We start from the raw sequence: 60,948 nt of genomic DNA, 5'->3' as shown, positions 1-60,948 counted from the left end.
AAGTCAGAGTATTCAATTAGTGCTTAGCTTTTAGTTAGTTTAGTTTAGTTTTTTACTTTTTATTGTACTTAGTTCTAAACATATTTTGATAAATGTAGCTTTTTATGCAATTAGATTTAAAACATTAGCAGTAATAATAATCAGCATTAAGTGTTACAAAACATTTAAAATTAAACACTAAAATGAGCACTTTTAAATAATGTCTAGCTTTTTAACATTAAACATTTAAAGTTATTGTAATGTAAAGTTATCATAAAACATTAAATTTAACCATTTTACAAGTTTAAATATTGATTCAGGATTTAGCTATTTTAATAGCATCTTTTTAACAAATGTTGATTTATTTTGTTGTTGTTGTTGTTAGTATATATTTGTCAAATTAATATTAATAAACTCTTTATAAACCTATATTTTGTCTCATGTCTTTTATTTCTCTTTCCTGTTTGTACACATTAGATAGTTGTAGTAGTGTGTGGCAGTGTGGCATTATTTCAACACTGATACCAGATATACAAAACGCTCAACTTTAACCTTATAAATGTTAGTTAGTGTACCTGCTTGAAGACTTGTGTAACCAAACATTACAGGAAGGACATACATTTACCTTTTACCACAAGATTTAACATTAGAATGACCTTCTAGTGAAAGACAGACAGTAAATGTTGGTCATTTCTATAAAAGAATAGGCAGATTACACAAGCCATTAAAGACACAACTCACATACATATCATTTCACATTAACTGCTTCAATCCTTTTGTCTCATGCAAATAAATGTGAGAAGACTAATGTATGTAACTAATGTAATGTAATGTCCTGTCATAGATGTGACTTGTAGAATTTTAACTTAAATATAATTTATTATTGAAAATATATATTTTTAAAGCATAGATGGGATTTGGAGTCATACAACAATGTAAAATAATGACATCTCTAAAAGATTTTAATAATTATATTTCATGGTAAAGTTTATAGTTATAGTGAGTAATAGAGTGGGAACAGGTAACAAATGTTATTTTTTCAGTGTTCTAAGTAGTTTTTATTAATGTTTTTAAATACGTATCTTACTTTTGCAATTAGGTCAATGTACAAAACACTATGCTTAATAATAAAATGTATTTTAAAGTTATTTTGTGGGCACATTTATACATGTAATTTCCTGGGGACAGAAATGGCACCCATTCAGTGGAATGGCCCAGTTATTATTTGGATGGTGGGTCATTCTCAGCCCTGCAGTGACACTGGTGTGCATGATGGTGGAGAATTAGTGTTTTAGCCCGGGTCTTTTTTGATACCGAATTCTCTAGAAATGTAAGCAAAACTAACATGAGCACATAATAATTAACTTGTCATCAACACTCAAAACCACCAAACGAAGATCCAGCCAATATAATTAAAGGCTAAAATGAAAATGATTTTTTTTTACATTTGTTTTTCCAAATGGGTAAAAATATCATGAAAAAATTCTAAATGAAATCAAATCACAATAAATATTGTACTCAAGCTCAGATAATATTTGAAAAAAATGAAATTTAATTTAAAAAGATGTCATTTATTTTATTTAACAAGCAGGTATTTTATAGTCAAATCTAAAATAAATTGGCCAAAGAAAAAAACAACCTTTGGCTTTGCTTTTTCCTCATGAACAGCACAATAAGTTGCAAAATAAAAAATGCAGAATGTTCTCAGCTATTCTTTATTAACTGTGATAAGATACAGATTTGACACATTGCAAATGTAAATTAAAAACAGATGAATAAAAGGTAAAGTGTCTGTTTAAGATTCAGTTTTAAACATAGACTGTATATATATATATACCTGTCAAGATTTGACTGGGTGCACAAATTCTGCAAAATGACTGTTGGTGACCTAAAAATAGTATCATGAGCTTTTACAAAAAGGACATGGACCAGACATATTCCATAAATACATATTATTAGTCCTAAGGGGCCTACACAAATAACAATCTTTCATTAATACTTTAGTCCAGTCCTGATCAGTTCAGTTAATTTTAGTCCCCTCCACATTTTTTCTCTCTCCAGCTCAACCATCTCTGTGCTCCGCAAAACCAGCAACCTGATTGGCTGTTTCTCCTGAAAGGCGGGACTTTCTCCTTGAACCGGCACCACGATTGGTTAAGAAACACACAGCGGTCAGTCACCTCAATAATAAAGTTTTTTATTTTTTTATATTATACGGGAAAATACTAATACGGGAGGACGGCGGGAAAAAGGATTAAAATACGGTAGTATCCCGGCCAAAACGGGAGACTTTACAGGTATGTATACCTCAAAAATACCAAAATAACAGAAACAGAAAATGTATAATTTAATTAGAAGTCAGTATAAAGTATTTTGTTTTGCAATATTTCTCTTGCTTCTTTTATCATAAAATTCTGATATAGTGTAAACAAAATTTAGATTGAAATACAAGATTATTTGTCTGAAAACAAAATACAAAAGAAAACAAAAGAAAAGACCACTTAAAAATAATGAGTTTCTTTGATTTCACCAAATAAAAAACCTCTGGAATATAATCAAGAGGAAGATGAATGATCACAAGCATCAAACCAAGCTGAACTGCTTGATTTTTTGCACCAGGAGTGGCATAAAGTTATCCAAAAGCAGCGTGTAAGACTGGTGAAGGAGAACATGCCAAAATACATGAAAGCTGTGATTAAAAACCAGGGTTATTCCACCAAATATTGACTTCTGAACTCTTAAAACTTGAATATATGAATATAAAATTGTTTCCTTTGCATTATTTGAGGTCTAAAAGCTCTGCATATTTTTGTTATTTTATCAATCTCTCATTTTCTGCAAATAAATGCTCTAAATGACAATATTTGTATTTGGAATTTGGGAGAAATATTGTCCGTAATTTATAGAATAAAACGACAATGTTCATTTTACTCAAACATTTACCTATAAATAGCAAAATCAGAGAAACTGCTTCAGAAACTGAAGTGGCCTCTTAATTTTTCCCGAGCTGTAAATACTAATGATGCATTCCATTTAAACTGGGAAGTTGGAGTTCTCTTGTTTTGAGAAGGACATTTTAACACTCTTGGGTTAAAAATTCAAGATTACTGCCTCTGCATCAGCAGCAATAAAAGCAGTAGCTAGTATTATATGGTTTATTATCAGTTCTTGGCTAATGCATTATTATCACCTGGTACTGACCTGGGACAATAATAACAATGACCGCTGATATCTGGTTGTTTTACTGAAATGCAGTAAATTCAGGTGTGAGGTCATTCCCAGCTCTGAGGTAAATGCAACACAGCATAACAACCATCGACAGATTGCCATTTACCACACAGAAGAACAATAAAACTAGTAAAAGAACCGCGTAACCATGTAAGCAACCCAATAGTTATTATCACTAAAGAACCCCTAACACCCCCTTGTTAAAGGACTAAAAAACTGTACTCCTGCACTTCAGCCATTATATGTATTGTAGGATATGTCTATAAAGTGTCAAAATGACCAGAAATGTCACTAAACTAAAAGTTGGGCTTGCACTTTAGAAAGCATTGTATTGATTGTAGGCTATTTAAAGTGTTCATTTTTCACTCCAGGATTCATTTTTCTCCCCAGAGTGTCTTTTATCTCCCTGATGAAGGACAGCTCAGTTTGACAGCTTTATAGAGCAAGTCATTATGTGTCAGGAAGATCTACAGAAGCTGTATATTGAGCCTTTTAGACAGTGTACATGCAGTTACATACAGTGTTTTAATAACAATAATTATAAATAAGTAATTTTGTTGTGAGTGGCAGTATTCTCTTTGTTGGCTGTGTATGCTAGTGGATGTTTGTGCTCTAGTTCAGGTTAAGTTTAGATTTTGTAATGTAAAACTGTGGATAGAAAAAAAAATCAAGAACTTAGAAAGGGTCAAGCGCAGCCTCAAAGACCACCAAAAACGGTATGATGAAACTGGCTCTCATCAGGACTGCCCCAGGAAACGAAGACCAGGATTACCTCTATTGCACAGGATCAGTTCATCAAGTTCATCAGAGTTATCAGCCTCCGAAATCGCAAGTTAACAGCAACACAGATAAGAGCCACCTAAGAGTGTTTTGGTTTGTTTAACATTTTTAAGTTACTACATGATTCCTCATGTGTTCCTTCATAGTCTGGATTGACTTGAGTATTGATTTACAATGTAGGAAAAAGCCTAAAAATGTGTATAAAATGACCCATTTCAAAACTGAAGAACATTGTTTTAAGAGTGTTAAGTCTGTAAGCACAAACAAACAGTACAGAAACATTGCTAACTTTTTTACATAGCTTTTAAAACCAGCCACCACCAAGTAATCAATTAGAAACCTTCTCCCACCCCTCAGCATCAATGTTGTCTTACTGATAAGCGTGAACTTTCATTGGCATTGATTAAATCCTTGTCTCAGCGCTGGGCCGTTACTCAATTCTCCATGAAAATGCTCAGCGTCCATGATTAATTGGGGCTCTGATAACAGGACCGCAGGGATTAGAATAGCTACCAAGAGCTCCTATCAGTTACAGAGAGTGGAGTGAAAATCAATCGGCTTTACTCAGAACAGAAGAGCAGAGCAAGAGCAAAGACATGTTTGTTTCATTCACTGAGAGAAACCATATGTGAAATATTTCAAACATGAGCATCATTCCTGTCATACACTGTCAGCAAAAAGATTCTTTGACTTGTAAAAACAGTAGAACCCTTTTTACTGTGTTACTGTTACAAATAAAGGGGTTAATGGTTCATCATTTTACAAAAACCTTGTTTGGTCCAAACCGAACTAGCAGGTGTAAAAGGGAATGCAAACCATCTCTTTTTTCTTCTTTTCCCTTTTTTTGTCCTGCCTTGTCTTGTCATGTCTTGTTTTGTCAATACCCTCTGTTACCGGTCACCCCTCTACAAAGGTGCGACAAGACTGTGCTGCTTGACATGGCCTTATATACCAGTGCCAACAGGTGTGTCTGTTTTCACTGATCACCACTTGGGACTCTGGGATTTAGAGTTTGGGATTTGGTGACAGTGCATTTTTGTTATTTACAGTGTTAAAATCAGATTTTCGTGCCACTGAATCCTTCTCTCACTACAGTCATTTTTCCCTTCTAACAGATGTTTCTTTCTTCTGCTTGATGTAAAAGTCTCATTCATTTTGATTTGGCTGTACAGATCGAGTTGCATTGCTGCAAATCAGACATGTATCAGATTTCAGTGCAAGTTGCCCAAAATTAAATTAAAATATTCTGTGTGGTTTTGCAGTTCACACTGCACACAACTGATACACTTGTGTCACATACACACCAGTTCAACTTTTGTCAGACTATGAAAAAGCACATAAAGAATCATGTAGTAACTTAAAAGTGTTACACAAACCAAAATACTCTGTGAAGCATTTAGGTGGCTCTTATCTTCGGTTCTATTACCTTGCAGTTTCTGAGGCTGGTAACTCTGATGAACTTATCCCGTGCAACAGAGTTAACTCTTGCTCTTGTTTTCCTGGGGCAGGTCCTGATGAGAGACAGTTTTATCATAACAATTTTGCTGGTCTTTGTGACTGCACTTTTTTAACATATCATACTGCATATTTTAACGTCTACTGTTCTACAACACTACAAAGGTAATTCCAGGCCAGTGTAGCAACACATCCTGATAAGGCCGTCGGGCAGAGATTCTGGCTAATCCACACTTGATAAAGCAGGATCTCTCTTCAAGAGCTTGTGTAAATATTAGTCTAAATAAGAGGTGAGAATGTAATGGGTGCCTCTCAGTGTGTGTGTGTGTGTGAGAGAGAGAGAATGTGTGCTAAGTGTTAATGCATCCCATTTTTGGATGTTTGCATGCGTATAAGGAAAGTCTGTGTGCAAAAGGCCACTGACTCATTATTGAGTCATTTGAAATGATGGATACCAGATGGCCTATATACTGAAAAAGATGCCCAGCGCAGTGGAAGACCTTACAGGATTTCAGTATTTTTGCACCAACTCTCTTATGAATCACATTAGAGGCATGCTGTCATTCGCCCCAGATACGCACCTCCTGAATGCCCCTCATATGCTGGGCAAAACCGCAATCAAAACATTGATTGCTGTTTCTTTTTTTAACAAAACATTCAAAACATTGATTGCTGTTTCTTTTTTTAACAAAAGTTGTAAAACTTTTACCTACATTAACTCATAGGAATTACATTTAATTCCTGGCATCAATTCATCCTATGCACACTGACATGCCAATTGTCATGGGACAGCATTATGTAAAGTGATCATAAAGTGTGACCTTCAATGACAGCTTGGGAACACCCACACCTGTATAGGTAGTTGTGAGGTGTTATCTTGTAAGTAGGGTTAAACATTGGCTAAAAAGCTCGTGGAAAATCCCCATGAATTATCATAATATTAGGTTTGGGGAGGCCTGATAATGGGAGCCAGATGGATGGAATGGATGGATTCATTCCATCTCTAAGTTGTGTGTACATTCCTCAATTGACATTCCTCAATCTATAGTGTGAAGTGTGACGAGTGCAGTAGGTGGTAATGATTGTGACCAGTGGTGTCTTGCTAGAGTTGTCCATACGAATAGATAAGCAATTCTGAAAAAAAAAAAAAATGACTATACAGAATTCCTCCACAGGAAGGGTTGGCAAACAAAGATCTCTCCAAGACCAAGGAGTGTATTAGTTGTTGAATTTTCAAAGGGTAACTTCTAAGCAACTGAAGGCCTCTCCCCCCTTGGCTAATGTGAATGTTCATGAGGCTACCATCAGAAGAACACTAAACAACAATTGTGCACTTGACAGGGTTGCAAAGAAGATGCCAGTGTTTTTTTTAAAAGAACATTACTGCTCGTCTGCAGTTTGCTGAAGATCACATGTTGGGAGTTTGTCACACCAAATACTAAAAGCAAAGATTAACATACCAAATATAATCATATTTTTGTCTCTTTGGTTGAATTGGGTTCTCTTCATATACTTTTAGGATTTTTAGGAAAATCTGATAATGTTTTAAGATATTTTTACTCAAAATATTGAGTATTACATTAAGGTTTGTTCTTAAGGATATTTTATGTCAGAATTCTACATATTGTACATTTAAAATCTATGTAAAATCTATTCAGAAACTTCCTCAAAGCAAAAGTCCAACATTTCCCAAAATAATCTCTATGAACCATTGATAGAATATTGAATATAAGAATATAAGAAGTTTCTGAATTACAACATAGCAAGTAGTTAAAGTGCATGGCCATGCACAATAAACAATACTTTTCTAATATAACAGACTAAAATATACCAATCTATAGTATACCAATGCCAATGGATAATGCTTGATGCATCCCCCCACTAATTTATATTATACATCTGCTTTAATGTTGTTTTATCAGGTATATGAAAATGCATCAAAATAATGTCCCTGGTTCCTGAGTGTATGGTACAGATGCAGCAGGTTCAGATCAATTTGAACAATGCTGCAGTTTTCCATTAACCCTCCTATTATTCAGTTTAACGTATCTGAAAAAAATGATTGACATCATTTTTGTGCATCAAATTTAATGACTTTTCCTAATTTGATGAGAACAACCACGTAAACATAAAATTAACATGATAATATATTTTCCGTGTTCTGTACCCATTTTGTACAGACTGACATCAGGTAGTTTGAACGGTAGGGGTGACAAAATACAAAAAAAAAATCATATTGGCTTTTTCTATTGGAAGATCAGAACAGCATCTATAGACGAGCACTCATTAAGACACATTATTAAATGTCTGGATCTAGAGAGCTCATCCTCATTATTTATTCCAAGTTGGGGCACCGTAGCGGGCACTTGATCACAAAAAGAATTTGTTTTTACAGGACAGTGAAATAATATGAAATAGTTTTGTCTTATAGTATATTGTGCTAGTTTTGGTTAAATTAATATTCAGTTTTTTATTTCAATCAATCTTAAAATGGAGTTATGCATCCATTTTGATTGGGCCCCCCAAATGTTTTTGAAACGACTCTGATTACATGTTGGTTAATGGCTTAGAAAGAAATCACACAATTATTACAGCTAACTGTAGCTTGTAATTTAATCAGCAATTGTATGGTATTTTGAGGTTAACTAAATATACGCAACACAGGTAACAAAAATATCTTCCCGTTTGAGGGGCATAAAACCTTTTTTTTACTGAAGTTGCTTCAGTTAGCAGTTAACAATTTATGTACGAATCCATTTAAAAAAACTGTTGGTTTAAATGTGTATGTGAACTGTAAACTGTATGAGTAGTATAGATCCGTATAGATCCTTCACAATATGTTATCCTGAGTGTGCAGATTCCACACTGTGCTCCTTCTGGAAAAAAAAAAGCTCAGGCAAATACCTCACCCTAGTGGTGGCAACTGATATTCAACCTATGGGCAAACTAACAGCTCATTTCATATATAAACTGTATGTCCAAACGTTTGTGGATACTCCTTCTAATGAATGAATTCCATCCCTTAAGACAGTTACTCCAAAAAAGCAGAACAAACTATTTAATACCCTTTATTTTGAGAAAAACGATGAGTCAGCAGGTGTGTCAATATTTTTGTTTGTATAGTGTACATAAAGCTTGCTCGGCAGTTTCTGGAGCAGATATTTAAAACCTTGTGTGCCTTTGTATTCACTGTGGGTATAAAAGAGCCAGTTTGGGGAAGAAGTGCAGTCTGGGAAATGAAATTGGGCATAATAAAGACATAATTCTGACTTTTAGGCCAGGCCACATGGGAAAGCTGGTTTATTCTTATGTTGTTTAAGAGTAAGCTCTCAAAACAGTTTACACTTTCAAATCCATCAATTCAGTACTGTATGAACTATATGAACTATAGTATGAACCATATAATAATCATTATTAAGGTTTCAGAAGAACAGAGCAAACCCACGATTATCAATGCCAGTCCTGCATATCTCTCATGCTTATAAGGTTAATTCATGTCACATTTTTGCCTAGATCTGATTTATTAAATTAATTTTAAAATTAAATTTAATTATTTTAGTTCCCTAGACAATGATTAAGATTAATTGTAGACTATATTTTTTTCAATGGAAGATCTTCACACTGCTATGCAGAACAAGATCTGGATTAGTCTGGGAAACTGCACGTTATGCCAACCTCACACCAAATGATTTTCAAGCGATTTTACTGGCGCAGACAAATTTCCAGAGTCGGGATAAAATCATGAGTTTGCTAGATTCGAGTTGCGGTCACGTCATTATGATCGTTCAGTGTAAGGTTGTTAGGATTTAAGTCAGTCTTTTTCTCGTCCTGGCATTCAGATAAAATCTACAGGGCTCATTATTATCGTAGATCTTGAGACTTGGCTTTACAAGGCAGAGTTAAACACAAAATGTATTGTATAAAAAATATCAAAAATTAGCAGTGTGGCAGAAAAATAAAGTGTTGATGGGGACAAAAGTTGTGAGTCTCTGATAATTCACAGTATTGATATACAAGGGCAGCTGTGGCCAAAAGTGCTTCCTTTCCTGTTAAACTCCACCAAAAGCAATATGGGAAATAATTTCAGAAAGAATCTGAAAAGTATGTGACTTAAAAGTCTGTGACTGAGATGTGAGGGGGTGTCAGACTTTAGTCTATTAAACATTTTTTCAGAGTCTTTTCAAAGTCATCTAGTGTATGGTTAGCATAAGTATTCTAAATATATGTGACAGTGATGCAGGACGATACTTGAATCAAGGTTGAATAATGGATGCAGGGTTTGTTCCCAGACAGATCCTAGTCTAGTCCTGAATTAAGTATTTCTTTCAATAGAGAATCTCCACTCACAGGGCTGTATAGTCCTGGACTAGGCTTAATCCTTGTCTTGGACAGCATAGCACTTTTAATAGAAATTTTACAATAAAAGTAAAATATAATCTAAGACTACTCTTAAACCCTGTTTTAGAAACCGGCACAAAAATATTCATAAAAAGTAGAAATGTAAATTAACATGTTGCAGTCAAATATATCTACATTTAATTCATTAAAACTGACACTGTCACAAACATATAAACAAAATCTCCAAAATGGCAACTTTATTGGATGAAGTTGGATAAAAAAAAAAACATCCTCACTTTCAACAGAAGTCAGTGTAAAGAAAATCATAATGAATTGTTTTATGCAACATAAACAACAGCAGCCAGATTGACATTATGTCAAAGAAGGACATTTTTGTGTGACATTTACACAACATTACATGCTAATCCTGGCAGATGCTATGATAATTTTTTACATTTGTATACATTCTCATGTAGCATTACAGCTGAAACTGCAATATCCAAAACATGTGATTTAGGGATTTGAGGTTATTCTGGATTTAAACAAGACTTGCAAGCAGCACAATTTAGGTGGAAAACAGAACTCAACTACTCATTCTTTAAACATATAGTCAGTGCTGACAGTGTACCCAACTTTGTACTTTGCAAATTTCACATTAGAAATGTTCACAATAGAACTGTGGAACTGGGCAGGGCTGAGGAAGGGTCGTGATTCTGCCTGTTTATTCCGGCACGGCGTCTCCAATCCACTTCAGGTAGGGTGGGTTTCCCTGGTCAATGGGAAAACTGATGACTTCAGCCACTTCATACGGATGATTGGACCTGCAGGAAAAAATAAATGTAATCATTCGTACTGTTACAATACAGATGGGAAAAGATCTCCAAGCACTTCAAAATTTTCTTTTGTTTATTTTGTTTTTAGCATGAAACTTAATCACTAAAAAATACTGACACAGTAATGGAAACTTTTTATAGTAACTAACAAAGTTTCAAAATTATTTGGAATAATATTGTTTTATTTTTTTAGAATTTTTCTTTGTATTCAAGTTGTCACGTAAACAGAACACTCTGAAACTAGAGGATATAAATCATCTTCATTTTCTAGCTGATCTATCTAATGGATTTGGGAGGCTTTATCTTCTGAGATTACTGTGACATACTGCACAGTTAAAAAAAAACAAATACTGGCTGAAACAAATTTCTGCTGACAAGGGCTGTAGGTGCATTAACTCAGAATGTTTCCTTAATATCTGATGATACACCCTGATCATGTCGTGAGTTACAACAGAGAATATAATCCTAAATGGTCCTTTAAATCCAGCTTACCTAACATATTCAGCCAGAGCGGGGATCTTCGTAGTTCTTGTCTTAATCATCTGAAAAACAATATATACAAACATAGATAATAAAATTAGATAAGGTAAAATTTATCCATGAGGTGTACTGGATTATAAGGCACACTGTCGAGTTTTGGGAGAATTAAAGGAATTTAAGAGTGCTTTGTAGTGTGAAAAATACTAGTATTTGAACTCTGTGGGTTGGCTTCCTGGATTAAGCCTAGACCTGGACTACACAGCATTTTGAATAGAGATATTCTTATAAAAAGAAAAAAATTCTATATGACTAGGATTAATCCCTGTATGGGAAACTACCCATATACTGTAGTTTAGGACTGGCCATGTATAAAATGCAACTCACCAGCAAGAGTTCATTGTCTTCTTCAATCTTTCCCTGCCACTCATATCTGTAGGAATAGAGCACAGAACTGAGATTTTTTTAAAATACACGCAAAACGAAGGGAAATTAAAATCTCTGGCAAAATGAAGCCACAAGCAACTAAAGAAACCCACGAATTTGAGTATGATAACCACTTTATTACCGTAACTTAATGTACAGTTTCAATGTTCTATGGCAATTTTCCTAATAATAAGCATACAAATTAGCTAGTGGTTTGTCTCATTAGCTAGAAATCTAACTTTCCTGTTCCACCATAAGTGGTGCAACAGAATACGGAATCTGCAGCATTTAAAGTGGAATGGAAAAATAAGATAAAAGACAAAGTAGTGCTGGGTGGTATGACCAAAAATGCACATATATTTTGAAAGATTCAAACGGTTTCACGGTATATCACAGTATTTTTATTATTATTATTTATTTATAGTTTTCTGCATGACTGGGCTTTTATATAGGTTTGTGGCTTACTCTAGTGTTAGGAGTGCATATATCAAACATTAAGGCTTTAGTTAAATTAAGGCTTTAAATTAATTAAGGCTACTATTGGGTTTACTTTGTCCCACAAAATTACAAAATATATAAAGAAATCTGACTTCATTATCAGAAAAACACCTTAAGAATGTACACAATAGACCTTAAAAAGAACAACAACAACTTTAACACGGATTCGTTTACAAAACTAAATATTTAAAAAAAGCTATATAAACACTATAAACAGACCTAAAATACTCAATGTTGAAGTATTTAAAATATAAATTTCTCAAAAGCAAGAAAGACAAGTTTAGGATCAATTTACAATATATTATTATTGAAGCCATTAGAAGCTTTAAAGTATTTAAAGCAGCTGTTTATCAGTTAATCACAATTCACTTGGTTCACAATTCACTTGGTGCACACCGGTTCTAATTTGCCCTCTGGTATACCGTATTATACCGTATGAACCGATTTACCACCTAGCACTAAGACAAAGTTAACTATTTATCCAGCAGCCAGGTTGCTGAACCTCAGAGCTTCACTGCTAATATCACATTAGCCCGGCAGGACCAACACTAGTAGCCTGGTAATAAAGTAGTGTTATTTATTCATTGTTCATTGGAAAATGTTAAAACCTCAAAGGCTGTCTCAATTCTTAGGGGGATGATTTCACCCCGTCTCCATTCTAAAGGAAAGAGTTACACTCGAAAACAAAAGGTAGGGGTACAAAAGAGAAATGGGAGTGGGCCTAAGATATACTCACTATCCATAATCTATAAATAGCATTTTTTAATGCATATAAAAAAGTTTCTCTGGTCAGCACACAGAAACAATAGTTGGGGCAGCAAATAGTGTCTTGTTTTTGGTGATTGGATTCTCTGCTTCAGTTACTCACACTGATGTGATTTTGGGTAGGATGTTTACACAGGCTGCCAGCTTCTTCTCCACAATACCTCTGCAACAACATCATCAGAACCTGTCATGTTCCACTCAAACTACACAGCACCAATCAAAGCTTCCATATCACCGCTTGTATTAATACAATGCTGCTGCCACAAAAAAACTTGTATCTCCATTATTGCTGCTTTTCACTTTTTGACACTATCTAAATCTCTTAGCTGTTCTTAAAACTGTGCACATTTACACATTTAAATGAAATCTAATGGAATAAAATCTTTTTACGTTGACTTCCACTGAAAGTTAAAAGTTTATTTTCCTCCTATTGATGCCATTTTAGAGATACAAGATTTTACATGACAGCATCCAACATATATGTAACATACAGTACCAGTCAAACGTTCCGACACATCTTCTTGTTTAATATTCTTATAAAAAAAGAAGTCCTACATTGTAAATGAATACTCTGACTACTACTTAAGACACTTTGTCTTCCTTTCCTGGGGTTTCCTGATGAGTGCCAGTTCCATCATAATATTGGTGATGGGTTAGGGTTCGCACTTAATGATACTTTTAAAGTTCTTGACATTTTTTGGTTTGACTGACCTTTAATTAAATAAAGGATTTTTTCTTTACTTAGTTAAGCAGTTGTTGTCATTATATGGATTATAACTTTCTCTAACTACTCAAATAGGGCCATTTACTGTATACCACCATCCTAAAAACATTAAGAGGACAAGAAATTCAAGACGTTCAGCACAGCTGTTAACTAAAAGCTATTCCAGGAGACTGAAGAAATTATAAAACATATTCTGGTTTGTTTAACACTTTTTGTTTACTAATGACTTGGATTTTCCATGTTTGAATGACTTTAGTATTAATCTAGAATGCAGAAAAAACACTGAATTTATAGTGTTTTCAAACTTTTTACTGTTTATATTTTGTACTGTATATCTTTACTATCAGATAATTTATTCAATGTTTGATTTTTTTAGACAGTTTAACATTAAATAATATAGAGAAATTATTTTGGTCAATTGCATAGCTATGAGCAGCAATCTCACTGAAGCTTAGTGATTATCTGTTCAGAAGAAAAACTGCAGATGGATTTACCTGGCCAGGTCTTTAGCCACCGTTTCATTGGGGCAGGTGACGAAGGCTGCAGAGTGCATACCGGTGGAATACGCTTCACTTGCCATGGAGAAAGCTCTCAATCCCACAATCCTCAGCAGTGGGAACATCAACACACTCAGGAAAACCGTCTGAGGACACATAAACAGACATCTGTTCAGATTTTCTGCATATGATTTATCACCACAAGTTCATGTTAAATGCACCTTTCCAAACCTCTCAGATATAAAAGAGCTGCATTATAGAAATGGCACTATACAACACTGTTATACAACACTGTTATACAACACTGCACTATACAACAGGTGTGGAAACATTGTAAATGCAACATGTATATGTTAAACACTTTAGAGCCTAGGGTTACTTTTGAGTTTTATTATGTAACCTCTAATGATTTTGGAACAGCTAAAATTACTTAGTAATAGGGCTGCAACTATAATTAGTCAACATAATTGATAAACTCCAATTTTCAGTGTTGACTAATTGTTAATTTTTTTTTCTTCTAATTTTTCCCATTTTCTCCCCAATTTACATGGCCAATAACCCAACCCACTCATTAGGACTCATTAGAAAGCGCCATCTACCCACCCGGAGAAAACAGGGCCAATTATGCTCCCTCTGACCGCCGGCAGCTTGATAGCAAAGCTACATGAGCGGGGGTTAGAAACTGCAACCTCCTGCTTATAGTGGCAAATTGTTAATTTGTATCAGCACTGCACTACACAAAGTTCAGGAGACAGAAACACAATGGGGAGAGGAAATGGGCTCACTCAAACAGTTCACACTCACAGCTTGGTCACTAAAAGTGCCCAGACACAACAGATTACATACAGTATGTGTTCACTAAATATTAAAACATTTTAAATTTCAACATTTAAATCCTACATTCAGTTGTTTCAATGATAAGCAATAGACAAAGCTAGGATCAGGAATTGTCCACAGGAAGTTGAGATGGAAGGCATGGAAAAAATAACGGTTGACTAATCGACTAATCAGAATAATAATCAACAGATTAGTCGACTACCAACATAATAATTATTTGCAGCTTTATTTAGGAACAGCCAAACATATTTGACTATTTTTTTACTTACTAGTGCTTATATACTATATTTTAATTTTGTTTTAATGTTGATCTTTTCTCTTTTTGTTCATTTTTTTGTACTTTTATTTATCATTTTATTATGTACATTTGTATTTTATTTGAATTACTACTATGTCATCCTTTCTGATATTAATTTATTTGTTTAGTTTTATTCTTTTTTATTTTATTGACATTGCACTACATTTTAATGTAGGAAATGATATATATTTAGGATTATTTTCTTTGTATTATTATTCAATACTAGTAATTTGAGGATAAGAAACTACAGGTATTTAGGGTTTACAAGGGTTCAATCAACATAAAATCAAAAAGAACATGATTAGCAAAAACATACAATAATACCTTGTGTCTTTGATAACATTATAGATTATATTTTCATAATTACAGGAAAGAAACAGCTCATTCTAATTCAATAATAATCACTTTTCCTTTTTTGTCAGTTGGTTCATGCAAAAATTATACAACATGCTTCCCATTTGTGCCATGACATGCAGTATGCTGCAGAAATGCAGTATTACTGAAAACAATGCCATGTTGATTTTTCACTGAGGAACACACTCACCACACAGAAAGCCTTAAAGAGTCTTCCGTGCACTGTCTCTGCAGGCGGCAGTGCAAACTGCATCTCCTGTGCAAGCGACATGCAGGTATGAGCCAAATGCTGACAACACGCAACACCCCTATGTAATAACTAGCATGTTTCTGATAGTAATATATCAGTTATACAGGGCTTTTACAGAAATTGATTACTTACTTTTGTTTGAATGATATATTGTCCCACACATAGTTAATCAATATTATTGTCATTTTAGGACCATTTTAAACCACTGATATAATGATAATATGATGGGATAATAAAAGGAATAAACTATTAAATAAGAAATATATTTAATTTTTTTATATATTTCGAAATTTATTTTCAATATCATAAATAATTAAAACATAATGTCTCAAAACATGATGAAATATATCGAGATCAGCAAAATGTATTGATGTCATGTCCATCTATTGTACGATAAGTGAATATAATAATTATCAATTAATCTGACAGGACTAGACTAATAAACACTGGCGATGGTGAATGATTTTAAGTCTAGACTTTTTTATTCCTTCTATGACAATTCACGAAGGCACCTGCAGCAACCAATCCTCTTTCACATGTAATTAAATCATACATTGCTACTCTTATTACTTATGATTTGCATTTGTTTGGGGAACTTAATGGAACATAATATTTCATTAGTTTGTGCATTATTTAATTTTTTTTTATTTGTGATTGCTCAGTAATGGTTTGAGAGTATTTTTTTTTTTTTTTTTCAGCACATGAATGGCAAACCTGCATTAACTAAACCCTTGGAGTCCTGGACCCCCCCTGACCTGCTCTTGCACGCCTACATTCAGCTCATAAAGGGCTTATTAATAATGTGGCAGTTTCCCTAATGGGGATTGAGCCTCGTAGACTATATTTTCTAGGGAGGCACAATGATATTGAAAAAATATTGGTATCAGGTGATTTTTAATCAGGCATCAGCTGATAAGGCCAATATTTCAAACCAACATTGCTGATGTATTTACTGTAAGCTGGAAAAAGACCAAGCGATGCTGGCAGCACTACTTCAACTGGCCTACACCGGGCATGCTACTTTTCAGTTATTTGTATAAGTTATAAATTATATATTATACTATATTATATATAGTTCCAAAGTTATACAGGGGTCTGTAGTCTCTCTGTAAGTTATAAATATGTATATCAACCTCATCAAATATATGCATGGGTAATACCAGATATCGGCATCAACCCAGGGTTTCTAAATCGGTGCATCCCTAATATTTTCCTTTCGTCTGGTTTTTGCTCAAAAGATCTTAGTTTCATCTTTGTTATAACCCAGCATAAATATTTAGGAATTCATCATCTAAATAAAATACTACTTTATTAACCCCACAGAGGGGATTAATAAAGTATGCACTCTGTCATTGACAGATAACGTAACGGTGAGGTTCTTTCAGTGGTAAGCCCCATGTTGAAGGTTTTATACAATCAGCCATATTTTTGTTCGCTTTCCTTCATAATTGTAGACTAATGTTGTGTGACTGTGTGATCTTCTAAAGAAGCTAATGCTAACCCTAGCATCACATCCACATGTTGCTTTATTTGTTTAGCCAGGCTAGTAATACACAGACACCCAGTCTCATAGTTTAGAACAATCGGGCCTATCATTATCATAATAATGATTGTTTATTTATTTAAATAATATTTATTTTATTCTAGATTCTAGCCTTTCTAGAGATTTTGAGTCTCAAACTGTGTTGTTTTGGAGCTTCGGCTACAATGAAAAATCAGTGGGTTTTAAAGCCTTGTTTTGGTCATGTTTACAGATGTAAACCAAGTTAAATAAAGTTAAGTTAAAGCAGTAAGCTTAAATTTCCAGATTTCCTCTAAGGCTGGGTGCAGCAGCATTTGCATTAGTGGTTAACCACTAGCTGCGGTTAGCGCTAGTAAATGCCGTACTTTAGCAGAGTGGCTTTACTGCTCCTTACAACCTGACTGGCAAAATTCATATATAAGGGCGCACAGGATTGTAAGGTGCACCAGCAATTTTTGGAAAAAATTAAGGATTTGAAGTGCGCCTTATAGTGTGAAAAATATGGTAGTAGATCCAAGTAGAGTCACTGGTATCCTCACCCAGGTTATCTAGGGGCGCTATTTCCTCAATGTTTGTCTGTTTCTCCAGTTTATTGCTTTAAACTCTCCAAATAGTATAAAAACAAGCTCGTTTCTAGTACTATCTCTGAATGGCTCACAGTAACCTATGGCGCTTTGGTGACTTTATGCATAGAAAAACACATTTTACTGTTAACAAACGATATTACCACAGAATCCAGGGCAGATGTGTCTGGAAATATACACTTGGCTAATTACTTATTTAATACAAAAACGTAAAAAAAAAAAAAAATAAAAACGAATATACGAAAATGAGTTTTGAGTATGAATGCCTGAGACACAAGACTAAATAAATAGCAAATAAATAGTAAATAGGTAGTGCAGACTGAATGGTGAATGGATATTAATGCCCATATCAAACACAGTAGTTACACATTTGGGTGGGCACAGAAAAATGTGTAGCACATGATTGAAATTAGTGTGTTTATATCAGATTTTGGTGGGCGTTGTCTACTGACTGCAGGCTGAGCTAGGTTTGCTTATTATTAGCTAAAACAGCAGCACTACTGGACAAAAGTTATCATCTGTATAAAATATAATCCTTGAAGCTAATTCACTGTTGCTTCTGTCTCTGGAACATCTCCCATATCATAACGTTACATTCAGCGTTTCAGCAGCCAGATTCCCAAATATGGGACGACTGAGTTACTGAGATTTTCAACGCACATTCTGAGTTAACAGACAAACACCAGTCACTCATAAATTCGGTGTAAAAACTGCATTAGTTCAGGTTATACTCGCTAACTAGTTTATCCACAACTGAACTGCATTATTTTTGCGAACTTTCCTACCTTCTCCAGCAGCGCAGCCCCACTGCGCATGACACCTACCGCCCTAAAAGTCCTTCGTTATCCTCAAGTATTTTACTCTGGTTTATTAAATTTTATCTGTTTAACATAATTAGTATAATACCTTAATTAAAGAAACTTGAGTCCTGATATTTCACAAATCCTTATTTATCAGCTTATTTATTTAACTTATTCGTTATTTAAACAAGGTAGGACTTTTATTATAGTATGTACGTCATTATCCGGAGCCTCTCTTCCTTTTAGCGGCGGCAGATCCAGGAGGAGCCGGACTGGGGGAATAAAGGTAGAGTTAATAATCCTCAAACATCGTCTTTCTGTGTCTGTATGTTTTAATGCCGATTAAAGGTACTAATAGTGTTGGTTCATGTCGTTTGTTGTGGCGGAGTTTCGAGAAGTTTATAATTATTAATTCCCTTTAAATAGCGTTAGCTCGCGCGCTTAGCGGGAAAATGCTAGTTGGCTATTCAACGCTGTTACTAAACGCTGAGTAATGAGACGTCTCGTTATTATTATGTTTAATGTCAAATTAATTTTTTACTTTGTGTTGGATATTAACGCGATAAACCCTCCGAAATGTCATTGTTAATATTGTATAATATGTATTAGTAAGCTGAGAGCTCTGCAGCCGGTGTTCTGTCGAATTTTCCTACCCATCGATACATGCTTCCCAAAGTTACTGCGCATGCGCCGATCTACACTATTTAATTATTTCTCGTTTTTTATGTATAATTAATCTGGTTTAGGGGGGCTTATGTGTATTAAACAACCTGGACGAACTGTCATTGCACAAACGTGTAAAGGGAAACAAAAAATTACACTTATTATCATAAATAAATACAAAAGCAGTTTGTAATGAGCTATATTTACTATAACTTTGCCATGGTACAATGAATTATGCAATCCAAATCTAATAACGTACATCTACTGGAATATCACTGGGTACATGCCCTAAAATAGTGCTTCTTTTGTATTTTTACAGTTAAATATACATTGGGGCAGCACGGTTCGACAAGGTAGGAGAATTCGACCGGCATTTAGGGAGGAGTTAGCTAAGAAGCTAACCGCAGTGATAAAGCAGCGAACCGCTAGCCTGCTGCCCGCCTACGTAACTAGTTAGCTTTAGCTTCATTAACCTGAATGTAAATGTGAATATGAAACAAGTAAACTAGTTAATGTGGTTTTATTTTAGGCATTTTTCCTGTTTAGTTAACTGTATGACCGGTGGTCAGTGATGACTAGTCCACTGCGCAAGCTGACGTTCTGTTAAAGGCAGACTCGTTTGAAGAAAGCAGTGCTGAGCTTAGTCTGAGCCCCAGTCTTATCTGTTGTTCCCATGTAGTTAACCTATAAGAGCCCAGATCCAGTTCTGAATATTAATAGCTAACCTGCCAATTTTAAAATTACATCTGATAAATTCAGGGTGCAGCACATTCATGTGTTTTTCTTACTGTGGAAACATGACTGTAAATAATATAACGTTGAAATCCTGATGTAACACAAATGATTCAACAATTTTAATAACCTGTATTTTAACATTTTGTCCTAGAAATGGTAAGAACTTGTTGAGTATGTGAAACCTTTAAATTAATTTAATAGGTAAATAGTTGGAACAGTCCTGTAGAAGTTAAAATGCACTTTCAAAAGTAGCTAGTTTTATCTCCCGCACTACTATGCTCAGGAAATAAGGTGAGGTGAACAAACACACATTCATACACTGCCCTGAGATTCTCTCAGGATGTTCAGTATATGTCGCTCATTTGAGAGAAAAAAATAATAGACAGAGGGTGCGGTAGGGTCTGTGACCCATATGTAACCATGGGCACTTTTGAGATAAATATACAATATTGCCACTAATCTAAAAACAAAATTGTGCAACCCTAATAAGTAGTTTTCCTGAAAAAATACATGTATAATAAATGTTAATCAAAACGAATATTACCTAACAATCTAAAAGGATTTACTGAGGCTTACAAAATGCTGTGAGGCATCGGTCATTTGTTATTTGCCTTTCTTCCATAAGCAGGGTTTTCTGCAGTAGTATCTAAGGCAAGTTGGCTGCCTTAACAACAATTGCCCCCCTACCCTGACAACAAATCCCATTTTCAGAAACCCCCACCCCTGGGCAACAAGACAATATTGCTATGTACTCTGTGTTCACTGCATGTTAACCCTTCTGTCTCTCTTTACTCTGTGAAGATCATGGCGAAGTTCCTGGCCCCAGTGATTCAGGATAACCCCTCAGGATGGGGTCCCTGTGCTGTGCCTGAGAAGTTTAAGGACATGCCTTACCAACCTTTCAGCAAAGGAGATCGTCTGGGCAAGGTGAGGTGTATAACCTTTTACTGGACTTGCCTGAAATTAGAACACTCATTCTAAGTGACCCCTGATTATTTTCATCAGTAATTTCATAATCCTTCATGTTTAAATGTGGTATATAAAAGTAAAGCCTGGACTGCAGATTCAACTGATGCAGCATTCTGGGAAAAATGCCTATAAACCGTATATTTCTTTCTGTGTTAATAGGTGGCAGATTGGACTGGTGCAACCTACCAGGATAAGAGATACACTAGTAAGCCTCTTTCCACATATCCTACTGTGTTTATGAACTTTGTGAACATCACATTGTTGCAATTTCAGTATAGTATATGTTTCTCTCACACACTGTGATTTCTCTATTAGATAAGTACTCATCTCAGTTTGGAGGAGGCAGTCAGTATGCTTACTTCCACGAAGAGGATGAAGCAAGTTTCCAGCTGGTGGATACGGCCAAAACCCAGAAAACAGCTTACCAGAGGAACCGCATGCGCTTTGCTCAGGTACAAAGAGAGCAGAAATGACTTCAAAATGAAACTTGACTATTTATATCCTAGATTTTATATTTGGTAAATAAATTTAAATAATACTGATAATGATATTCATATAAGCATATCAAGGCTAAAGGCTTGTTTCTGTTTTGGAATGTCTACAGAGGAACCTGCGGCGGGATAAGGACCGCAGGAACCTGACGCAGTTCAACATGCAGACTCTCCCTAAGAGCGCCAAGCAGAAGGAGAGAGATCGCATGCGTCTGCAGAAGAAGTTCCAGAAGCAGTTTGGAGTCCGTCAAAAGTGGGACCAGAAATCACAGGTATGCTGTGCTACTTGATGAAAAATAATAATAAATACAATTGTCAGGTGTTGAAGCAGTGTCAGTTGATGTTTAAGATAGTTAAGCTTGATAAGCTCTGCTTATCTATTCTGTTTTTAATGTCATAACCCGACAGGCCCAGCTGAAGCCCAGAGACTCATCTGTAGAAGTGCGCAGTGACTGGGAAGTGAAGGAAGAGATGGACTTCCCCAGGCTGATGAAGATGAGATACATGGATGTGGCTGATCCTTCAGACATGTAAGGACTCAAACATACTGATTTTTTCCTATTAAACTGGAAGCTTTTTCAGCTGATATATATATGATTGCTTGTTATAGATCTGTAATACTTAAACTCCTGAATTAGGTTTTGTTTCGGTGTACTGATTTTTTTCTCTTTTCCTTCCTGTTGTGCAGTGAGTGCTGTGGTGCACTTGAGTATTATGATAAAGCATTTGATCGTGTCACCACCCGCAATGAGAAACCGCTGAAGAGCATTAAAAGGATCTTCCACACAGTCACCACCACCGATGACCCAGTCATCCGCAAGGTAACGCAGCATGTTCACAAACACCCATTAGGACATTTAATATTTCCGTTTGGTATTAAAGCTAAGGAATAGGATTTTGGTCCTTTAAAAAGTTTACTACACATTATGAATAGAAGGATCTGGGCACACTTAGTTCAGGTGTTCCATTCAGTTGCATTGCCACATTAAAAAGGAAGCACATAGCCACGTAGTCTAAAGAGTAAAGGGTTGTAAAGATTTATCTGAAGAGCTAGCTTACCATAATAGGAAGGCACCACAGCAACAGGTCAGATGATGAAATTTCTCCCCTTCTAGCTGCTGTAAGTGATGTTTTTGAAACCGAGCATTTAGAAAAGACTGCATCAGCAATCACCAGTCGCAAGGGAAACCAGCTCCCTAACTAAAATTCCCAATGCCCAATACAAGTGCAAATAGTATGTGTTTGCATGCACATATTAACCTAATGAAGCTCTAAGTCCATTGAGTTGATGTTTTGTAATGTTTTTTACCATTTAGAAACAAAATTATGCTCACTTTTCTAGCAGTCTTTGGCATAATCCCATTTCTCTTTTGTACCCATATGTTGTCTTTAAGTGTAACTCAGTAAAATCCTCCCCCTAAGAATTGGGACAACCATTTAAGCACTTGATACAGATATAGCTATAGTACTGGAGCACTAAAGATCAGCAACCTAGCTGTTGGTTAACTAGTTAACTTGAGGGCCTTTTATATCTTCAGAGAGGGGCCAGGTGGTGCAGCAAATAATTATTATTGTCCATTCCTTAATTCCTCTATGATGGGGAGCTAAACCTAGCTTTTATTTGATTACATTTTTTTATTCCACTTTAAATGTTGCCGCCTCTCTTGTCTGTTGCACCATTTAAGGTAGAACAAGAAAGTTATCAACTGAGACAAACTACTAGAGTATTTTTTTTAAATATTTGTTTTAAAGAAAATTGCCATAAAACACACACATTAAACTACACATTGAGGTGTGTATGCGCAAAAAAGGGTCAATGAGTGAAATGTGATTGGGCATTTGTTTGTGTTTAAGTCAGTAACCTCATAGGTTGCATGTTTAATTGTGTCTTAAATAATCCTGCTAACGAAGACCTGGATGGTATGTTCTAATCAGATTAATCTTACTTGCAACAAAACAAGACAATGCAACCATGTTGTTTAAATCATTGCAGCTTAGAGTGTCATTCTTATATTGATAGTGAACCCCGGTGTGCTTGTAGACGTAGTCAGTAAAAGACTGTTGGCACGCTGAGGCAGTTTTCCAGACTCTCTTTGCAGTAGCTTTTGTTGCTTTTTTATGGTGCTCAATGATTGGAGTTTTAAAAATACAACGTTCAATCTGGCCTAGTTCAGAGATTTTCATTTTTAGACTGTTCTAAAAATGATGCACACTGTACTGAAAGTTTAAACCAAGCAATTTATTCATAATTATTTTCTTTCTTTCTAGCTGGCTAAGACTCAGGGTAATGTCTTTGCCACTGATGCCATCCTGGCCACACTGATGTGTTGTACACGCTCAGTCAACTCCTGGGACATCATTGTGCAGCGCGTTGGAAATAAACTCTTTTTCGACAAGAGAGACAATTCTGATTTTGGTAAGTGTTCTGAAAATTGTAGAAATAATCAATAATGGCAGCTGGGAACTACTCTGGTATAGTATTCCCAGTATAACTGAACAAGCAAACTAGTATTGAAGCTCAAGTAGAAGGTAGGTTGTGGATGTTTTAACCTAAACAAGATCTCAGATTTTCAAAACTTGTCCAAAAACTGTTCTTTGTAATCTATTCCAATGCAAGTAATTTTCTGTCTTTTTCATAGACCTGTTGACAGTCAGTGAGACAGCCAATGAGCCTCCTCAGGATGAAGGCAACTCTCTGAACTCCCCCAGAAACCTGGCAATGGAGGCTACGTACATTAACCACAACTTCAGCCAGCAGTGTCTGCGCATGGTACTTTATCCAAAACTATCTACTACACTATTTACATTTTTACACCCACCACCTGTTTGGGTAACACCCAGACAACATTGCATGCAATAATAAGTAATATTAATATTTACTTGCATCTCTTGTAATGTGATGTGAATTTTATTTTACAGTAAATCACATATTGTTAAGATAATTGGTTTCTACAGTATGTTTTGGTTTCTTAAACTGCAGCACAGTACCGTATTGTTCACATAATGTGTACAGTGTAAAGACCAGCACCTGCCAAAGATGGGAATTTATATCAACACTGTTAATTGATAGAAATTAATGTGATTAATTAGGGAGGAGAGAGGCACAAGTTCCCGACCTCAAACCCGTTTGTGGAGGAGGACATGGATAAGAGTGAAGTGGCATCTGTGGCCTACAGGTAGGAAAAGAAGGGTGTTCTATTTTTTTTTTGTGTAATGAACCAAAGTGATATGGCAAATGTAGTATTTAAATACATCTTTGTTATAGATGATATTTATTACAATATTTAGTCACACAAAAAGTCACAGAGCGAGGTAAATTTTAAAACTCCTGCCCAAATTCTTGCACATACTCAGTACAGTCACTAATACTCATTTTACATTTTTTTTTGTTGCCTTTCATCCAGTAAACTGGATTTATTGCACTCTGTAATGAAGTGTGCAGTTAGTGTTTTGTGGTTAGTGGTGTTTGTTAGCTCCCTGCCTGTTCTTCTCCATTGATTTCTAACATTTTTGTGTAGTATACTAATTTAGGTCAGTGTCCACACTGATGCTGTCAATCAAGGACAGCTTTATCTGGCTGAAGATTGGCTTTCATGCTTGCTACCACACTGGGGAGTTTGTAAGAACATCTGTTCTAGGGTCAGCCTTAGTGTCTTTGATAGTTTGTACATTGACTTCTGAATCCGGACAGGCTGTTCTAGGTCAGTGGTGTGAAGCACTGTGTGCTGTGAGTATACTGTGTCAAAGCTTGGGCAGAGTATTGACTGTGTGTGTGCGTGTTTGTAGGTACCGGCGGTGGAAGCTCGGGGAGGATATTGATCTGATCGTGCGCTGTGAGCATGACGGCGTTATGACCGGAGCAAATGGAGAACTGTCCTTCATCAACGTCAAAGCACTCAATGAATGGGACTCACGGGTGAGTTACAGAGAGAATGTGTTAATCAGACGACTGTGAAACTGAAGGAACGGAGGAGGGATAGAGGGTGTGAAGTGACACATGCATGTGGAGGGAAAAATTTTTTCTAAATAAAAAAAATATATACCGTATTTTTCGGACTATAAGGCGCACCGTATTATAAGGCGCACGATGAGTGAACGGTCTATTTTTAGTGTTAGTCCATACACAAGGCGCACTGGATTATAAGGCGCACTAAATGAAACTTTATTTATATCAGAGCAATAAATCCTTCACAATATCTGTGAAAAATAACAACATCTCTGAGCAATAAATCAACAAGCACAGCAAGTACGTATTACTCCGCGACGCTCCTGACAACGGTAGCCGCAACGCTCCGACAGACCATAATATTATGTTGAAGCACAGCAAGTACCGCATTACTCCGCGAGGCTTCTGACTATAATAGCGTGTTGTGCCGAATTCGGTGAATAAAACGGTTTCAAAACAGAGATAAAGATTGGATAAGTTTCATTTCTGGATGAAGTGATTTCCAGCGCTGTTTGGATATAACTGTGGATTACAGGAGACTGGATTGATGGATTCTCTTTAGTCTGGACGCGTTTTGAAGGTAGGACCTGTGGCTGAGCGCGGGTGTGTGTTCGGGGGGTGGCGGCAGTGACCGGAGGTTACCCCAGGACAAAAGGAGAGCCTTTTATTACTGGAAACATGTGCTCTGACGCAGCTTTAATTCATGAAACATACATCCTACAGTAAAAGCACAGTTCTGGAATCCGGAGAGCCAGACGGTTCGAATGGTGTATGACATGACCGCATTCAATGAAATATGGACGAACGATAAACGCAAATATGAGAGTTATGAATTATTAAAATCATAACCAAGGCATATTTCGCCCTAAATGTTTATTTTCTGAAAGGATATTCCGCTAAATAGGCTAAATAGCTCAAAAGCAGAGATTCTAAGCTTTAAAATGGTATATTGGATGTCTATATTGAACCTGTAACTGTTCATAACTATTCAGAAACACAGCCAGTTATGAAATATTAAATATTTCTGGCCCGCCGGTGGGCCAGCGCGTGTTAAGAGGTTAACTTTACTTAGAAGTGGGCGCTAAAAAGAAACAGTTTGTGCTATTACCCCAGAACGGGTGGAAAGGAAAGTTTACCGGCACCTTGTTCTGCCCACGGAGCTACAGTGGAAACTAGCTACCCTGAACCACAGCCGAGAGGCAGTACGGCAGTCAAAGGTAACCGCGCGCTAGCCCAAGAGGGGGATCTTTTTCTGGCGTGGGTGAGGAATTCTGCACAACAGAGCGCCGTGTACCACATAAAAATCGAGGTCAGTAAACACAAGCAAAATCCATACACAAGGCGCACTGCATTATAAGGCGCAATGACGATTTTGGAGAAAAAATAAGTATTTTAAGTGCGCCTTATAGCCCGAAAAATACGGTAGTTTGTATCTTGGACAGTACATCAATCAAGCATTAACATTGGCTATCTCCCTGTTTCTAAACCCATTGTTCGTTTTTACAGCTCCTCTGAGCATATGGTTCTAAAATAAAAGACTGTTCTCTGTGGACCCCATAGAACCACCATGGAACACCTATTATGTGGGTGATAGATCATTCTAAGCACTGCAGTGATACAGTGACATGATGGCGGTGTGTTAGTATATTAGGTATGTTGTGCTGGCATGAGTGGATTGGATAAAGCAATGCTGCTGGAGTTTTTATACACTTTTTTTTTTTTTTTTTTTTTTTATACACTTAAGTCTCACTGCTGGACTGAGAATTAGTCAGTTCTGTGCCTACTAATAGAGGACTAGAGAATAACCAACCCAAGCTGTGCAGCAACAGATTTAGAGCTTCTGCCTCTGACTTCTAAGATGTAGGTGGTAGAACAGTAAGTGAACACATTGTTTAAAAACCTCCAGCAGCACTGCTGTATCTGGTCCACGCATACCAGCACTGCAGTACTGAGAATTTAAAATGCATTGCTTTAAGCATTTTTTTTTATATAGTTTCAATAATTTAATAGTTTTATTTAACCTCTTAATTTATAAAAAGAAGGGTTAAATCTGTGAACAGTCTATGTAAGAACCAGTTAGCCAAATAATTTGTTGAAGGTTAAATGTAAGTTAGATAAATGTTACAGTTGTTTGTAAAGTTAATTTTTCATATGTCTAGTCTATGGGTGTCTAGTCTAAGTTATGAATATGTATATCAGTATCAACAGATGTGTTATATTGGATATCGTCATCTGCCCAGAATTCCAACATCTGGGCATCTCTACTGAGACCCACATAATAGCTGCTCTGTGGGGTCTTGACCATTTGAAGAACAGTTTAAAAGGAGCATGACAAAGTATGGAGAGAAACAAAAGGACTACAAATCTGTAATTCTAGAGCTACAGAGTGCTCCTCTATGCTTAGTGAAGCTGGAAAAATTGACTAAAAATGTACTAAAAATACTGTTTTTTTTTTTTTTTTTTTTTTAAGCATTGTAATGGAGTAGACTGGCGTCAGAAGCTGGACTCCCAGAGGGGAGCTGTGCTGGCCACGGAGCTGAAAAATAACAGTTACAAACTGGCCCGCTGGACATGCTGTGCCCTGCTGGCTGGCTCCGAGTACCTTAAATTAGGGTAAGAACTAAGCATGTGTTAATACACCTGTTTACTCCTGTGCACATACTAACATTGGGGCACATTATTCATTGGGGCTTCATATTCACATATTCATTGTCGCTGTAACAATGCTCTGAAATGCTAACATAGCTTTCAGTGAAAGTCAAAATAAAAACTTTTAGTTCCAGTCATTTTGTGGCATTTGTATTGGTCCATTGCTCATGTAATTCTGCCACATTGTAAATTACGAGATTTAGTTTCATACTTACAAGATATTTGAGAACAAATTGTACGTTGAACATGATCATGTAACTCCCAAAACCAAAAAACATATAGGCAGCGCAATGCAAACATCTAATAAAAAAAAAACATAATTACATTTAGAATGAATCCACCTCATGAAGATGCTGGTTCTAAATCTGTGTGTGTGTGTGTGTGTGTGTGCTTCAGTTATGTGTCCCGCTACCACGTGAAGGACTCGGCGCGTCACGTGATCCTGGGCACGCAGCAGTTCAAGCCCAATGAATTTGCCAGCCAGATCAACCTGAGCATGGAGAACGCCTGGGGCATCCTGCGCTGCGTCATAGACATCTGCCGCAAACTGGATGAGGGCAAGTACCTCATCCTCAAGGACCCAAACAAGGTGAGAAACCACACAGGGCAGGGACGCAGGCTCACTTAACTTGAACCAAGCATATAAGAGTAACATTGTCACAGATTTTAAATGTGACCATTATTCTAATCCTAAAAAGACCTTCAAGCCTTTATTATAGTTATGCTTATTGTATGCTAGCACCATCTCTAAAATCTTAGAAAAGCATGCAATTATTATATTATTAATTTTATATAAATATGCCTACTAATTGTAAAAGATGGCAAGATCGATCAGATATGTATCAGTATCCATTGTTTTTTCAGGCTTAAGCAGTGCTGTATGTTTATGACGGTTGAACCAGATCGCTCACAGAAAGCTGCATTTCATTATGCAAACTTTAGATAGGAACACAGCTGAAATAACTCACTCGAGAACTCACTCAGCTTAGATTCTCAGTGTTTTTCAAGGATTCATGGATTCAAGGAGATTTTATTGTCATTCGCATCACATGTGGTACATGAGGTGGAACGAAATTGTGATCTCACGATCCAGTTTTACACCCAAAGAGCTGTTATTAATAGATATATAGATAAAAAAAAGAATACAATAAAAGAAATAGAATATACAAAATAGATAGATAAATATCCCAAGAATAAAAAAAATAAATAGAGAGTAGAAGGTTCAGCAACATGAAGTCCAGAGTGCAAGTGTGCTATAGCAGCATGATAATGTGAATTAGAGCAGTGGAGATAAAGTGTCTCAGTGCAAGTAAAGTGACCATGTTGGTAAACAGTAAACAGTAATTTGTCCTTAGAGTTGGCCATTATTGACGGAATCTGTACCCTTTTTCCCCTGGCACCTATGTGGCATTAATGTGTCATTTTGCTCCACCCAAGATCAGTATCGGCAGATCAAGCTAAAACTCAATCTAAATCGGCCCCAAGAAACGAATCAGCCTATCTCTCATATGAACTTCAGGAGGGTAGAATCACAATATGCAGTGGAATTTTGAGGACTTTGAATTGTTGTCGACAATGTAAAAAGTTTATAAAATTAGGCCTGTCACAATAATTACATTATTGATATATATTATATAATATGCTAGACATGACCACAGTCATATTTGCTGACCTCAAATATTAGCCATGTTTTTAACAAGGACAACCCATTAACATGATGTTTTACCATCTTGTATAAATTAAACTTATTTCCACTTCTGTCCGAATGTATTAACTTAATTGTTTTGTAAAAGTGTGATTACATTTTTATGCTGTTACATCAATATATTCTTAATGGGTAAATAGTTTATCACAATTATTTCAGGGAAAGAAGTCATTGTGACACATCTACAAATAAATGTTTTTGTCAAATATGGAGTTAAAAAGATCATTGCCATATAATGATCTTCAATCAATATTTATTTGCCAGGTTGTGTAAGATGATCTTGACAAATGTTGAACAATGTTTTTTTTCTTTTGTCTTTTGCTTGTGTTCACAGCAAGTGATCCGTATCTACAGCCTCCCTGACGGAACCTTCAGCTCTGACGAAGATGATGACGAGGAAGAGGAAGACGACGATGAAGATGATGAAGGTAAAATGGACAATAAAATGTACACGGCTTCTCATTTATACTACAAAAGATAGCTTTTGTATGCTTATTTAATACAGTGATCTATGGAACAATTCCCAGATTCTGAAGAGATGAATGAGTGGTGTAATCAAAAACCTATATAGCCTTATAGTCACAGTTGCCAAATCAACACATTATCATCAAAGTCATTCTCCTTCTCTGGATATTTGGTTGAGTGTGCGACAAGTAGAATGTTGGCAAGGCTGATCTGAGGCTTCTTAATGACAGTCTCCACATAAATCCAGTGTTAGAAATTCCCTAAAATGATCTAAATCTCATTCATGTGTTTATCGTTTTTTTTTCCTTTGTAGATGAAGAGAACTGAGGAGCTGGATGAATGAAATGGAGGAATATGAGACCAAACAAGTCGGCACTTTCTTTCTGTGCTGCTCTCGCAACTCTCCACCATCACACACAGTGAACCAAGTTCCCAGACCCAAATTAAACCTAGGCCTGGACTTCCAATAATGATTTTCCAAAGTCTGAGACTAGGCTTAATCCATGTCTGGGGAAAATGGTAAAAATTAAAAGGCTTATTAAAGGTTGAGCAATACATTGTCTCTCGTTTCTTTCTTTTCTTGAAGTGGTTGTATTTTGCAGTGTTTTCATGCAACTCAATAACCGATGACTGCAGAAATTCTTTCAGTATTCAGATGAACAGTTTATACGAGACGAGCAATAAACAGTTTTTTTGCTTTGCAGCTACCCAATAAACTCAGCATAGGACGTTTCAAACATCACGTAAAAACAATCATCATGCTGCAGCTTATTCCTAACGCATCGAGCTGCTATATATACACAAGTTATGTAGAAAATGATCGTTTAAAAGAAAAGTGTTTGATTGCGATCTTGCATTGTGTTCAATGCTGTTTACTTATTTCTGGTACCAAAGTCTGTTGTTACCTAGACGCAGACTAAGAAATCCAAAAATGCTCTGGTTAAGAGTTTATATGAGTAATATTTTTACTGTGTATAATCCTAATGTTTACAAATAATATCATGTGAACAGCGTTAAAAGAACATGTAATTATTCAACACCTAATATCTATAGGATGTTTGCAAAAATCCGCTTACATATTATATGGACATTCATTATTTTGCATGGTACCAGAAACTGTTCAAATTATGTATTTTGGCATAATCTCAGTGTTTCAAGAACATTTCTGTAGTTTGTAGTACTACTTCTACAAACAATATTACATGGATGTTGGTTATTTTGTAGGGTCCCAGATATAGTTAATATGATGTCTTTTTGTCGCCACCACAACATCTCAAGAACGTTTTTATATATAACACGTTGGCATCTATTGGATGTTCACACACAGAAGATCTTGCAGTACAATGTTCAGTGCTGCTCCCTTATTTCCAGCACCAAAGTCTGTTTTCACTTTTGCGCAGAATGAGAAATCCAAGAATGATCTGGTTAAGAACATACAGTATTGAAGAAAAAAAAATAGGAGACCACCTAAAAATGATGGGTTTTGCACCAGGAGTGGCAAAAAGTTATCCAAAAGACTGGTGGAGGAGAACATGCCAAGATGCATTAAAACTGTGATTAAAATACAGTGTTTTTTAACCAAAAAAAACACTGTATTTTAATCACAGTTTTAATGCATCTTGGCATGTTCTCCTCCACCAGTCTTACACACTGCTTTTGGATAACTTTTTGCCACTCCTGGTGCAAAACCCATCATTTTTAGGTGGTCTCCTATTTTTTTTTCTTCAATACTGTATGTTCTTAACCAGATCATTCTTATTGATTTCTAAACTCTTAAAACTTTATGTATATGAACTTGTTTTCTTTGCATTATTTGAGATCTGAAAGCTCTGCATCGTTTTTGTTATTTCAGCCATTTCTCATTTTCTGCAAATAAATGCTCTAAATAACAATGTTTATTTGGAATTTGGGAGAAATGTGTGTAGTTTATAGAGTAAAACAATAATGTTCATTTGACTATATTCCTATAAATAGCAAAATCAGAGAAACTGAGTCACAAACTAAAGTGGTCTAGAGCTGTATATGGCCTGAGAAATAACATTTAATACTGTAAAATCCAGCTCTTTTTCATAATCAGATTGTTAGGTTTTACTCAAGTTAAGGTAACTGGAGTATTCTTTTTAACCAGATTATTGATCAGATTATAAATGGATTTTGGTTACACGTAAATGCACTCATTGACATTGATTTTTTTTTTTTTTTTTTTTTTTTTTTTTTTTTACATTTAATATACTTGGGTCATTATTTTGCTACTACTGGAACAATTCACATGGGGGCAGTGTTGGGCTAGATTTTAATACGAGCCTGGATGTGAAAGCCATGCATAAAAAGAGGGTTTTTATTGGTTGTTCAATGAATTTGTAATTTTACTGGTGTAACCAGTGACCCCAGTCCATATTCTTATGTATGTGTGTGTATAGATGCATTAATTGGTGTAATATGTTTTCTAGGGGAGCAGTATAGCCTCTAATTATGCTACCTTTAGGCTTTTGGCAATATTTTCAGCATTTAAATCTACGTTTTTGATTATAGCACGTACAGCATTGGGTTGAGGTATCTATAGTGGTAAAGCAGATGCATCCGAATTTCAATAGAATATTAAAATGATGTACCCTTGGTTGGATTAAAATTGGATTTCTTCTGACCACCACTTATATTTCCCCCACGTAGACGGTCAGGATTGGCTGTATTGTAGTGAATGATGCTGATGTGCAAGTGTTTGGAATTGGACTCAAGCCACCCCCCTCCCGTCACCACCATTTCTTATATTCTTTATTCATGTGCTATCTTTATTCTTCTGCTTTAATATCATCAATTACACCCCTCCCTGTTGTCCCCTCCCTTAGTCCCTCCCTCACTCTTTTTCCATGCTGTCCCCATCTCTCAATCACTCTGGTCAAGGTTAAGGAGGGAGCAGGTTAAAAATAGTTCAATAAAGCGAAGAGGCAGACGGAGCGCTCCCAGCATACTGATCAGGCCCACAGTCCAGCAGGCGAGGGGAGGGGGTGGGGGGGTTGCTGCAGAAAGAGCCATAAGAATAAAGGAAGCCAGTAAAGGGAAAAGGGCGCTTTGGCCTGGAACAGGGTGATTTGATCAGTGGAATGCTGGCGAGGTAGCTCTGTTTAAAAAATGACGTCTATAGGATGTTTGAAAATGCAAAATAATGAAATGCGCTCAAAAATGTTCTGGTATCCTTATGTAACACATCTTTGATATCTACAGAATGTACACCCACAGTGTTTCATTTAAGAATGTCTCCATTACATACAAAAATCAAAGAATGTCTACAGAATGTTCATAAATCCAACCAATTTAAATGTGTTTGCAAATAACATAATGTGGCCATTTATTATTTTATACAGTCCTTTGAGCATCCTCAAAACGGTTAAAGAACATTTAATTTGTCAACACCTTAAAGTCTAAAGAAGGCACAAGGGCTGTTTTCCCGCATCCTCACAACTTTTCTAAATGTTTCTGTCATTTATAATGCCACATCATCATTAACATCTATAGGATGTTTGCAAATAATTTGTTACATGGGCATTTGTTAATTTTGTAGGGTACCACAAACCGAAAGAGACAAATAAGAACATTTGTCTTACCATCACATCTTTGATATCTACAGAATGTACCCCCACAGTTTTTTATTTAAAAATGTCTACAAAATGTTCATAAATTAAACAAATTCAAATGTATTTAGAAATAACGCAATGTGGACAAGGGCTGTTTTCTGGCACCCCCAAAACTTTTCTAAATATTTCTGTCATTCATAATGCCACATCATCATTGACGTCTATAGGATGTTTGCCAAGAAAAAAAATATGCTCACAAATAATGTTACATGGATGTTGGTTATTTTGTATGGTCTTAGAAACGTTTGAGATGTATTTTCTGGCATTCTAAGAACATTTTAAGTACATTTATCATACCGTCACATCTTTGGTATCTACAGAATGTTCACCCACAGTGTTTTATTTAAGAAAGTCTACAGAATGTTCATAAATCGAACAAATTCAAATGTATTTTCAAATAACGTTATGTGGACATTAGTTGGGTCCTAAAAACTGTTTAAGGGGTTCAGGCATCCTCAAAACAGTTCAAGGACATTACACTTTTCAACACCATGTAAAAGGTGCATTTCCCGGCATCCTCACAACTTTTCTAAATGTTTCTGTCGTTCATAATGCCACATATCTATAGGATGTTTGCCAACAGAAAAACAGAATATGCTCGAAAATAATGTGACAGACATTTATTATTTTGTAGGGTACCAGAAACCATTTGAGATGTACAGAAAGTTCACACACAGTGGTTTATTTAAGAATGTCTCCATTGCACACAACATTCAGTGTTTACAGAATGTTCATAAATCCAACAAATTCAAATGTGTTTACAAATAACGTAATGTGGACATCATTATTTTGTAGGGTCCATGAAACTGTTCAAGGGACATTTGGGCATCCTCAAAACAGTTCGAAAGCATTTAATATTATATACACCTTAACATCTGTAGGATGTACAAGGGTAATTTTCAGCATCCTCACAAATTTTTTAAATGTTTTTGTCCATGATGCCACATCATCATTGACATCTATAGAATGTTTGCAAAAAAAAAAATATATATATATATATATATATATATATATATATGTTTACAAATGATGTTGCATGGACATTTGTTATTTTGTAGGTTCCTAGAAACTGTTCAAGGGACATTTGGGCATTCTCAAAACACTTCAAAAACGTTTAATTTTTTAACAACTTAACGTCTATAGGATGTACAAGGACCATTTTCCTAAATGTTTCTGTCATTTATAATGCAACATCATCATTGACATCTATAGAATGTTTGCAAATAAAAAAAATAAAAATAAATATGCTTACAAATAATGATACATGGACATTCATTCATTTGTAGGGTACCAGAATCTGTTTGAGATGGGTTTTCTTCCTGTATCCTCAGAACTTTTTAAGAACATTTGTCATACCATCACATCTTTGATATCTACAGAATGCTCACAAATAATGTTGCATGGACATTCATTATTTTAATAGGGTTTTGTAAGGTATTTTGTATGAACGTTTGTGTCATACCATCACATCTTTGACATCTATGAGATGTTTACACTATTAATAAAAAGAAATATGCTCATAAATATGACTGTTTGTACGTTAAGTTATTTGTTGGGTCCCAGTTAAAAAAACACTACATTTTGGATGTTTGTAGGACATACAAAAAAAAATACACGTTGTTCACACATTGCATAGATATCTTTATATGTTTTAAAAGTTACTCATGAAACAAGTATTTATAGAATGTTCCCATAAGAAAACATTCTTTTTTGGAGTTATTACAGCATTTAAAGTATATCTACATTGCTTGTCTGTTGGAAAATCTAAGAAATCTAAGATCCTTTGGATATTTAAAAATATAACAAATTGAAATGTCTAACATGGATATCAGTTAATTTTAGGGTAGAAGGAACAGTTGGAGGGGCACATTTCCTGATGTTCTCAACGTTTCAAAGACTTTTTCACATCTATTGGATACATCAAATGCATGTAAACTTTTCTTTTAGACTCTTTTAATCTTTTTTTTCTCTCCCACCTTCTGTTACTCTGCTTTTTCTTTCTAGCCACTTATTTCTCTAACATATATATTCCTCTTATTCTTGGCTCTCTTCTCTTTTCTTTTTCCTCCTCTTTTATCGTCACTCCTTTCTCCTTTTTTCTTTCGTTCTCCACACATTCTCTCTCTCTCCTTGTTATTCTTCTTCTTTCTTACCATTTTCACTCTTTTGTCCTTTTTCTTTCTCTCCACATCTATCTCTCACCTTGCTCCTCCTCTTTCTTTCCATCTTCACTCATTTCTCCTTTCTTTCTCTACATCTTCTCTCTCTTTGCTCATCTTATTTCTTACTATCTTCACTCTTTTCTCTGTTTTTTCCTTTCTGTCTGTGCTTCTCTTCTTTCTTTCTACTGTCACTTTTTTCTCCCTTTTTCCTTTCTTCACATCTTCTCTGACTTTTTCAATCCTCTAATTTTTTGCTCCATTATTCTACTTAGCAATTATATTTCTTTTACTATCCATTCTCTCTTATTCATTCTCTCTTTATCTCCCTCTTTTTCTCACTATCTCTCTCACTCTTTCTTTATCTATTTATTTATCTTCTCTTTTTCCTTTTTCACTTGCTTTCTTCTTTTTTTCTCCTCTTTCTCATTGCTCTCTCCTTCCCTGACCTTTCCTTCCATTATTCTCTCCTCTTCAGTTTCTGCTCGCCTTCTTCTTTTTGTTCTCTTCCTCCCTCATCTTGGCCCCTCCTTTCTCTTCTTGCTTTCCTCTTTGATTAAATACATGATAAATGCCCCCCTCCCTCTTCCATTCATCACAAACTCTCACACAACCACCACAATCTTACACTAAGCCCTGGGGTTTACACCAGGATTCTCCATATATACATGCATACAAAGATACATACACTATATGTTCATCATTCATTCATTCATTCATTCATTCATTTATCCTTTCGAGTAGTGCTAATAGAACTAACGGTAACGCTTTATAATACAGCCCGCGTTTTAGAGGGTAAGTACCCATTACTTACGGTGTAAGTTCTCTGTATGTACCCTTTACTTACGGTGTAAGTTCTCTGTATGAACCAGGGTACATTCAACATACTTACCGGGTCCTACAGGTACTTAACTGTAAGTATAAATAAAGAACACAGAAAGAACCAGGAACAAGAGAGTAACAACTGGGTAACTTTCTGACACTTACCGTGTACTTTACCAAAACATATGGTATAACGTTTCTGTATTTATCAGTTTATTTAAAATACTTATGTGGTTCTCCTAGTACTTAAATGTAGGTACAAATTAATTACCAGGAACAACAGTATAAAAAACTGGATATGTCATTGCCTGCACTTTCCCTAAATTTCTGGTGCAATATTAATGTATGTATATATATGTGTGTCTTATTTAAACATTTTGTTCATGATAGTTATAAAGGTTTCATTCCAGTCATACCCAAGGGACTTATCATTCTAATATATTTTATTAGTTTGAATAAAAAGATAATGCTGAGATTTCAAAGGGAATTTATTTTTTAATACACAGAAAACACAAGGTTTTATTTTAATGGATAATGGTGGATAGGTTTCCATCTTCAGTCCTTTTCTGCTCGACTCTTCTCACCGTTGTTGCCTTTGTCTTGCTCCTGGAGTCCTGGTGCACACCTTGTCCTGTAAAGCTGCTTTTTATAACCCCTGTTCTAAAAAGAACTTTAAACCCACACTTCACCGAGTTCTACTGTTCTTACTCTGAAAGTATGCAGTACTTACTCTGTAAGTACTCAGAAACAACAGAGAGCGGGCTGTATTATGTAGTGTGCAGTGTTCTGCAGTTCTTACTCTGTAAGTACCCAGTAAGTACTCAGAAACAACAGAGAGCGGGCTGTATTATGTAGTGTGCAGTGTTCTGCAGTTCTTACTCTGTAAGTACCCAGTAAGTACTCAGAAACAACAGAGAGCGGGCTGTATTATGTAGTGTGCAGTGTTCTGCAGTTCTTACTCTGTAAGTACCCAGTAAGTACTCAGAAACAACAGAGAGCGGGCTGTATTATGTAGTGTGCAGTGTTCTACAGTTCTTACTCTGTAAGTACCCAGTAAGTACTCAGAAACAACAGAGAGCGGGCTGTATTATGTAGTGTGCAGTGTTCTGCAGTTCTTACTCTGTAAGTACCCAGTAAGTACTCAGAAACAACAGAGAGCATGCTGTATTATGTAGTGTGCAGTGTTCTGCAGTTCTTACTCTGTAAGTACATACCACTGAGACCAATTTTTTGTTAAATCTTAATAAAAGCAAAAACAATCTGTACAACAATACATAACATTAAACTTATTTATTTATTTATTTACAATCATCATTGATTATATGTTTCTTTTAGGTAAAATGTTATATTTTTTGTTCTTCTTGATCTTCTTCTTCTTGTGCTTTTCCTTTTTTTCGTCTATCAGAAAGCAGGATGCGGAATCTTCTGCCCCTCTCCATCCTGCTTTTGTCCATAAGAAAAAAAAATGAATAAGTTTACTTTTTAGATGCAATTATATGTATCATTAATTTCAAAGAATGTCACACAAGTTTTTAGCCTTTAGCAAATACTCATTGTGCATTTATAAAGTATATATATATATATATATATATATATATATATATATATATATATATATATATATATATATATATATATATATAAACATACAGTTGGAAGTTTACATACACTCATGGACACAAATATCATGGAAATGTTTGCAAATACAGATTTACACATGAGTGATCACAAAAATTATGCAAGATAGTTTTGTCACTGGATCAGAAATAATTTAATTAATCAACTGGCCAATAGGAAAGTTATAATAGCATCATGCTTTTTGGCAGTTTTTTTTTTGGCAATAGATACATTAAAAAAGGTAAAGGGAAAATGAAGAGAGTAGGAAAGCTCAGAATTCTGCGGCTGAACCTAAAACTATCAGCTACACTGCTGGAATAAGCAAGGCAACTTTTTAACACTCTGGCCTCAAACATACAGGAAACGTGTATTGTGCTTAAAAGTTGTATCTGTGCAAGGAAACCAACAAATTTAGCGACATCTACTACTTCAGCCAAGAATGATCAAAACTACAACCACACAGACACACGCAAAGGCAATGTGTTGACACGTCTCAGAAGTATAAACTTATATATGTATATACTACGTCTTGTCTCTTGAACCCAATATTGTGAGATGAGTATCTCGTCACACCTTTTGTGAGCAGTGAACACTGCACATACACATTCAGTGTGAAACAGCTTAGCATGGAGCAGCAGCAAAGATGCATTAGTTAACAGCTGTAGTAATTATCTGGCTAATATATCAGATTAATCTGACCACAAACAAACTGCTCCAGACCACAGGGCACCTAAAGAGGACTTGTGATTAGGAAGGTGTTGATAATGTTATGCTTGATCTGTGTATTTCTGCAACTGAAAGTGAGAGAGAATTTAAACGATTTAAACAATAATTTACACATGCACACGGAGACACACACACACCTGAAGGACCTGCAGCCATGTCAGGAACAGATGTTAATTTGTCCACATGTTCCTTCAAAACTGTGCATTCATCATGTAGGAATTTGATTTCCACCTTTAGCTTTGCCACCTCAACTAAAAACAAAAACAAAAGAAAGTACAACATGTTAAGAGTGTAAAACCTTGTGCTGCTTGAGAAAATGTTTTAGGCTAATGGATTAATAAAAGAGTCACACCCCTAATGTATGTATCAAGTTTGCTTTAGTTTAATAAATGGTTTCATTTATAATTACATATAAATTATACAGATGCAGTTAGTCACATTTAAGGGGGAGGGGGGATCACTGTTTGTAAAATGCCTGGATGATGGGGCAAAAATATATACAGTGCCTCAAATAGGGCAGTGCAACAAGATGATATGTTTCATTATGACAATAATGTCTATTGTTTAGTATTAAGGTCTATCATCTATATCGTTGCAAAATACAACTTATTTTTTTGTTGCCTGGGTGATGCACCAAGGCTAATAGGATAGAAATGGGATAATAGGACAGCCCTACATCAGGATAGAAATGTTTGATCAAATTGCAAGGCCCTACCTCCGAGTACTATTCAACCCCCTACAGATTTTGCAAGTTAAACAGTCACAATTAACATATAATCGTGAAATATGGCCTATACGTGGCCCTGGACATGTTAAATACACTGTAGCAAAAAAATTATTCTCTGTTAAATTCATTTTTGAAACATTTTGAAAAGTTAAAAATGGTCAATTATTATCCAACAATTCAAACCACCAGAATTATGTGTGGTTCCCTCAAGTTTTAAAATGTATTTGAGCTATTACAAACAATGAGCTTCACATGCTTGGATTAATTTTTTTTCTGACTACAAAAGCCCCTCCCTAAACAAAATAACAGCACTCATACATGGTAAGCATGGAAAACACTTGTCACAGATAAAACCTTGGAGGGTCACAAGGCTGGCAAGGGCTATAAAACCCTTTCAATGAGTTGGGCCTTTATGTCTTTGCTGTCGGGAGCATCATCCAGAAGTGGAAGGATTATGTAGCTACTTTTAACCTTACATGCCCTGGACAGCCTTTCAAAGTTTCCTCCTGTGCAGAGATCAGTCTTGTCTAAATGGTCATGGCTAGCTAATGGTGGTGGGGACATTGGTTTCAAAAAATACCATAAGTAATGAATTACATCACAATAGTTCCAAGCAAAATACTTAACATAAAGTCTTATAGTGACAATATATGTAATGGACTACCTTAGAAGGGAAACTAGTCAAGCATGTTCGTATAGATATCTATCCAAAGCCAAAACTACTAATACATTACCTTTAACCTTTTGATGCGCAACACAGGTTTACAATAAATTAATTTAAATTTAAATTAATTTAATCATTCAGTATTCAGTATTTTGGATCATAGTGCATCCTTATTTTATTTTTTATTTTCTTACTTTTTTAATAAAAGCTCTTTTTGTATCACTACTCCTCTAATGTGCAACATGGGTCAAAAATGGCCAGCAAGATATATCATAGAACCCATAGAAATCACAGCAGATGTATAATATTCGGTTGCTGCATTTCAATTTATATAATATCCACTGTCACCTTGGCTGCTTGACCTGCTTCTTTCTTGTCTTGATGCTTCATCCTTGGTCACACCTGTCTCTTCATTGTCCACATATTTTTGAGGAAGAAGTCTTTTTGGTCTTTCCATCTTAGGGCACAGAGTAAAAATGTTCATGAAATTTGTAAATGAAAACAAAAAATATACTGTTTTGTCAAAAACCTATTTAACATTCATTTTTTTGTTGTTGTGCAGTAATTTTGTAGATCATAGATATGAGACTGTATAAACATACATAGTTTGAATCAGAACTGAAAATAATTATTGAATTAAATTATTATTAACACTACATTTTTTGTTGTTGATACTTATGTGTACTAAATAAGGGTATGTTGTTTGACGGTTGTGTATTATTATTAATATTAGTGCATATTTCATATTGTAAGACTGCACCCTTAACTTTAATATTAGTTAGGATGTCTGAATCATTAATTGAAAATACTTTTATTTAGAAATGTATGTAACTTTATTAAATAATTAAATAAATGTTGGATGAACGAACTATTTTACAAAAAATGTTTGATTAAATAAATTTTACAATAATAAAGATGTGTAAAATAAAGAGCAGTGCATTTATAAAAAAGAGAAGCTCAAAAATGGTAGTATATTAAAATTATTATAAAACACAATACATTAATAAGTATGAAATACACAAAGTTAAATTACTGCATTAATATGTGAATGATAATTTGTTATAATAATAGTAGGAAACATTGTGTTTTTCTGAACATATTTTCTGCAGACTAAACATAACAATACAATATTTAAATGTAATTTGATATTATGTTAAAAATCCATCAGGTCTAGTGCATTTCATATACTGTAATGTTACAAAACAATCCAAATAAGCCAATATTTAAAATAATAAACTGAATGAAGGAAAGGTTGAAATTAAATAATCCCTGATTATCTACACATAAATGAATTGCAAACCAAATTAACCAGCTGAGGATCTAACAATCATGGCTGGGTTTAAGATCATTAAGTCTGATGTTCTTAATGTTAAGATGCTTTTGGAAAACAGATCATTATAAGTTCTATATACCATAACTGTAAATATTAAAAAGAAAATCCTGCATAAACATGACCTAGACGTATTGTTAAACTATCAATTAATATGTAATTATTAAGTATTAATGAGTAGAGCAGACCATCATGGATCAATATTAATAATAATAATAATAATAATAATAATAATAATAATAATAATAATAATATTACTCTACTAACATTACTAACTATGAAACTTTTTAATGGATTCAAAGGGTGCATTTTCCGATCCTATGGCCGTCACAAAAAAAATAGCTTTATATTTTGCTTCTTGTTTGAGCAGACCGCTCTATTGGACATTCTCAGTACCACCTTAAATTGCGCAACATACTTTCTATTCCTGCAGCAATATTTAAGGTGGAATGGGGGAAAATGATGCGCCACTTAAGGTGTAACAGGGTATTTGAACAAAAAAAAAACTCACGACAGCCTTGTTATTTTCTTTGAAGTAATTTTGTTATGAACCCTATAGCTTCAGTTAACCTAGCTATCACTACAAATCCATGCTGTCGGGAGCAGAGCAAAAAACGTTGCTGAGGAGCTGTGTGTTGACCAGCTAGAGGATTTATAATTTAAACTAGTTAAGCTAAGATTGGTAACATCTATGTATGTTGACTTAAAATCAATAAACCCTATTATGCATATCAATATTAATGTATCATATCATATTCCACCTTACCTCGCTCCATGCTTAACAGCCAGTGTTGTAGTACAAACAGTTAACCAAGTGAACTAAGTTTAAATTCTCAGTACTCCACCTACTGGAAGGGAGGTTTAGCAATACTGCTAGCTTGTAATGCTTTCAAATTTTTTTGTCGCAAACCAATTCCAAGGTACCTATAACTAGTCTACAAAGTAAATAAAATAACAGTAAAACAGAAAAAAACATTTTCTAAATAAATAATTAGTAAAATAAATACAAAAAATGTTGACCCATCTTGACAATATCACTTAATTAAGTATTGGGTTTGATCATTTGAACAAGGCATAAAATGAAATTATATTAATAATAATATTATTACAGTAATCATAATAAAAACGTATTATTATTATTATTATTATTATTATTATTTTATATTTAACTATATATATATATATTATTATATATTCAAATTTTGTTTTATTTAAAAGGGTATAAGTGCTTTGATATGCTATATTATTGTTATGTTTGTCACATTTAATCGTCTTAAAATTACAATAATATTGTTTTTCGTAATAATGTATTTGACAAAACATCGTCCACAAAAATGTTATTATGAAACACATATGCATGTATTACTTTTTGTTTGACAGCAACAAATTAAAAGAAAATATATTATGGCCAATTAGACATTTACGAGAGTAAATGTGAATGCAGCAGGAAATGACGTCAGGACCGCAGGAGTTGTTTGGAAAACTGAGTGGCACAAAGCGAGGGAGCCAGCAGCCGTGAAAAAAGGAGACACGAAAGGAAAAAGGTAAAATCAGTTTAGGTTAACTATCTATCATTGACATGAGTAAAGCGTTACTTACTGGAATTATATCGCGGTCACGCCATCTGCACTTAGAAAACGCTCGGTCGCGCTATCTACACCGAGAACTGGAGTGCGCGTCTAAGCCGTGTATTACGGTAGCCGCGTGCACAGCGCACCCGGAGGAGCAGAGACTGGCGCTTCTCGTGCAGAGACTTAAAATGGAACAGAGACTAGTTTTACACCCAAATAAACATGATTTAATGAGGGATAATCCACAAATATACACCAGAAAGACCACTGCTTATCTGTAGAGCAGTGTAACGTTTTGGAAAAAGAGCTATTAAATAAGCAAATCAAATTAATATCATATCACAGCACTAAATTCTTAGTGATCTTTTTCTCATATATCCCAGATAAATGTTTGAAGTGATATTACCGTATCATTTTGGAGTAATTTGATACCAAAAATGTCCATTCGTTTTTTTTTTAAAGATATTTCGGGGCTATAAAACCAAAAAAAAAATCTAATTGTTATCATATTAGACAATGAAATCCGTGAAGAAGACATTCCATACTGTTAATGTTATTCATGTCAAGTGATATTACTGTAAATTTTTAGAGTAAAATATATTTAGAGAAAAATATCTAATCTAATCAAATTGTTATCCAATGCTACCAAGACAGCCTTAAAGAACACATTCCATACTAATAATGACATGAATAACAAAGAATATTACTGTATCATTTTGGAGTAATTGGATACCAAACTTAAGAAAAAATGTCCAATCGCTTTAGCATAAACCACATTTCAAAGTCCTATAAAACCAGCAAATCAAATGGTTATCCAATGCTACCAAGACAGCCTTAAAGAAAACATTCCATACTAATAATAGATTGAGTAACAAAGAATATTACTGTATCATTTTGGAGTAATTGGATACCCAACTTAGGAAAAATGTCTATTCGGTTGTACTTAAACCACATTTCGGAGTCCTATAAAACCAGCAAATCAAATGGTTATCCAATGACACTCAGACAGTCTTGAAGAACACATTCCATACATTCCATTAATGGCATGAGTAACAAAGGATATTACTGTATCATTTTGGAGTAATTGAATACCAAACTTAGGAAAAATGTCTGTTCGCTTTTGCATAAACCACATTTCAAAGTCCTATAATACCAGCAAATCAAATTGTTATTCAAGGCACCAGAACAGTCTTGAAGAACACATTCCATGGAATGTGTTCTTTAAGACTGTCTTGGTGGTATTGGATAACATTTTGATTTTTTGGTTTTATAGGACTCCGAAATCCTTCCACTTCTGGATGATGCTCCCGACAGCAAAGACATAAAGGCCCAACTCATTGAAAGGGTTTTATAGCCCTTGCCAGCCTTGTGACCCTCCAGGGTTTTATCTGTGACAAGTGTTTTCCATGCTTACCATGTATGAGTGCTGTTCTTTTGTTTAGGGAGGGGCTTTTGTAGTCAGAAAAAAAATTAATCCAAGCATGTGAAGCTCATTTTTTGTAATAGCTCAAATACATTTTAAAACTTGAGGGAACCACACAGAATTCTGGTGGTTTGAATTGTTGGATAATAATTGACCATTTTTAACTTTTCAAAATGTTTCAAAATGAATTTAACAGAGAATTTTTTTTTTGCTACAGTGTATTTAACATGTCCAGGGCCACGTATAGGCCATATTTCACGATTATATGTTAATTGTGACTGTTTAACTTGCAAAATCTGTAGGGGGTTGAATAGTACTCGGAGGTAGGGCCTTGCAATTTGATCAAACATTTCTATCCTGATGTAGGGCTGTCCTATTATCCCATTTCTATCCTATTAGCCTTGGTGCATCACCCAGGCAACAAAAAAATAAGTTGTATTTTGCAACGATATAGATGATAGACCTTAATACTAAACAATAGACATTTTTTTATTGTCATAATGAAACATATCATCTTGTTGCACTGCCCTATTTGAGGCACTGTATATATTTTTGCCCCATCATCCAGGCATTTTACAAACAGTGATCCCCCCTCCCCCTTAAATGTGACTAACTGCATCTGTATAATTTATATGTAATTATAAATGAAACCATTTATTAAACTAAAGCAAACTTGATACATACATTAGGGGTGTGACTCTTTTATTAATCCATTAGCCTAAAACATTTTCTCAAGCAGCACAAGGTTTTACACTCTTAACATGTTGTACTTTCTTTTGTTTTTGTTTTTAGTTGAGGTGGCAAAGCTAAAGGTGGAAATCAAATTCCTACATGATGAATGCACAGTTTTGAAGGAACATGTGGACAAATTAACATCTGTTCCTGACATGGCTGCAGGTCCTTCAGGTGTGTGTGTGTCTCCGTGTGCATGTGTAAATTATTGTTTAAATCGTTTAAATTCTCTCTCACTTTCAGTTGCAGAAATACACAGATCAAGCATAACATTATCAACACCTTCCTAATCACAAGTCCTCTTTAGGTGCCCTGTGGTCTGGAGCAGTTTGTTTGTGGTCAGATTAATCTGATATATTAGCCAGATAATTACTACAGCTGTTAACTAATGCATCTTTGCTGCTGCTCCATGCTAAGCTGTTTCACACTGAATGTGTATGTGCAGTGTTCACTGCTCACAAAAGGTGTGACGAGATACTCATCTCACAATATTGGGTTCAAGAGACAAGACGTAGTATATACATATATAAGTTTATACCTCTGAGACGTGTCAACACATTGCCTTTGCGTGTGTCTGTGTGGTTGTAGTTTTGATCATTCTTGGCTGAAGTAGTAGATGTCGCTAAATTTGTTGGTTTCCTTGCACAGATACAACTTTTAAGCACAATACACGTTTCCTGTATGTTTGAGGCCAGAGTGTTAAAAAGTTGCCTTGCTTATTCCAGCAGTGTAGCTGATAGTTTTAGGTTCAGCCGCAGAATTCTGAGCTTTCCTACTCTCTTCATTTTCCCTTTACCTTTTTTAATGTATCTATTGCCAAAAAAAACTGCCAAAAAGCATGATGCTATTATAACTTTCCTATTGGCCAGTTGATTAATTAAATTATTTCTGATCCAGTGACAAAACTATCTTGCATAATTTTTGTGATCACTCATGTGTAAATCTGTATTTGCAAACATTTCCATGACATTTGTGTCCATGAGTGTATGTAAACTTCCAACTGTATGTTTATATATATATATATATATATATATATATATATATATATATATATATATATATATATATATATATATATATATATACATATATACAGTGAGTCCAAGAAGTATTTGATCCCTTGCTGATTTTCTTCGTTGGCCCACTAATAAAGACATGATCATTCTATACTTTTAATGGTAGATGTATTCTTACATGGAGAGACAGAATATTAAAAAGAAAATCCAGAAAAGAAATCTAAGGAATATATATTAATTGATTTGTATTTCATGGAGTGAAATAAGTATTTGATCCCTTAGTATTCATTAGCAGTTCTGGCTTTTACAGACCAGTTAGACACTCCCAATCAACTTGTTACCTGACCTGAAGCCACCTGTTCTCCCTAATCACTTGTGTGAAAAACACCTGTCCACAGAATCAGACAGATCACACAGATTTCAAGTCTCCAACATGGGTAAAACCAAAGAGCTGTCACAGGACCTCAGAGTCAGAATTGTTGACCTTCACAAAGCTGGAAAGGGCTACAAAAAGATTAGTAAGGTGTTGGATGTGAAAGTAACAACTATTGGTGCAATTATCAGAAAGTTTAAAGAGTATAACATGACAATCAACAGACCTCGGCCCAGTGCTCCAAAGAAGATTTCGCCTCGTGGGGTGGCAATGATGCTGAGAACGGTCGGGAATTGTCCTGCAACCACTCGGCAGGAGTTAGCAAATGACCTGAAGGCAGCTGGGACCACAGTTTGCAAGGAAACAATTGGCAACACTTTGCGCAACAATGGATTCACATCCTGCAGTGCCCGAAAGGTACCCCTGCTGAAGAGAGCACATGTGGAGGCGCGCCTCAAGTATGCCAATGATCATTTGAAAGATGAACCAAGTTATTTGGAGAAGGTTTTGTGGTCAGACGAGACCAAAATTGAACTTTTTGGCGTCAACTCCACCCGCCATGTGTGGAGGAAGAAAAATGCTGCCTATGACCCCAAGAACACTGTGCCCACCGTCAAGCATGGAGGTGGAAGCATAATGTTTTGGGGGTGTTTCTCTGCCAAGGGTACAGGGCTACTTCACCGCATCACTGGGAAGATGGATGGAGCCATGTACCGCACAATCCTGAGGGACAACCTCCTCTCCTCTGCCAGGGATCTGAAAATGGGCCGTGGTTGGGTCTTCCAACATGATAACGACCCTAAACATACAGCAAAGGCAACAAAGGGTTGGCTCAAGAAAAATCACATTAAGGTCATGGAGTGGCCCAGCCAGTCGCCAGACCTCAATCCGATCGAAAATCTATGGAGGGAGCTGAAGGTCAGAGTTGCCAAGCGACAGCCCACCAACCTTCATGATTTAGAGAGGATCTGCAAAGAAGAGTGGGACAAAATTCCCCCTGGTGTGTGTGCTAAACTTGTGGTTAACTACAACAAACGTCTCACCGCTGTGCTTGCAAACAAAGGCTTTGCCACTAAGTATTGAGTGTGTTTGGCAAGAGGGATCAAATACTTATTTTCCTCATTGAAATACAAATTAATTAAAATATATTCTTTAAAATTATATTCTGGATTTTTGTCTTGATATTCTGTCTCTCCATGTTAGAATATATCTACTATTAAAAGTGCAGAAGGATAGTGTCTTTATTAGTGGGCCAACGAAGAAAATCAGCAAGGGATCAAATACTTCTTGGACTCACTGTATATATATATATATATATATATATATATATACTTTATAAATGCACAATGAGTATTTGCTAAAGGCTAAAAACTTGTGTGACATGCTTTGAAATTAATGATACATATAATTGCATCTAAAAAGTAAACTTATTCATTTTTTTTTCTTATGGACAAAAGCAGGATGGAGAGGGGCAGAAGATTCCGCATCCTGCTTTCTGATAGACGAAAAAAAGGAAAAGCACAAGAAGAAGAAGATCAAGAAGAACAAAAAATATAACATTTTACCTAAAAGAAACATATAATCAATGATGATTGTAAATAAATAAATAAATAAGTTTAATGTTATGTATTGTTGTACAGATTGTTTTTGCTTTTATTAAGATTTAACAAAAAATTGGTCTCAGTGGTATGTACTTACAGAGTAAGAACTGCAGAACACTGCACACTACATAATACAGCCCGCTCTCTGTTGTTTCTGAGTACTTACTGGGTACTTACAGAGTAAGAACTGCAGAACACTGCACACTACATAATACAGCCCGCTCTCTGTTGTTTCTGAGTACTTACTGGGTACTTACAGAGTAAGAACTGCAGAACACTGCACACTACATAATACAGCCCGCTCTCTGTTGTTTCTGAGTACTTACTGGGTACTTACAGAGTAAGAACTGCAGAACACTGCACACTACATAATACAGCCCGCTCTCTGTTGTTTCTGAGTACTTACTGGGTACTTACAGAGTAAGAACTGCAGAACACTGCACACTACATAATACAGCCCGCTCTCTGTTGTTTCTGAGTACTTACAGAGTAAGTACTGCATACTTTCAGAGTAAGAACAGTAGAACTCGGTGAAGTGTGGGTTTAAAGTTCTTTTTAGAACAGGGGTTATAAAAAGCAGCTTTACAGGACAAGGTGTGCACCAGGACTCCAGGAGCAAGACAAAGGCAACAACGGTGAGAAGAGTCGAGCAGAAAAGGACTGAAGATGGAAACCTATCCACCATTATCCATTAAAATAAAACCTTGTGTTTTCTGTGTATTAAAAAATAAATTCCCTTTGAAATCTCAGCATTATCTTTTTATTCAAACTAATAAAATATATTAGAATGATAAGTCCCTTGGGTATGACTGGAATGAAACCTTTATAACTATCATGAACAAAATGTTTAAATAAGACACACATATATATACATACATTAATATTGCACCAGAAATTTAGGGAAAGTGCAGGCAATGACATATCCAGTTTTTTTATACTGTTGTTCCTGGTAATTAATTTGTACCTACATTTAAGTACTAGGAGAACCACATAAGTATTTTAAATAAACTGATAAATACAGAAACGTTATACCATATGTTTTGGTAAAGTACACGGTAAGTGTCAGAAAGTTACCCAGTTGTTACTCTCTTGTTCCTGGTTCTTTCTGTGTTCTTTATTTATACTTACAGTTAAGTACCTGTAGGACCCGGTAAGTATGTTGAATGTACCCTGGTTCATACAGAGAACTTACACCGTAAGTAAAGGGTACATACAGAGAACTTACACCGTAAGTAATGGGTACTTACCCTCTAAAACGCGGGCTGTATTATAAAGCGTTACCGAACTAACTTTTAGCACCATGCATAATGCCAGGTGTGGCCGGCCTAGTTGTGTATAAAGAGTTTGAGAGGGCTTGCATCATAGGGCAACAGAAGTCATGAACTTCTTATCAAAATATTACAATGATAAGGCATATTACCATGGCATGCTCTTGGTGACAATGGATAGAAGAAGGCATGCACCAGAGGTATGAAAGATCTGTAAGAACTACACAAATCCTGGAGATAGAGAACTTGAGAATGAATTGTCTGACATTGTGCAGAGTGTCCCAACAGCCACGACTGCAGATATTCAGCTAAAAGTAATGCCCTCCATGAATCAGCCATGAATCAGCACCATTGGCAGATGGCTGCATGACACTGGACAAGTCAACTATGACATTTGTTTCTAAACTGAAAGCAGAAGCATTTCTGAGTGGAGAAGGGATAAAATGTTGTGTTAATGGTACCAGTGTGCTGGAACAACCATCCCTGCTAAGCCTAATATACTCATTCTAAAAACGTTGGGTGTGTTCTGGCCACATCACGCATCTTTAAGTACTTACAACACATGCACAGCCTCTAAAAGAGGATCCGGCTCAGTTTTACTGAACGAGAACAGCTGGTGGGGCAATGGAGACTTCAGAGGGGAAGCTCATTCACTCATAGAATAAACAAAGTGTGTAGCTGAAGTGAAGTTTCTGACTGAGCGTGCTCTCTCTCTCTGCTCTGAAAGGAGGCCGCATCACACCCGCCCAGTTTAAAATGATTCTTTTGCATGCTCTGTGCAATTAGCCATTCTCACCAGAGAGGACCCTAAATCCAAAAACTTATGGACATCAGCTTTAACTAGTCTACTCTACTAAAGAACTAGTCTATGACAACTGCCCTCAATTGTGACTGTTTAACCATATATATGGTGCATGGGACGGATTATCTCAGGACACTATTAGGCGCTACTTCTATATGAGTAGCTCAATAAATTTTGTCCATATTAGTCTAAATTTTTGATTATGTATCTTTCTTATCATTCTTCCAAATATCAGTGCAATCCAACACTTCCTTCTAGGTGCATTTTTAATTTTTTTTGGAAAACGTGTGTATGAAAATAGTGTGTGTATTGATATGTATTCATGCACACTGACTGACTTTTGATGCTTCTGGATTCATATGTGGACACAGTCCAGCATCACGGCTCATAAAACACAGACAATGGCGGGCACACACAGTAAATCCTGGCATTTTATAGCTGGCAGCGCAAACAGGCAGGCATGTATAATAGTTAATCATGCACGCACACACAAGCACACACACACACACAGATATTGGCGACAGCCAGTAGACAGGGTGGAAAGTTGAGTGATGAGGAACACACACATGCACTCACACACACACACACACACACACATACAGAGAAAGGCACAGGCAAGACGTGTAGCAAGCAAGTCAGGCTTTCATTGATGCTGTGAGGATGAAGACAGAGAGAGAGAGAGAGAGAGAGAGAGAGAGAGAGAGAGAGAGAGAGAGGAGGATGAGGGGGAAGGGGTGGTTCCCATGGAAACTGAGCAGTCAGCACATCTGTATGGTTCCCTGCTGCTGTCCGCTGCTGTTGGTATCCCACAGCCGTCACCACCAACACACACACACACACACACACACACACACACATACGCATAGGACGATGCTGACAACATTCTCCCAACATACACACTTTCAGTACCAGCATCTCCTTCTTACACACACATGCAAATTAATACCTCACTCAAACACATACAAACACATACGCACAATACTGACAACCTTCTTTATACCATCTTCATAATGCAACCAAGCCCCCCCACCCCCCACTCACACATATACGCATACATACATGTAACCTTTGTGATATTTGCGGTATCTCTGCAGACCAACACTTCTCAAACCAGTTCTCATGGACCTCCTGCAGATTGTTCTTATGTTTTGCTTCATCCCAATGCGCTGCAATTTGATAATTCAGTTGTTGGACCAGCTAAGGGTACCTGAAGATCACTTTTGCCAAAGTTTCATGAACAATAAACAATAAATTTGTTGCAATGAATACAGGTTATCTGTGAGATACAATGATGATCAGTGAAGAGACATTGTAGTGGGTCCTTCAATCCTGCCTGCTGGTGTAAGGATTTGGGGAGCTATCACATACGACAGTCGGTCACTTCAGATCTGACTGTAACTCCTCTTGATCTCTCTTGATCAGTGTCAGATTTGGGTATTCAATCATCGGAAGTTCGGTTATCCGACTCCTTTGCATTCCCTCCACTGGCTTCTTGATGCCGCCAGTATCAGATATGAAATGCTAACACATGCTAACAAAGCCAAAAATGGACCAGCTTCTTCATACTTGAGGGAAATGGTCAAAGCCAGATCAGTACCAAGAGCTTTTTGAGATTCCAGATTCCTGGCAACAAGCCCTGCAGGCACTTAACAGCATTAGACGTCATCCTGAGGTAACATTTTTGTCATCTGGCGTCATGACCAACATTCAACCTGAAATGAACGTCTTTTGACGTTGGTGGCCAGCTGGGAGGTGGTGGAATGAACTTGCACTGTCCCTTGTTGTTTTCAAACGCCAACTGAAGATTTTTCTTTTAAAGAGGCACTTTTTTTGAAATTTCTTTAAAGTAATAAACCACACCAGTCCTGCTTATAAACATTTTCTAACCTTTCCTAAAAAAATACTTGTATTGCAGTCATTTCCACCTCTGCAGCATCCTCACAGGTTCAACTGTGCTATCACTGTACGAACAAAAGGAGATTTCTGAGGACCTCAGAAAAAAAGTTGTTGATGCTCATCAGGCTGGAAAAAGGTTCCAAAACCACCTTAAAAGAGTTTGGATTACACAGTCAGACAAACTGTGTACAAATGTAGGGAATACAGGACCATTGTATCTCTATACCCAGGAGTGGTCAACCAAAAAAAATTCACTCCAAGAGCAAGAAGTATAACAACTGACAAGTTCACAAAGGACCCCAGAGTAACTTCTAAGCAACTAAATGCCTCTGTCGCAATGGCTAATGTTAATGTTCATGAGTCCACCATCAGGACAATTCTGAACAGCAATGGTGTGCATGGTAGGGTTGCAAGGAGAAAGCCATTGCTCTCCAAAAAGAACATAGCTGCTCATTTACAGTTTGCTAAAGATCACATGGATGGGCCAGAAGGCTATTGGAACAAAGTTTTGTGAACAGATGAGAGTTATGTTTGCAGATAGAAGAACGCTGCATTCCAGCATAAAAACCTTGTCTAATCTGTGAAATATGGTGGTGGTAGTATCATGGCTTGGCTTTAACTTTATTTCCCAAGCACATCAATACAAATAAGTGTATGTCGCCTGGTCTGGGTGTAGCATGAGCTCTCAAGTGTGGCCCACCCTTCCAAACAGTGTTACGTACAGACCACGCATTTAAAGGTGCAAAAGGCAAATGAGGTTGGTTACTGGGTAACTGTTAGTTGTTAATGGTTCCTGTTAACTTTTAGCAAATAGCTGTGGTCATTTAATGTGGCTAATGTTAGCATGGTCATTAACAGCTCATGAACGACTGAATTCATACAGACCTTTAAAGTAGAAATCACACTTAAATGTGCAGAGCAGTACAGCTCTCAGGCTGGAAAGCTAAAGCAGCTATGATTAACAGCAGTGCTTGAGGGCAATGTTAGCCAATGCTATGCTGTTTGGGTGGCATCTTTCCTGGAAAGATGCAGGGTTTCTGGAAAAATGCAGGGTTATGTATATAGTACGGGACTGTTGAAGCAAGTCCAGCATCTCAGGAGCTTTATAAGTCCTTCAGGCAGGTGTTCTTAAGATATTTGAGCCTTTGATGGGGAAAGATGTTAAGAAAATGTTATAAAAATTATTTCTTTTTTTACACAGTGTGAAAGCCAAGTAGATGATTCTTGGAAATCGCTGAGAAGGTAAACATAATACTAATGTATGTCTCTCTCCCTCTCTCTCTCTCTCTCTCAGCCCTTATTAGAATGCGGGGGAGCGAGTCGCTGCTGCAAATTGAAAACATATTGATTCTCCCTCTGTTCCCATCGTCTGTGTGCGGAGCAGAAAGGGAGGGACAGAAAGAGAGAGAGAGAGGTAGAGAGAGAGAGGAAAAGACAGAGCGAGATGAAGGACAGAACAGGGTCAGGGATGGCACAGGGGTGAGATTCCAAAATCAGAAAGCAGTCTAGATGAGATGGTGTGGAACAACGCTTGAACCCAACAACACACACATGACGCATCTTGGGGTTCTCGTTCTCCTGCTGAAGCAGGATCAGCCCACATTATATGCAGCATATATTGGTTTCTGAGAGGTTCTTGGCTTGGACATGTAGGCTCAGTGTAGTTCTGCCAGGAGACTCTAATGCTACGTCACCTTACCTTGACCAATCACCAGCTTTCACCTGGCTTTAAAAGACCTCTAATCACACCTGTCTTCCTACTTTCAGAAGCAGACGATTCACGTTTCCCCTTCATCCTCTCCAATGTCACTAGGTTGGTTCTTTCCAGTTGTCAGGAGTAGTTGGCTAATTCCTTGCCTTCTACACATGGCAGGATCTGCAAGGGTCTAGACGTGATGAGAGCTGGGTCGATGACATTACTTCAAATATCGTTTACAATAAAACTATAAATATTTTGTCTACATTAAAACCTTATCTGTTGCTTCCTCAGCTCTGGAGTCCGTAGGAAATACCCTTAAAAATACTGGAAAATGTATCTGGTAGCTGGTTGTGTTTTGTTAGTATTTGACTATACAAAATTGATATCTGCTTGCCAGCCAATCTCAGAATAAGATCAGTTTTGATTTACATTATATGACATCAGCCTGGACAGAGGGCCAACTTGAAAACTTTGAACCTGCCCTTAATGGGCTCTGTCTATGTAACACTTTTGCAGACCCATTCACCTTTAGCTAAAGAAAAAACTGTCTTTGGCACACCGCCCTGCAGAATATAGTGTTTCCTTGCTTCAACAAGTGTGCTCAGAACTTCCAACATGCCAAAAAACTGAGAAATCTCTTTCACTGTGTGAAGAACTATGCACTAGACTTGCTATGCTGTGAGAGGAAAAAGCACTAGGCTAATGGCTAACTGTTGGCTGTTGTTATATAATGCAGCTAATGGTAACAACTCTTTGCTGATTTGATACAGGCATTTTAATGCAGAAAACAAATATATGAAGGAGTATTATGATATATATATATATAAAAAACCCACCCAAGATGGCGCCGCGTTAACACGCAGCGGCCGCTCCGGGTCCGTTAAATGGTGCTTTTGTGTTACTATTTGTTGTTTTTTCCGTTTATTTCCTGCAAATATGTGCATCGGAACACCCGTGCACATGTTCTACCACCGCCAGACCCTGCTACAGTGGAGAAATCAGCCAGAAAACACGCTACCGGACGAGGTTCTGCAGACGCTACTTGAGCTTAGCCTGCTAAGAGACCCAGGCCGCCAGCCCGTGGTGTTTCCTGACGCCGGAGCCCAGCGGAAGTGCCATCGCAAGCGGTGCGAGCGTAAGCGTAAGCGCGGAAAGAGAGCCGGGATCCGCGCGAGGCTAAAGGCTAGTCCTAGCCGGCCGGCTATACCATCGCTCTTTCTGGCAAACGTCTGTTCCCTTGACAATAAACTGGACTACATCCGACTCCAGCGAACAACCCAGCGTGAGTTCAGAGACTGCTGTGCTTTGGTTTTTGTGGAATCGTGGCTGAACGACAACATTCCGGACAGCGCCATTCAGCTAGCCGGGCTAACCGCGCTCAGAGCGGATAGGAGCGCGGCTCTATCCGGGAAGACCCGCGGTGGAGGCGTGTGTGTTTACATCAACACGGAATGGTGTAACAACGCTGTGACTGTCGCCAAACACTGCTCTCCGCTGGTGGAGTTCCTGATGTGCAGACCTTTTTATTTAGTACGGGAGTTCTCCGCCGTGCTAATAGCTGCTGTCTACATCCCACCCAGCGCTAGCATTGGTGCTAATGCTAAAGAGGCTCTGTGTGAACTCTATCGGACTATCAGCGATCTGCAGAACAAACACCCAGACGGACTGTTTATTATCGCCGGAGATTTCAACCATGCAAATCTCAAGTCAGTGCTCCCTAAATTCCACCAACATGTGGACTTTGCAACGAGAGGAGCGAGCGCGCTGGATCTTGTTTACACAAACATCCCCAGCGCGTACCGGGCGGAGCCCCGCCCCCATCTCGCTTTCTCGGACCACATGTGTGTTTGGCTGACTCCAACATACACACCACTCATCAGACGCTCCAGACCAGTTCAGAAGCAGGTGAAAACCTGGCCGGCAGGCTCCATCTCTGCCCTTCAGGACTGTTTTGAGTGCACTGCATGGGACATGTTCAGGGAGGCTGCTACTGAAGGCGATTCTGTTGATTTGGAGGAGTATGCAGCATCAGTCACTGGCTACATCAGCAAGTGTATTGATGATGTCACTGTCTCCAAGACCATCACTACACGCCCAAACCAGAAGCCTTGGATGACTGCTGAGGTACGTGCGCTGCTGAGGACCCGCGACTCCGCCTTCAGAGTGGGTGACAAGGTGGCCCTGAGGAAAGCGAGAGCCGACCTGTCAAGAGCCATCAGAGAGGCAAAGCGCTCACACGCCCAGAGAATCCACAGCCACTTCAAGGACACGGGTGACGCACGGCGTATGTGGCAGGGCATCCAGGCAATCACCAACTACAGGACAATGCCACCGTCCTGTGAACGTGATGCCTCCCTCCCTGATGCCCTGAACAACTTTTATGCACGGTTTGAGGCACAAAACAACACGATGGCGAGAAAGACCATGCCCAAGCCGGACGAGCAGGTGTTGTGCCTGACTGCAGTGGATGTGAGGAACACTCTGCGCAGAGTCAACCCACGAAAAGCTGCAGGACCAGACAACATCCCCGGCAGAGTGCTCAGGGAGTGCGCAGACCAGCTGACAGATGTTCTCACGGACATCTTCAACATCTCCCTGTGCAGCGCCACTGTCCCAACGTGCCTCAAGTCCACCACCATCGTTCCCGTGCCGAAGAAGTCCACAGTGTCCTGCCTCAATGACTACCGTCCCGTTGCACTTACACCCATCATCATGAAGTGCTTCGAGAGGCTAGTCATGAGGAACATCAAGACATGACTGCCCTCTTCACTGGACCCCCTGCAGTTTGCGTATCGTCCCAATCGCTCCACGGACGATGCCATCACCACCACCCTTCATCTCTCCCTCAGAAGAAGGACACTTACGTCAGAATACTGTTTATAGACTTCAGTTCAGCATTCAACACCATCATCCCACAGAACCTCATCAGGAAGCTAAGCTCGCTCGGCCTCAACACCCCCCTCTGCAACTGGATCCTGGACTTTCTGACGGGGAGACCCCAGTCAGTCCGGTTCGGGGGCAGCACCTCCAGCACCATCACACTGAACACTGGGGCCCCCCAGGGCAGTGTCCTGAGTCCTCTGCTGTTCACCCTGCTGACTCATGACTGTGCTGCAAAACACAGTTCTAACAGCTTTATCAAGTTCGCCGATGATACAACCGTGCTGGGTCTCATCACCAAAGGCGACGAGTCAGCATACAGAGAGGAGGTGCAGCGCCTGACAGACTGGTGTACAGTCAACAACCTTCACCTGAATGTGGACAAGACAAAGGAAATGGTTGTTGACTACAGGAGAGCACAACACACCCACTCTCCACTCAACATCGACGGGTCCTCTGTGGAGATTGTTAAGAGCACTAAGTTCCTTGGTGTCCACTTAGCAGATAACCTCACCTGGACCCTGAACACCAGCTCTACAGCCAAGAAAGCCCAGCAGCGTCTCTACTTCCTCCGGAAGCTGAGAAAGGCCCGTCTCCCTCCACCCATCCTCACACTCTTCTATAGAGGGACCATTGAGAGCATCCTGAGCAGCTGCATCACTGCCTGGTTTGGGACCTGCACCGTCTCTGACCGCAAGACCCTCCAGCGTATTGTGAGGACAGTTGAGAGGATCATCGGCGTCTCTCTCCCCTCCATCACGGACATCTACACCACCCGCAGCATCCGCAAAGCAACCAGCATTGTGAATGACCCCACCCATCCCTCACACAAACTGTTCTCCCTCCTGCCTTCGGGAAGGAGGTACCGCAGCATCCGGTCCAGCACGACCAGATTCTGCAACAGCTTCTACCCCCAAGCCATCAGACTCCTCAACTGCAGAGACTGAACTGATGGTTTTTCTGTACATGCACACACACTCTTACCCCACTTACCCCAGAAAATGGAAAGCACTAAAAACCCTACTACCTCACTGGACTCTATTGCACACTGTGTAATAGAGGTAATTACTACCTCACTGGTCTTTTTTGCACACTTTTTGCACACTGCATAATTTGCAAAATGATATCAGGTGTATTCAGTTTAGACAGGTACTGTTGAATCTAAACATTATGAGCACTCACAGATAAAGAAAATACCATTGATTATATCATAACTTCCACACATTCCAAGGTCTGGGATGTTGTGGGTGGTAAATTATCATAAATAATCATTAAACAGCAATTTTCAGACTTGAAAATCCAAGCCAGAGTCTGGAAAAAGACTAAAGATATTTGCAACGTCCTGCCCTCATCACTTGTGTGGGCAGCATGTCCTTGTGGTTGACCCAGATGGGTTTGTAGAATTTTGTCAGTTTGGAGAGTTGCCTTTCCAGGAATTCAAGTTGAATTCGACTCCCCTGCGTGTGCATCATCCGGCAGATATACCAAGCATCAAGCATAACAGTGTAAATAAGTGTATAAGTGTATAAAAGGTTTAATCTACAGTTACAGTAGATACAGAAATAACAGTTAAAGATGATGAATATACGAAAGCATGAATATACTGTCGGCGGCGCGAGCAGTCGCAGCGGCCACTCCGGAAGCAAAACACGGTGCTTTTGTTAGTTTTTCTGTGTAAATAATCCGATCTGAACTCGCAATCATGCAAAAGTTCGCTATGGGAACAACTTACGACCGACAGACCCTGCTAGACCTGCAAAATCAACAAAAATCTGTACTTACAGACGGTCTACGAGCGGAGCTACGCGCGCTAGGCCTGCTAAGATCTGCAGCGTTTCCTGAGCCTGTTAGCCGCAAGAGGTCTCTCTGCAAGCGTTGCGCGAGGAGCCGAAAGCGCAGAAAGAGAGCCGGAGTCCGCGCTAAGCTAATGGCTAACTCCAGCCGGCCAGCGGTTCCATCTCTCCTTCTCTCCAACGTTTGCTCCCTGCCGAACAAGACTGACTATCTCCGGCTCCAGCGGACATCCCAGCGCGAGGTCAGAGACTGCTGTCTGTTTGTTTTCACGGAGACGTGGTTAACGGACTCCATCCCAGACTCCGCGATTGAGGTGAGCGGCATGCTAAGCTACCGCGCGGACCGCGACGCCGGCCTCTCGGGCAAAGTACGTGGAGGTGGGGTGTGTGTTTACATCAACACAGCATGGTGTAACAACGCTGCGCTGATCTCCAGCTACTGCTCGCCGCTGGTGGAGTTTGCTGTAGTCAGAGCCAGGCCATTCTACCTGCCCAGAGAGCTTAGCAGCGTCTACATAATAGCAGTGTATGTGGCACCCAGTGCTAATGCTAATGCTAACGGTGCTAATGCTAACGCTCTGCAAGAACTGTACACTGTTATCTCCAAACTCCAGAACTCACACCCCGACGGACTGTTTATTGTTGCTGGTGATTTCAATCACAGTAATCTGAAGGCTCTGCTGCCCAGCTTTCACCAACATGTGGATTTTCCAACCCGTGGAGCTAACCTGCTCGATTGTGTGTATACTAACATTCCCGGTTCGTACAGAGCAGAGCCCCGCCCCCACTACGGCTACTCTGATCATATTTCTGTCATGCTCATCCCAGCATACAGACAGCTCATCAGACGTGCCAAATCAGAGAAGAAGCAAGTTACAACCTGGCATCCAGGAGCCATCTCTGCTCTTCAGGACTGTTTTGAGCACACTGACTGGGACATGTTCAGAGAAGCTGCTACTTCTGATGACTCCATCAACCTGGAGGAGTACACAGACTCAGTGACTGGCTACATCAGCAAGTGCATTGAGGATTTTACTGTCTCCAAAACCATCACATCCCGCCCCAACCAGAAGCCGTGGATGACTGCAGAGGTGCGTGCGCTGCTGAGATCCCGAGACAAGGCCTTTAAGTCAGGGGACAGGGCTGGCCTCCGAACAGCTAGAACCAAGCTCTCCCGGGGGATCAGAGAGGCAAAGCGCACCTACGCTAAGAAAATCCACGCCAACTTCCAGGACACTACTGACACTCGGCGCATGTGGCAGGGCATCCAGACCATCACCAACTACAAGTCACCCTCCCCTGCTTGTAACAGTGATGCCTCCCTTCCAGATGCACTGAACTCCTTCTAAGCAAGGTTCGAAGCACAGAACTACACGACAGCAAGGAAGACTACACCTCCTCCAAACGACCAGGTACTGTGCCTGTCCTCAGCTGATGTGCGGAAAACTCTACTCAGAGTCAACCCACGGAAAGCCCCAGGACCAGACAGCATACCTGGCAGAGTGCTCAGAGGATGTGCAGAACAACTCACGGATGTTCTCACGGACATTTTCAACATCTCTCTGAGTACTGCAATCGTGCCGACGTGCTTCAAGACGACCACCATCGTCCCTGTGCCGAAGAAGTCTCAAGTGTCCTGCCTTAATGACTACCGTCCCATTGCACTTACTCCCATCATCATGAAGTGCTTTGAGAAGCTGGTCATGAGGCACATCAAAAACCAGCTCCCGTCCTCACTGGACCCTCTGCAGTTTGCGTATCGTCCAAACAGATCAACAGACGATGCCATCTCTACTGCGCTCCACCTGGCTCTCACCCACCTGGACAACAAAGACTGCTATGTTCGAATGCTGTTCATCGACTTCAGTTCAGCATTCAACACCATCATCCCTCAGCATCTGATAGGAAAACTGAGCTTGCTGGGCCTGAACTCCTCCCTCTGCAACTGG

General features: G+C 37.6%; 2 protein-coding genes and 1 long non-coding RNA gene across 7 annotated transcripts; 1 reads left to right on the top strand and 2 right to left on the bottom strand.

Annotated features, from left to right (window-relative positions):
* Positions 1–10,011: 10,011 nt before the first annotated feature.
* LOC103040247 (protein CutA homolog) lies at positions 10,012–18,692 on the bottom strand. Of its 3 annotated transcripts, XM_015600713.3 has the most exons (7): positions 18,631–18,675; positions 15,680–15,745; positions 13,998–14,146; positions 12,883–12,942; positions 11,478–11,523; positions 11,106–11,155; positions 10,012–10,601 (listed from the first exon to the last, which is right to left on the bottom strand). In XM_015600713.3, the coding sequence occupies exons 1-7, from the start codon at positions 18,658–18,660 to the stop codon at positions 10,502–10,504; spliced, it is 501 nt and encodes a 166-aa protein (XP_015456199.1). In that variant the 5' UTR covers positions 18,661–18,675; the 3' UTR covers positions 10,012–10,501. The 3 variants fall into 3 exon arrangements, with proteins under 3 accessions (XP_015456199.1, XP_015456200.1, XP_049335288.1); XM_015600714.3 differs by lacking the exon at positions 15,680–15,745 and having other exon boundaries at positions 18,631–18,692; XM_049479331.1 differs by lacking the exon at positions 12,883–12,942.
* A 140-nt stretch (positions 18,693–18,832) lies between these two features.
* Positions 18,833–30,823, top strand: eif3d (eukaryotic translation initiation factor 3, subunit D). The gene is made up of 15 exons (XM_007231217.4): positions 18,833–18,931; positions 20,845–20,970; positions 21,172–21,217; positions 21,328–21,464; positions 21,617–21,775; positions 21,912–22,033; positions 22,192–22,324; positions 23,772–23,919; positions 24,143–24,273; positions 24,594–24,679; positions 25,290–25,419; positions 27,920–28,062; positions 28,495–28,687; positions 30,138–30,231; positions 30,582–30,823. Exons 2-15 carry the CDS (start codon positions 20,848–20,850, stop codon positions 30,593–30,595), a joined length of 1,659 nt encoding a protein of 552 aa, XP_007231279.1. The 5' UTR covers positions 18,833–18,931; positions 20,845–20,847; the 3' UTR covers positions 30,596–30,823.
* A 7,321-nt stretch (positions 30,824–38,144) lies between these two features.
* LOC125802177 (uncharacterized) lies at positions 38,145–43,779 on the bottom strand. Of its 3 annotated transcripts, none has more exons than XR_007439152.1 (4): positions 43,545–43,779; positions 40,964–41,072; positions 39,362–39,475; positions 38,145–38,321 (listed from the first exon to the last, which is right to left on the bottom strand). It is a non-coding gene; the product is annotated as an uncharacterized LOC125802177 (long non-coding RNA). The 3 variants fall into 3 exon arrangements; XR_007439151.1 differs by lacking the exon at positions 43,545–43,779 and adding an exon at positions 42,712–42,828 and having other exon boundaries at positions 38,145–38,324; XR_007439150.1 differs by lacking the exon at positions 43,545–43,779 and adding an exon at positions 42,712–42,828.
* Between the last annotated feature and the right edge of the window lie 17,169 nt (positions 43,780–60,948).

Source organism: Astyanax mexicanus, chromosome 5, assembly GCF_023375975.1.
Source record: "Astyanax mexicanus isolate ESR-SI-001 chromosome 5, AstMex3_surface, whole genome shotgun sequence".
NCBI lineage: Eukaryota > Metazoa > Chordata > Actinopteri > Characiformes > Acestrorhamphidae > Astyanax > Astyanax mexicanus.
The sequence above is the reverse complement of the archived record's forward strand: the minus strand, read 5'-3'. Positions and strand labels throughout refer to the sequence as shown.

Excerpts from the sequence above, each read along its gene's own strand:
- LOC103040247 (XM_015600713.3), bottom strand. The coding sequence starts at position 18,660 with ATGCGCAGTGGGGCTGCGCTGCTGGAGAAG. Across the intron at positions 12,943-13,997 it reads GTGGCTAAAGACCTGGCCAG|AGGTATTGTGGAGAAGAAGC; the intron begins GTAAATCCATCT and ends ATGTTGTTGCAG. Across the intron at positions 10,602-11,105 it reads GCTCTGGCTGAATATGTTAG|GTCCAATCATCCGTATGAAG; the intron begins GTAAGCTGGATT and ends TTTTTCCTGCAG.
- eif3d (XM_007231217.4), top strand. The coding sequence starts at position 20,848 with ATGGCGAAGTTCCTGGCCCCAGTGATTCAGGATAACCCCTCAGGATGG. Across the intron at positions 22,034-22,191 it reads GTGGCTGATCCTTCAGACAT|TGAGTGCTGTGGTGCACTTG; the intron begins GTAAGGACTCAA and ends CCTGTTGTGCAG. Across the intron at positions 24,274-24,593 it reads GCCAGCAGTGTCTGCGCATG|GGAGGAGAGAGGCACAAGTT; the intron begins GTACTTTATCCA and ends GTGATTAATTAG.